At 43.7% G+C, this 61,181-nt stretch overlaps 2 protein-coding genes across 2 annotated transcripts; one reads left to right on the forward strand and one right to left on the reverse strand.

Moving 5' to 3' along the window:
• Positions 1-1,141: 1,141 nt before the first annotated feature.
• On the reverse strand, positions 1,142-18,117 carry UBE2J2 (ubiquitin conjugating enzyme E2 J2). Its single transcript, XM_077250118.1, has 7 exons — positions 17,925-18,117; positions 14,369-14,499; positions 10,657-10,697; positions 8,597-8,699; positions 8,341-8,479; positions 7,343-7,423; positions 1,142-2,076 (listed from the first exon to the last, which is right to left on the reverse strand). Exons 2-7 carry the CDS (start codon positions 14,497-14,499, stop codon positions 1,792-1,794), a joined length of 780 nt encoding a protein of 259 aa, XP_077106233.1. The 5' UTR covers positions 17,925-18,117; the 3' UTR covers positions 1,142-1,791.
• Positions 18,118-37,773: 19,656 nt separating this feature from the next.
• On the forward strand, positions 37,774-57,031 carry SCNN1D (sodium channel epithelial 1 subunit delta). Its single transcript, XM_077250119.1, has 13 exons — positions 37,774-37,838; positions 38,517-38,838; positions 41,056-41,314; positions 43,105-43,289; positions 46,209-46,318; positions 46,974-47,137; positions 47,922-48,020; positions 49,180-49,297; positions 49,799-49,877; positions 51,320-51,377; positions 51,595-51,650; positions 53,134-53,209; positions 53,522-57,031. The coding sequence occupies exons 2-13, from the start codon at positions 38,528-38,530 to the stop codon at positions 53,771-53,773; spliced, it is 1,767 nt and encodes a 588-aa protein (XP_077106234.1). The 5' UTR covers positions 37,774-37,838; positions 38,517-38,527; the 3' UTR covers positions 53,774-57,031.
• The last annotated feature ends 4,150 nt before the right edge of the window (positions 57,032-61,181 follow it).

Raw genomic sequence — 61,181 nt, forward strand, 5'->3', positions numbered from 1 at the left:
ATGTATCCCCACAACGGAGTGTGAAAAAAAAAGGGTTTTATTTTCATAGAATCCTGCTATTTTGTGCAATAATGCACGGTTGATAAGGCCAATATTGGCAAACAGTGCTCTTTACGGCTGACATCCCACCAGTCTTAAAGGCTCGCCAAAGAAAGAAGCGCGAAATGTATCACATCTTGGCTTGTCTGTGCGCCGGCATAAATATTAGAATAATCAATGCTCCTTTGCACGACCCGAATGCGAGACACACTGTACCACAAGGAGAGATTGGAGTGAATTAAGTTTATAAAACTCAGTACATTTGCCAGCACAGCGAATATACAAAAATGTAAAGACGTCATAACCAAATCGTGGCGATCGCTTGAACATTTTAAGTATATACTGTAATCCATTAAGATCTGATTAGAAATCAATTACTTTAAGGTTCCTGACTGCCTCATCCGTCTGTAGTGCCGTTTTATAAAATAAGTTGTGTCGCCTATACATCTTGTGCCATTTACGTCACTTGTGCCTCCCCTCTGCTATAAAAAAAAAGCAAGTATTTTAGTAAATACCCGTTTATCGCCCTTGAAAACAATTCTGGAGGAACTTTTCTTAGAACTGTGCGCAATGATGTTCCTTCGTTACGCCTCCTGGAAACGTATGAAGAAAAGGATGGCAAACAGTGTCCGCTACTTATCTTAGAACTGCGTGGTGTCCCTCTGCTTCTCTTGGAAATGTAAGAAGAATGGGACAGCAATTTTGGTGTAAATACGGAAGGTAGCTAAACAGTGACAATGTCAGAGATTAGAGGTAATAGTAATGCATTTCCCAGAGGAATATCTGAGGAATGCCACAATGCCAAGTTCTAAGATAAGTCACCTAGGATTTTGTCAGAACTTGCTTGTCAATGGCAAAAATGGTTTCCACTTTCTATGGGAGGCAATCATGACAAAAACTATCGTCAACCAACTTACCATCTTAAAACCGGACTGTGCCTCCTCCTATCCACGCTTACTATTCTAGGGGGAGAATATTGAGACGTTTCAGGTTTCCAAGGATCATTATATATCAGGTTCTACATACTAAGCCTATTGGAGCACTCGGGAAAGGCCAGAGTTGACGGAAGTAGCAGCCATAGTTCTGGACATGGTCACCGTGATCTAATAAAAAAAGGTTGTTACCCATTTTTATTAGGATATAAATTAACTGATATAATCATTTCAGTGTTCATCATAAAATACACCTCACTTTCATTCCTAAAATATACAGCAACATAAAAAGAGGAAAAATAAAAGAAAAGTGTGACGATAAAGACGTGAACATTAGACGCTAGAACATAACCACTGCTGTCCAGAAAAAGAGGACAATCCTTCAGAATCTGTATAATGGAAGAGGTGCAAGCAAGTGGACCCCATCATCAAGAGGATAAGGTCTCCCTTCCTGGCCCATAAAAAAAAAGAAAAAAAAAAACATACTAAAAAAAAAAAAAAAAAAAAGAAGTTACCTTCTAGGTCACCAATTTTCTATGCACTAAATTGGATGGTAGAAAATGAAAATGCCTGGTAGGAGCCTGCAGTGGACAGGTTCTCTACTGCCATGGAAAACACGCAACCACTCATCTCATGTTCTAAAAAATTATAATCTTAAACCCATGAGCCAACAATATATCACTTTGCACAACTGTAGCACGAAAAGTAGTAACCCGAGCGTAGTGCCGAGCAAGTCCAACTCCTCCCAGCAGTCCAGTTCGCTCTCTCCGACTAGCGCTAGTTTGGTCTCCGATTCTTATTGGCGCACTCGGCAAGCTCGTCATTCCTGAGCTATGCTTCTCAGTACATACTTGACTGTGTAGGCAAAGGCAGCAAAACCCACTATGACAAAGACATTGGCCAGCGCGCCCCCCAAAAGTCCATGATTGCGGTTTGGCTGTTGTAGACCCGGGTGATTTGCTGCTGCCAGGGGGACATGACCATTCAAAAGTGCGGCACCGTTCTGACCAATGTGAGCTTCTGTATCCGGCACTACGTCGGGGAGAGGAAGTGTTTGTGGCCGGTTGTTTAACTCTTCTTGCTCTCGTTGCTTCTCCTTTATTTCCTTTTAAAAAAAATAAATAAATACAAAATAAGATTAAGAGAAAAAAATGTTGATGAAGGACTTTTTTTTTTTTAATCGAACAAGGTGTAAAATTTGTGTCTTTTTTCGTGATACATGGGGCTAAATTGTTATATATCGCCGTTTTTTATTTTGACAAATATTTTTGCCTTTTTGGTTTAGGAAGAGGAGACCGCGCACGCCAGGACGAGGAGACCGCGCACGCCAGGACGAGGACACCGCGCACGCCAGGACGAGGACACCGCGCACGCCAGGACGAGGACACCGCGCACGCCAGGACGAGGACACCGCGCACGCCAGGACGAGGAGACCGCGCACGCCAGGACGAGGAGACCGCGCACGCCAGGACGAGGAGACCGCGCACGCCAGGACGAGGACACCGCGCACGCCAGGACGAGGACACCGCGCACGCCAGGACGAGGACACCGCGCACGCCAGGACGAGGACACCGCGCACGCCAGGACGAGGACACCGCGCACGCCAGGACGAGGACACCGCGCACGCCAGGACGAGGACACCGCGCACGCCAGGACGAGGACACCGCGCACGCCAGGACGAGGACACCGCGCACGCCAGGACGAGGACACCGCGCACGCCAGGACGGGGAGACCGCGCACGCCAGGACGGGGAGACCGCGCACGCCAGGACGGGGAGACCGCGCACGCCAGGACGGGGAGACCGCGCACGCCAGGACGGGGAGACCGCGCACGCCAGGACGGGGAGACCGCGCACGCCAGGACGGGGAGACCGCGCACGCCAGGACGGGGAGACCGCGCACGCCAGGACGGGGAGACCGCGCACGCCAGGACGGGGAGACCGCGCACGCCAGGACGGGGAGACCGCGCACGCCAGGACGGGGAGACCGCGCACGCCAGGACGGGGAGACCGCGCACGCCAGGACGGGGAGACCGCGCACGCCAGGACGGGGAGACCGCGCACGCCAGGACGGGGAGACCGCGCACGCCAGGACGGGGAGACCGCGCACGCCAGGACGGGGAGACCGCGCACGCCAGGACGGGGAGACCGCGCACGCCAGGACGGGGAGACCGCGCACGCCAGGACGGGGAGACCGCGCACGCCAGGACGGGGAGACCGCGCACGCCAGGACGGGGAGACCGCGCACGCCAGGACGGGGAGACCGCGCACGCCAGGACGGGGAGACCGCGCACGCCAGGACGGGGAGACCGCGCACGCCAGGACGGGGAGACCGCGCACGCCAGGACGGGGAGACCGCGCACGCCAGGACGGGGAGACCGCGCACGCCAGGACGGGGAGACCGCGCACGCCAGGACGGGGAGACCGCGCACGCCAGGACGGGGAGACCGCGCACACCAGGACGGGGAGACCGCGCACACCAGGACGGGGAGACCGCGCACACCAGGACGGGGAGACCGCGCACACCAGGACGGGGAGACCGCGCACACCAGGACGGGGAGACCGCGCACACCAGGACGGGGAGACCGCGCACACCAGGACGGGGAGACCGCGCACACCAGGACGGGGAGACCGCGCACACCAGGACGGGGAGACCGCGCACACCAGGACGGGGAGACCGCGCACACCAGGACGGGGAGACCGCGCACACCAGGACGGGGAGACCGCGCACACCAGGACGGGGAGACCGCGCACACCAGGACGGGGAGACCGCGCACACCAGGACGGGGAGACCGCGCACACCAGGACGGGGAGACCGCGCACACCAGGACGGGGAGACCGCGCACACCAGGACGGGGAGACCGCGCACACCAGGACGGGGAGACCGCGCACACCAGGACGGGGAGACCGCGCACACCAGGACGGGGAGACCGCGCACACCAGGACGGGGAGACCGCGCACACCAGGACGGGGAGACCGCGCACACCAGGACGGGGAGACCGCGCACACCAGGACGGGGAGACCGCGCACACCAGGACGGGGAGACCGCGCACACCAGGACGGGGAGACCGCGCACACCAGGACGGGGAGACCGCGCACACCAGGACGGGGAGACCGCGCACACCAGGACGGGGAGACCGCGCACACCAGGACGGGGAGACCGCGCACACCAGGACGGGGAGACCGCGCACACCAGGACGGGGAGACCGCGCACACCAGGACGGGGAGACCGCGCACACCAGGACGGGGAGACCGCGCACACCAGGACGGGGAGACCGCGCACACCAGGACGGGGAGACCGCGCACACCAGGACGGGGAGACCGCGCACACCAGGACGGGGAGACCGCGCACACCAGGACGGGGAGACCGCGCACACCAGGACGGGGAGACCGCGCACACCAGGACGGGGAGACCGCGCACACCAGGACGGGGAGACCGCGCACACCAGGACGGGGAGACCGCGCACACCAGGACGGGGAGACCGCGCACACCAGGACGGGGAGACCGCGCACACCAGGACGGGGAGACCGCGCACACCAGGACGGGGAGACCGCGCACACCAGGACGGGGAGACCGCGCACACCAGGACGGGGAGACCGCGCACACCAGGACGGGGAGACCGCGCACACCAGGACGGGGAGACCGCGCACACCAGGACGGGGAGACCGCGCACACCAGGACGGGGAGACCGCGCACACCAGGACGGGGAGACCGCGCACACCAGGACGGGGAGACCGCGCACACCAGGACGGGGAGACCGCGCACACCAGGACGGGGAGACCGCGCACACCAGGACGGGGAGACCGCGCACACCAGGACGGGGAGACCGCGCACACCAGGACGGGGAGACCGCGCACACCAGGACGGGGAGACCGCGCACACCAGGACGGGGAGACCGCGCACACCAGGACGGGGAGACCGCGCACACCAGGACGGGGAGACCGCGCACACCAGGACGGGGAGACCGCGCACACCAGGACGGGGAGACCGCGCACACCAGGACGGGGAGACCGCGCACACCAGGACGGGGAGACCGCGCACACCAGGACGGGGAGACCGCGCACACCAGGACGGGGAGACCGCGCACACCAGGACGGGGAGACCGCGCACACCAGGACGGGGAGACCGCGCACACCAGGACGGGGAGACCGCGCACACCAGGACGGGGAGACCGCGCACACCAGGACGGGGAGACCGCGCACACCAGGACGGGGAGACCGCGCACACCAGGACGGGGAGACCGCGCACACCAGGACGGGGAGACCGCGCACACCAGGACGGGGAGACCGCGCACACCAGGACGGGGAGACCGCGCACACCAGGACGGGGAGACCGCGCACACCAGGACGGGGAGACCGCGCACACCAGGACGGGGAGACCGCGCACACCAGGACGGGGAGACCGCGCACACCAGGACGGGGAGACCGCGCACACCAGGACGGGGAGACCGCGCACACCAGGACGGGGAGACCGCGCACACCAGGACGGGGAGACCGCGCACACCAGGACGGGGAGACCGCGCACACCAGGACGGGGAGACCGCGCACACCAGGACGGGGAGACCGCGCACACCAGGACGGGGAGACCGCGCACACCAGGACGGGGAGACCGCGCACACCAGGACGGGGAGACCGCGCACACCAGGACGGGGAGACCGCGCACACCAGGACGGGGAGACCGCGCACACCAGGACGGGGAGACCGCGCACACCAGGACGGGGAGACCGCGCACACCAGGACGGGGAGACCGCGCACACCAGGACGGGGAGACCGCGCACACCAGGACGGGGAGACCGCGCACACCAGGACGGGGAGACCGCGCACACCAGGACGGGGAGACCGCGCACACCAGGACGGGGAGACCGCGCACACCAGGACGGGGAGACCGCGCACACCAGGACGGGGAGACCGCGCACACCAGGACGGGGAGACCGCGCACACCAGGACGGGGAGACCGCGCACACCAGGACGGGGAGACCGCGCACACCAGGACGGGGAGACCGCGCACACCAGGACGGGGAGACCGCGCACACCAGGACGGGGAGACCGCGCACACCAGGACGGGGAGACCGCGCACACCAGGACGGGGAGACCGCGCACACCAGGACGGGGAGACCGCGCACACCAGGACGGGGAGACCGCGCACACCAGGACGGGGAGACCGCGCACACCAGGACGGGGAGACCGCGCACACCAGGACGGGGAGACCGCGCACACCAGGACGGGGAGACCGCGCACACCAGGACGGGGAGACCGCGCACACCAGGACGGGGAGACCGCGCACACCAGGACGGGGAGACCGCGCACACCAGGACGGGGAGACCGCGCACACCAGGACGGGGAGACCGCGCACACCAGGACGGGGAGACCGCGCACACCAGGACGGGGAGACCGCGCACACCAGGACGGGGAGACCGCGCACACCAGGACGGGGAGACCGCGCACACCAGGACGGGGAGACCGCGCACACCAGGACGGGGAGACCGCGCACACCAGGATGAGGAGACCGCGTACACCAGGACAGAGGACGAGGAGACCGCGCACACCAGGACAGGGGACGAGGAGACCGCGCACACCAGGACAGGGGACGAGGAGACCGCGCACACCAGGACAGGGGACGAGGAGACCGCGCACACCAGGACAGGGGACGAGGAGACCGCGCACACCAGGACAGGGGACGAGGAGACCGCGCACACCAGGACAGGGGACGAGGAGACCGCGCACACCAGGACAGGGGACGAGGAGACCGCGCACACCAGGACAGGGGACGAGGAGACAATGCATACCCAACTTATACGAGTCAATAAGTTTTCCCAGTTTTTCATAGCAAAATGAGGTGCCTCAGCTTATACCCGAGTATATACGGTATTTTGGATATGTGCACATGACGTCTTATAAACCTGCATAATTTTTGAGGAGGAAGAAGCTTCAGGAAACCATTAGCCATTTTTTCCTGAATCATCTTCTTTGCCATTTATGTTGCATCTTTGCCACGAGCTCATTTTTAAAGAAAATAAATAATTTTAACCCTGAAGTGGTTAACCAAAGTTTAAAATAAATAAATAAATAAATAAATAGAACACGTGCACTGCAAATTGTTTTTGCACTGCTGTAAATTAAGTTAATTTTTATTTTTTTTAAGTTTACAGAGCGCATTTTAAGGAGGAATCCACCTGAAAAAGACGCAGTGTGCACATCCCCTTTGGGTTATTCTCCAACTTGCAGATTTCCTTGCAGTAATTTCCGGGCTAGGACAACTGCAGAACTTTCTACAATAAAATCTGCATCGTGTGAATTCACCCTGAACATAAAAAAAAAACGTTTATTCTGATACAAGTAAATGGTCCCTTCTTGCCTGGGGGAGACCACTTACCTCTACTACTTCAGGGAAAAGCTCACAGAAAACTTTATCCTTTAAGTTAAATGCTAAACTTTGTGCTGCGAGTTGACGCTTCTGCAAAAGAAAAAAAAAAAAAAAGTTAAAAAAGGAAACCGTCAGCAGGTTTTTGACATTTTTCACTTTCATGACTGGGCCATTTTCTGGGGGAAGTTTATCCCATTTTCAAGTTAACTCTCCCCTTCTTCCAAGAGCCATAACTTTCATTTTTTCGTTCCCATAGTCGTATGAGGGCTTGTTTTTATTTTTTTATTATTTTGTAGGATGAGTTGTACTTTTGAATAACACCATTCATTTTATCATATGATGCACTGGAAAGAAGGAAAAAAAAAAGTGCCAAAAAAGTGCAATTCCACAATGGTTTCTTGGGTTTTTATTTACCATGGTCACCATATGATAAAAATGACCTGGTAATAGGATCCTCCAGGTCAGTACAATTACGCAGATACCAAACCTGTATAGATTTTGGTTTTTTTTTGTTTTTTTATTTCTTTTATTTAAGTAGTGAAAAAAAAAAATTGGAAATTTGTAAGAACAAGTTGCATTTGTCATCATTACCTAAAACTTGTAACGTTTTCAATTCTCGTGATTTGGCACAGTATGAGTTTTTTTGGGTTTTTTTGCGTCTTGACGTTTTTTATGTATACCATTTTGGGGTAGATATAATATTTTCATCGCTTCTTATTGCAATGTTGCTTTAACACTATTGCTCTTCCACGCCACTGATTAGCAGCTTTTATCTAAACTGCAGCAATCAGCCTGGTAAGTGACATCACTGGAATCAGGCTCTCAGCCCCTCAGCCCCTACATCATGATGCACTCAGATTACATAGGACAAACCTCTCGGATTGCATAGCATGAACCTGCTGACCGATTACCTTTATTGCATGTTATCTCAGCATATCACCCACATTGCCCAATGGGATATGCCTGTGGTAGGCAGATCCATATAACGCAATAATGGTGCCACGTACTGTGAAGTCTGAGGTCTCGATGCTGCCCAGTGTGGGTCCTTTCTCCACCATGAAGCTGAGGAGTCCTGTGAGGATTGTGGATACCGACCATGCAGGATTCCAAGTGTCGGGGTGGAAGTCTGTGATTGAAAGGCAGAGTCTACCGGGGGATTTATAAGAATAGTGATTACTTATTCGGAACATTATTATTTTTATTAAATAAAGAAAAAAAGAAAAAAATCCAAATCACAGACATAGTCTGGCAAACTAAACTTACCGTGTGTTACATTTAAACCGGCCATTTGGAGTAATCATATAAATACTGGGAGGCTTGAATGGGAATTCTCGGGGGAATATTAGCTTTCCATGGTAGTAGCCACCTGCAAGAGATCAGACAAGTTTACAGCTACAATTAATAAGATATCACCCAAAGTGAAATACTCGCTGGTCTGTCCTAATATAGCAATCCATGGATGGGTTATAGGTAAAAATTTCAATGCAGACTGTCCATAAATTAAAGATAAATTTTGGGGGAAAAAAAAAAAAAAATCTAAAAAGTATCAGAGGCTGAAAACTTTCATATGACGGTGACACCGCTATTAAAACGGTTATTCCCAAGTGCACAAGACGTCTTAATCTTAAAGGGAACCTGTCACCCCCAAAATGGAAGATGGGATAACCCGCCGGCATCGGGGGCTTATCTACAGCATTCTGGAATGCTGTGGATAAGACTACTTTCACACTAGCGTTTTTAGGAATCCGTCGCAATCCGTCGTTTTGGGCAAAAAACAGATCCTGTAAATGTGCCCGCAGGATGCATTTTTTGCCCATAGACTTGTATTGCTGACGGATCGCGATGTATGGCCACACGTCTCGTCCGTCGTGCACTTGGATGCGTCGTGTTTTGGCGGACCGTCGGCACGAAAAAACGTTCAAGGGAACGTTTTTTCGTCCGCGCGTTTGCCATTTCCTACCGCGCATTCGCGGCCGGAACTCCGCCCCCCCCCCTCCCCGGACTTTAGAATGTGCAGCGGATGCGTTGAAAAACTGCATCCCCTGCCCACGTTGTGCATAATTTTCACAACGTGTCGGTACGTCGGCCCGACGCTTAGCGACGGACCCGTACCGACGCTAGTGTGAAAGTAGCCTTAGCCCAGGATGTATCCTGAAAGATGAGATAAAGAGGTTAGATTATACTCACACCCAGGAGCGGTCCCGCTGCGGTCCGGTCCGATGGGTGTCTCAGGTCCGGGCCTCCCATCTTCTTACGATGACGTCTTCTTGTCTTCACGCTGCGGCTCCGGCGTACTTTGTCTGACCTGTTGAGGGAAGAGCAAAGTACTGCAGTGCGCAGGCACCAGGAAAGGTCAGAGAGGCCCGGCACCTGTGCACTGCAGTACTTGGCTCTGCCCTCAACAGGGCAGACAGTATGCCTGCACCGGAGCCGCAGCGTGAAGACAAGAAGAGGACGTCATCCTAAGAAGATGGGAGGGCCCGGACCAGACCGCGACACCCATCAGATCGGATCGGAAGGTGAGTATAATTTAACCTTTTTCTCATCTTTCAAGATACATCGGGGGGTTATCTACAGCATTACAGAATGCTGTAGATAAGCCCCTGATGGCGGTGGGCTTAGCTCATCTTCCATTTTGGGAGTGACAGGTTCCCTTTAATTCCTCCAGCGGTCTTTTCAATGAAATGGCTTAGTGACTTTCTTTTTTTCTCTATACTTTCAACTGCAAAAGATCACGGGGCTACCAAATGAAGCCACCCAAAAAATGAACATGCTACTTCTTTTACCCGCTTCATTATTTCTGGACCCTGAAGCGGGTAAAAGAAGTGACAGAAGACTGAACGTGTGCACAGCAGTGTTCTTTTTACAATGCTGTGCATTACATTCAATTTTTAATGTGCGTTATCAGGCAGATTACAGGCAATAATCCACATGAAAAAGGCATTATTTGCAAACACCCGTACATTTACCGGCTTCCACTGCAGGCTATTAGAAGTGGCCGGTCTCCTAGGCAAGAAGAGAAGAGTGCTTACAAGCTCTTTGCTGCAGAACTTGTAAGCGCTGCTCTGAAGTTGGCCAGATTGCTGGATCCGGCCAGCTTCAGGGTCTCTGTGCACCTCCAATGCTGCAGAGGCAAAGCTACTGCAACATCGGAGAGGACATGGTTGGGGTCAGCGGCACAACCACGCTGCTGGCACAAAGTGTCAATCATCAGGAGCGCATTGCCCCCATTGCTTTCCTTTTTAGTGATAACCATTTTGTAATAGTAACGATAGTGGGGGGGGGGGGAATAGATACCTCAAATGCCATTAATAGTGACTTACCTTCATAAGGTGTCATCTCAGGTCCATGGACCACATAATGCCTGCAAGGAGAAAAGGAAAAGAGGCATCAACTATTACCCAGCCAAAACAAACCCAATACGTTTTAGATTTTTTGCTTTTATTTTACATTTTGCCTAGTGGTGGTTTTCCAGCGCCACGTAAAACTATTTGGGTTTATGCGACCTAAGTTTTTAAAGGAGTATGGAGCAAGTTTGCATCATTTTGACATTTCTGTGCATTGCGTTAATTTCATGCGACGCTTTTTCAGGCGGAAATGGCCTGAAGAAGATGCCGTGTGCAAACCGCCATAGGAGCTTTTTCCAAAGAAGTTTCCACTAGAAATGTCATTGTTTTCGACCGCTTGAATGAAAATTCATATGCACATATCCTAAAAGTTTTATTTCCAAGTCCTGTTTCATTCACTTTTACAATTGATAAACTATTAAAACTTTTTTTTCCCCTTTATAAAGCACTTACATTTTACTACTCTGCAGCATTCTATTCATATCTGCCTAAAATGTTGCTCTGTACAGAGTGATAAATATGTATAAAAATATCATTTATACACAGTACCATGCAAAGTTTCAGGCAGGTGTGAAAATAGAAAGCTTTTATTTTTCCTTTTTCTTTAGCAGTCAGGTCAATGAAATGTCCAGTCATTGTGCATTTATGGTCAGCTCTTCATCGAGAGTTCCTTTAAAAACAATAGACACCAATAGCACCCTACAGACCCCAATGGTTTTTTTTTTTTTTTTTTTTTTTTTTTTTTTAAAAGGGGTCCAAAAGAGATCCATTGTGTCATCTGATGTGATCGTGTAATAACACTGTATGCTGAACTGTTCTTCCCATCCAATATGAGGGAATCTCAACGATGCAGATGTGTCATGGGCCTGGGTTTGAACCCTTGAGCCTGTTCTTTGTGGTCGGAGTCACAGCAGATACACCTTTTCTCCGGGTGTTTAGTTTCTGTTATCCTTGCTTCAGTCTTTATAAGGTAACTGGTGTTTTCATTTAATCATTTGTCTGCCCTATCACCTTTCGGGTTATATACTCTCCTCCTGCTGGTATTTCTTGCTGATGATAGTCTCACTGGGATGTCCAGCCATACTGCAGTAGTTTAAACCCATCAGTGAAAGACTAGCTAGGGTTTATTCCTTCTGCTGTTTTTAACCTTTACCTTGCACCCATTTTCTGTTCTTTTTAGGAAGTAGGCGGCTTATTTTCCAACACTATGTACCATATTTTTCGGACTATAAGACCATAAGGACCATAGACTATAAGACCATAAGGACAATAGACCATAAGATACACCCCAAATTTTCAAAAGGAAAATAGGGGGGGGGGGGGGGGGAGTGTCAAATGGGGGTCCATCATACAGTCCGAATTCAGCTTACCAGGGAGGGGTTTCGGCACAGGTGGAGGAGTGGTCACAGGGGTTGTTCAGTGTTCCAGGATGGTGCGGAGGCCTCTGGGAAATCCCATCCCAGGCTGGTGCTGCTCTGATGTGTGGTGGGGCTCTGCCGGCATTTTGTGACAGGTGCTCTGTGGGGCGGCGGTGGCCTGTGTTGCTGAGATCTGAATCTGAGCATGCACAGCCCCGCAGCAGCCATTTTCCTGGAGGCCACCGCATCGCAGGAATGGATCTGTGTGGGCCTCTGGGCATTCACGAAATGCCAGCAGAGCCCCACAGAGCACCGCCACAGCCACAACAGAGAGCCGCACCAGCCTGGGAAGGGAGGCTGCAGCGTCAGACCGGGACCACCGCCACGGTATTTGTAAGTATATTCTTACTATAAGACACAACCCCATTTTCCTCCAAAATTTTTGGGGAAAAAAGTGCGTCTTTTAGTCCGAAAAATACGGTAATTATTCCTTTATTTTGTGGTTTGCTTTACTCACTCTGGGACCCCTTTCTATTTCAGCACACTTTCCCTTCTGTAGGTAGTTTGCACTCTGCTCTGCCCTCCAGATCTTTAGGAGGAACGTGAAGCGCTCGACGGCCTTTCATGCACCACAGGTCTGAGTTTCCGTCGTCCAGTGTGTGGTTAGGGCCATCTCTGCTCAAGCAGGAACCACTAGGGACTGCGGGGTCAGGATCTCTAGTCTTTACAGGAACCGGCAGGGTAAGTTGCAGTTTTTAGTGTAACCATTTCCCCCCCCCCGAGTGAGTTTCTATGCCATCATAGCACACAGACTGTATGTATGTACAAACACACACACACACACCATAGATGTGCGTATTACTCACACATTTTTTATGAAGAACAAAAAAAAAATAAAATGTTGCCATCCAGAGAAGTCAGGTCACTATAACCCCAGCAGACAGAGGACAATACTGAACAGCTGCTGGTATCGCTCAGACCCAATAAACAAGCTCTGTGCACACACGGCCTTTTGGTTTGTTTGCTCCACGTGTGAACTTCTATACACGTGACCTTAGAAAGCTGAACACTATAAAACAAATACCAGCCTCTCACCCAGAAGAACAAGCGACACGTCGCTGCACTGTGGAGGTGTACTTATCTACGTGGTGCACATAAAAAAATATATATATTTACGAGACCTCAGAGTGGCCCTCTTCTGTCTAGTTGTTAAGGTACCGTCACACTAAGCGACGCTGCAGCGATATAGACAACGATCCGATCGCTGCAGCGTCGCTGTTTAGGTCGCTGTAGAGATGTCAAACACAGCAGCTCCAGAACGATGCAGGAGCGATCCTGTGACGTAACGGTGACTCACTTATCGTTCTCACAGGTCGTTAGCTCCATGTTTAACATTGCTGGCATCGTTGCTTTTACTGTCAAACACGACGATACACGCCGACCTGACGACCAAATAAAGTTCTGGACTTCTAGCTCCGACCAGCGATATCACAGCAGGATCCTGATCGCTGCTGCGTGTCAAACTAAACGATATCGCTAGCGAGGACGCTGCAACGTCACGGATCGCTAGCGATATCGTTATAAAGTCGTTTAGTGTGACGGTACCTTTATTCAGGATTAATATAACGTGGCGGCTAGCTTTGAAAAATAGCGACACACCTGTACTCAGGCCGTGTGCGGTACTGCAGCAGACACGTCCACTTCAATGGGGTTTAGCTAGGTGTCCTGTAGCTCTTGCAAAGCTTACATTAGTAGATCAGACTTGTCATCTAAATGCCAGACCTCCATGAGGATGAAGCCACCGATCTCCCAAAGCACAGGGCTCCATAGTGACTACTATTTGCACCCCAGTCATTGAGGATTTCAGTATTCCCTATGGAAAATTTGCTGTGGAACTGAAACCTAAGGGACAGGTGTAAGCAGTCACCCAGTTACCTGTGCAGGGGGATATAGTATTTGTAAAGGGTACAGAGCAGCTAAACTCTGGCGTATCACACCGGCCCCCGTACACAGGCATTGGCGTTTGTTGTTTCACTTCTCGTTCCCGTCATACCAATGACTATTATGTCCTTGAAGGAGCGATGTCTTGAGACTTCATGGACCTACAGAAAGTCCTTTGGCAGAATAATCAACTGATGATAGCCAGGGACTAAAATAACTACACGACCAAACCTGACACATACATGTCTAATTGGACAGGAGGCTCAGAATACACGGGGCAAGTCCGCGGACATGTGCGGCGACAGCTAGCGTGCTGGAGGCTCCCATGTATTGGAAATCCCACTATAGATTATCACGGCCGTGGACACCCCCGTGGGACAGGTACTCACCATTCCAAAATATTTGACGGAAGAGGTTCAGCGCAAATGTAAGGCACTGGGTCTTTTTTGATCCTCAGATAGTCCTGCTTTAACCGTTGTGTTGCAGTGGTTGGTGCTCTCTTATTACTGTTGCTGCTCATCTACACGAAAAGAAGAAGACAGGAGACGTGTAGAGGTCACAGATGTGATGTCCTTATAGCAGCCTACGTAATGTACACATCTACAATGACACTGACGGGAGACACGCAGGCTTCATCAAACAGCAGGACCCCACAAATCTAATGTTCATGACCAATCCTAAGGAGATTTGCTTCAAAAGGGTTCTCAGCATGGATCTTCAGGAGCATGCCGCTCCCCTGCCTCCCAGTATCCTGCATGCTGGGGAGCGGTGTGCTCCCGATGATTGACATGGCTGCGGTTCTGAACTGAGCGCCGTCCAATGCTGTGTATATTTAAGCAGCAGCTGTGTACATCTACAAATGGCAGCTTTGCCTCTTCCACATCAGGGGCACGTACACAGGTTGGATCCAGTGATCCGTCCAGCGCTTACAAGCTCTTATTGGAAAGAGGTGTAAGTACTGCGCTCCTCATGTAAGAGACCAGACATCTCTGATAATACTAAGGAGGTGGCCGGTAACCAAGGCAATGAGCAACAAATTAAGAATCCATCAGTTCCTGAGAACAAAAAGGATGTTTGGTAACAAGAAAATTGCAAAGTTGTTTGTTTTTACAAACACTTTCCAATTTTACCCATTTACGAAGTTGAAAAAAAAAAAAAAAAAACCTTTAAAAGGGATTGTCTGATAAAATAAAAAATTGGGGGGGAGGAAATGCAGAGTACTGCTGTAAAACAATAAAGTAAGCATTTCTTACCTGTTACAGCCACTGCTGCCCCTGACTAGGCTTTCTTTACCAGGCAGCAGCAGTGACATCCTGTGTACAACACGTGACCGCTGCAGCCAGTGACTGGCCTCAGTGGTGATGCCACGTAGACAGAAGGAGAGAAGCGATTGGTTACGATGTGTTGTAGAAAGGACGTCACCGCTGCCGCCCCTTAAACAAAGACTGGTGGGCATCAGCAGAGGGCAAGTAAGTGATGCTTATTAATGACATTTTATCACATTACCTGCCTTTGTCATAACTTTCTCCAATCTTGGAGAACCCCTTTAAGTGAAAGACGTGACTTGTGCCACTTCACACCTTCCATAAAGAGGGGCTAATCAGGTGGATGATTCTTATGTTTTACAGTGATCTGAGTTTGGGGACTTCCAGGAACAAGTATCGCAGTCGTAATACAGATGCTGAAGAGCAGACATATCATGGCAGCCAAAATCATGTCCAGCCGGGGACCTAATGACCCAAATAAACAGCGCCATAGCTCTGGGCGGTGCTACGTGCGCAGCTCATAAAGACAAGCACTTTGAAGTCACCCAGTACAGCGCCATAACCGAATATCTGGAGGAACGCAGGGATTAGAAGTCTATCAACATAGTGATACACAAGGGTCCATCTACTGTGGGATGATAATGGGATGGCAGAGAACCTATACCAACTGCGATCAACAGCAAAGCCTAAAACAGAGTAAGGGTATGTGCACACGTTGCGGATTTGGCTGCGGATCCGCAGCAGTTTTCCATGCGTTGTACAGTACCATGTAAACCTATGGAAAACCAAATCCGCAGTGCACATGCTGTGGAAAATTGCACGCAGAAAGGCAGCGGTTTATTTTCCGCAGCATGTCAATTCTTTGTGCGGATTACGCAGCGTTTTACACCTGTTCCGTAATTAGAATCCGCAACGTGTGCACATATCCTTATAAGACCAAGTAAAAAAAAAAAAGGCTCTGTTCACACTTGTGGCAGATATTATCCATCGGTCGGAGCAGCCACACAAAGTGTATTCACTCCTGTAGAAAGAAAAAGAAAAAAAGAAACCGGAGGGGTCTAGGGGGCGAAACAGGGGCTTAAGCAGAAGAGACAGAAGAAGCCCGGACTCCAGTGTGAGCAAAAAGCGCTCAGTACACACTGCGAAAAAGCAGACACTACTCATCAGGCTCAATAAAGCTGAAGGGCCGGAATGATGGTTTCGGTGGAGCTGTGTATATGGATGTCATCTCTCAGACCTCCACTGGGTGACGCTGTAGTCTAAAGGGTCCCAGACACCTTAAAGCTCAGCCAAATTAACCAATTTCAGCCGCCCATCTATTGTGTATGGGGTCTTCTCGGATGTCCCCCAACAGATTACGTCAGAGGACAAAAGGACTAAGATGATTAAATTCAGAGGCCCAATATTCTTGTTCAGTGCAGAGAGTAGAGTCTGCGGAGGAGGAAAGGAGGGGTGGCGGGAAGGGCAATGGGGTCTGCAGAGGAGGAAAGGACAGGTGGCTGGGAGGGCAGTGGAGTCTGCAGAGAAGAAGGAAAGGACGGGTGGCTGGGAGGGCAGTGGAGTCCGCGGAGGAGGAAGAAAGGACGGGTGGCTTGGAGGGCAGTGGAGTCCACGGAGGAGGAAAGGACGGGGGGCTGGGAGGGCAGTGGAGTCCACGGAGGAGGAAAGGACAGGTGGCTGGGAAGGCAGTGGAGTCTGCAGAGAAGAAGGAAAGGACGGGTGGCTCGGAGGGCAGTGGAGTCGGCGGCAGGGAAGGAGGAAAGGACGGGGGGCTGGGAGGGTAGTGGAGTCGGCGGAGGAAAGGACGGGGGGCTGGGAGGGCAGTGGAGTCCGCAGAGGAGGAAAAGACAGGGGCTGGGAGGGCAGTGGAGTCCGCAGAGGAGGAAAGGACGGGGGGCTGGGAGGGCAGTGGAGTCGGCGGAGGAAAGGACGGGGGGGCTGGGAGGGCAGTGGAGTCGGCGGAGGAGGAGGAAAGGACGGGGGGGCTGGGAGGGCATTGGAGTCGGCGGAGGAGGAGGAAAGGACGGGGGGCTGGGAGGGCATTGGAGTCGGCGGAGGAAAGGACGGGGGGCTGGGAGGGCAGTGGAGTCTGCGGAGGAAAGGACGGGGGTTGGGAGGGCAGTGGAGTCTGCGGAGGAAAGGACGGGGGTTGGGAGGGCAGTGGAGTCTGCGGAGGAAAGGACGGGGGTTGGGAGGGAAGAGGAGATCCCAGAGTAAATTCAGGAATAACAGAGGAACAGCGTGATGCAAAACTAGAGGAATAGATGCATCAAAATAGCTATTTCATGAGGAATTCTGGAAGCACAGAGTCGCGTAAAGCCTGCTCCTCTATGGACAGTACATGGCAGATCGTCATATGCGGCTCCGTGCAGGTTACAACAGCTGTGCTGACTGTGCCAGCAGTGATCAGGAAGTGTCTGGTCTCCATAGGAACAGACGAGCGCTGATCAGTGGGGTCCATGGCAGACATTGGGGGTCTGTCACCCCCGAGCACCAGGTCCCCGGCACACTTGATGCCAATATCCCCCAGAATCCTCCCCAGGTGACAACAGCACTGGGTGCCGCCTCCTCCGCCAGGGCCTGGCCACAACCATCCCCAGCAGCCCGCCCGCCGCTTCCTGCTCCCTTCCTTCTCCCGCTCCCGGTGCTCCGCAGTGACATAACCCCGCCGCCTGCTCACCTCTCAGCCCGGGCTCAGCGCGCTTCTCTTTTCTTTTTTTCCTCCTCCTCGATCGCCTCCTGTCTATTTCCTCCCCCGCTTCCAATATGGCCGCTCCGGGCACTACGACTTCCGCTTCCGGTACCCTGAGCTCAGAGCAGTCAGCTTGGAAGCGCTGGTTGTTATGGTAACGGTGTACGTGCAGCAGCAGAGCGGCGTGGTGACGTCCCGTCTGTGGTTGTTAGTCTTCTAAGTGACGTCACAGCCTGTAGTATATGTCAGTACACAGCCCATAATGCAGAGTACAGCTCTGAGCCGTCACCTTTATGGTGATGAAACCGATTTGCTCACATTTTATTTCTCTTTATCAGATATTTGCTTTTTTTTGCTCCTCGTTATTATGCACAGCATCAAAACAGAGCACTATATAGCGGCACATGAAACAGCTTCATATAGCGGCACACAAAACAGCGCCACATAGCGGCACATGAAACAGCGCCACATAGCGACACACGGAACAGAGCACCATATAGAGGCACACGAAACAGATTCATATAGCGACACACGAAACAGCGTCATATAGCATCACGAAACAGCGCCATATAACGGCACATAAAACAGCGCCATAGAGCGGCACACGAAACAGATTGTCATATAGCGGCACACGAAACAGCGCAATATAGCATCACGAAACAGCGCCATATAGCGACACACGAAACGGAGCGTCATATAGCATCACGAAACAGCGCCATATAGCGGCACACGAAACAACGTCATATAGCATCACGAAACAGCGTCATATAGCGACAGACGAAACGGCATCATATAGCATCACGAAACAGCACCATATAGCGGCACACAAAACAGAGTGTCATATAGCATCACGAAACAGCATCATATAGCAGCGCACAAAACAGCATCATATAGTGGCACACGAAACAGCGTCATATAGCATCACACGATACAGAGTGCCATATAGCAACACACGAAACAGCATCATATAGCGAAACATGAAACAGAGCGCCATATAGCGACACACGAAACAGAGATAGTCATATAGCGGCACATGAAACAACCCCATATAGCGGCACACAAAACAGCGCCATATAGCATCACGAAACAGAGCAGCATATAGCAACACACAAAACAGCGCCATATAGCAACACACAAAACAGCGCCATATAGCGACACACGAAACAGCACCATATAGCAACACACAACCTCAAAGCCATACCAAATGTGGATAGTTTTTAAATGATAAAAATTAAAAAAACTTAGCTCTAGTCGCCATCTTCTGCCATTTTTAACGTTTTCATCTCTACATACATGGAGCTCTGCGGGGACTTGTTTTCTCATTTTCTGTGCCCTGAGCTGATATTTCTATTGATACTGTATTGTTGAATGTATGACTATACCGTGTCCCAAATTATTCGGCAAAATGGATTTAAGTGTCATAAAAATTTAATTGTTTTGTTTTTCAAATAAACTCATGGATGGTATTGTGTCTCAGGGCTCAATGGATCACTGAAATCAATCTTAAACTCATGTGATAATTAGTTTTCCAGGTGATTCTAATTAAAGGAAAACTACTCACATTATCTACTACTCCACATTATTAAGCAGACCACAGGTTTCAAGTAACATGGGAAAGAAAAATGATCTCTCTGCTGCTGAAAAGTATCAAATAGTGGAATGCCTTGGTCAAGGGATGAAAACATTAGATATTTCCTGAAAACTTAAGCTTGATCATCGTACTGTTAAGAGATTTGTGGCTGAATCTGAGCACAGACGTGTTCGTGCTGATAAAGGCATAATGAGGAAGGTTTCTGCCAGGCAAGTTCATCGGATTAAGAGAGCAGCTGCTAAAAAGCCATTACAAACCAGCAAACAGATATTTGAAGCTGCTGGTGCCCCTGGAGTCCCTCGAACCTTCAAAGGCTTGCTGTGGGGCATAAACTGTTATGATCCGGTGACCTTGGAGCCGCATGAAACTTTCTCTGGAGTCGGTGGAACCTGTACTGACCGCAAATCCTGAACTAACACCGCAACTAGAAGTAGCCGTGGGGTGTGCCTAACAAACCCTAGACACCTCGACACAGCCGGAGGACTAAATACCCATATAGATGGAAATAGGAATGCTACCTTGCCTCAGAGCAGACCCCCAAAGGATAGGCAGCCCCCCACGAATAATGACTGTGAGTAGGAGAAGAATAGACACACGCAGGTAGAAAACAAGATTTAGCAAAAAAGGCCACTCTAGCTAAATAGGAAAGGATAGGACAGATTACTAGGCGGTCAGTATTAAAACCCTTACAAAAATATCCACAGTAGATAATACAAAAAGTTCCACAATCTAACTAAAGACATGGAATGTAAATCTGCCACTCCAGAGAATCCAACAAGACTGAGAAAATACTGACACAATCTAAGCTGGACAAGAAAACGCAAGAATAGCACTGAATTGTGAAGCACACAGCATGTGTGCCACAGAAAAAGAAACCAGACACTTTGCTGCTTTGGCAGAAAGGCAGGAGGAACCAGGAGAGGTCCAACACCTCCCAACAACAATTGACAACTGACAAGGACTAATGAATCCTGCACACCTAAATACCCCAGTCAGAACTGCAATCAGCAGACACACCTGACCAGGACTGCAACCCAGGGACAACTGCATTACCACCTACTACCACCGGAGGGAACCCAAAAGCAGAATTCACAACAATAAACCTACTATTCGGCCACCCCTAAACAGTGTTCACAAGCAGAATCGGTTGCAGTGGGCCCAGACATACATGAAGACTAATTTCCAAACAGTCTTGTTTACTGATGAGTGTCGAGCAACCCTGGATGGTCCAGATGGATGGAGTAGTGGATGGTTGGTGGATGGCCACTATGTCCCTACAAGGCTGCGACGTCAGCTAGGAGGTGGAGGAGTCATGTTTTGGGCCGGAATCATGGGGAAACAGCTGGTAGGGCCCTTTAAGGTTCCTGAAGGTGTGAAAATGACCTCTGCAAAGTAAATAGAGTTTCTGACTGACAACTTTCTTCCATGGTATAAAAAGCAGAAATGTGCCTTCAGGAGCAAAATCATCTTCATGCTGACAATGCACCATCTCATGCTGCAAAGAATACCTCTGAGTCATTGGCTGCTATGGGCATAAAAGGAGATAAACTCATGGTGTGGCCACCATCTTCCCCTGACCTCAACCCTATAGAGAACCTCTGGAGTATCATCAAGCAAAAGATCTATGAGGGTGGGAGGCAGTTCACATCAAAACAGCTGCTCTGGGAGGCTATTCTGACTTCATGCAAAGAAATACAAGCAGAAACTCACAAGTTCAATGGATGCAAGAATTGTGAAGGTGATATCAAAGAAGGGCTCCTATGTTAACATGTAACTTGGCCTTTTTATTAGACTGACTGTCATTTGCACCGACCATTTAGAATAATCCGAGAAAAATATCATTTGCATAATAATTTGGAACATGGTGTATTTGATCGCCTTTTGTTGCATTTTTTTTTACTGAATTGCGGTGATGGAAAAACTGCAGATGTGGCGTTTCGGTTTTTTTTCATGTCATATACCGAACAAGTAAATTAATGTTACATTTTCATAGATCAGCCTTTTATTGATACAGTGATACCAAATATATAAAGGATAATAAACACAGCGATGTCACAGTACAGGGATAATATACACAGTGATGTCACAGTACAGGGATAATACACACAGTGATGTCACAGTACAAGGATAATACACTGTGATGTCACAGTACAGGGATAATACACACAGTGACGTCACAGTACAGGCATAATAAACAGTGATGTCACAGTACAGGGATAATACACACAATGATGTCACAGTACAGGGTTAATACACACAGTGATGTCACAGTACAGGGATAATACACACAGTGACGTCACTGTACAGGCATAATAAACATAGTGATGTCACAGTACAGGGATAATACACACAGTGATGTCACAGTACAGGGATAATACACACAGTGATGGCACAGTACAGGGATAATAAACACAGTGATGTCACAGTATACGGATAATACACACAGTGATGTCACAGTACAGGGATAATACACACAGTGATGTCACAGTACAGGGATAATACACACAGTGATGGCACAGTACAGGGATAATAAACACAGTGATGTCACAGTATAGGGATAATACACACAGTGATGTCACAGTACAGGGATAATAAACAGTGATGTCACAGTACAGGGATAATACACACAGTGATGTCACAGTACAGGGTTAATACACACAGTGATGTCACAGTACAGGGATAATACACAGTGATGTCACTGTACAGGCAAGATACTTGATAAAGGCCAACATGGCCGAAACGTTGTATGTGACTATGGCAGAATAAAGAATCTTTATATTTTTTTCACCTGGAATGGATGCTGCTTCCTTTTTCTATATTAATAAACACAGTGATGTCACAGTATAGGGATAATACACACAGTGATGTCACAGTACAGGGATAATAAACACCATGATGTCACAGTGCAGGAATAAATACAGTGATGTCACAGTACAGCGATAGTAAGCACAGTGATGTCACAGTACAGGGATAATAAACACAGTGATGTCACAGTACAGGGATAATAAACAGTGATGTCACAGTATAGGGATAATACACACAGTGATGTCACAGTACAGGGATAATACAGACAGTGATGTCACAGTATAGAGATAATAAATGTAATGATGTCACAGTACAGGGATAATAAACACAATGATGGCACAGTACAGGGATAATAAATGCGGTGATGTCACAGTACAGGGATTATACATACAGTGATGTCACAGTACAGGGATAATAAACACAGTGATGTCACAGTACAGAGATAATAAACACAGTGATGTCACAGTACAGGGATAATACAGACAGTGATGTCACAGTACAGGGATAATACACACAGTGACGTCACAGTACAGGGATAATAAATGTAATGATGTCACAGTACAGGGATAATAAACACAATGATGGCACAGTACAGGGATAATAAATGCGGTGATGTCACAGTACAGGGATTATACATACAGTGATGTCACAGTACAGGGATAATAAACACAGTGATGTCACAGTACAAGGATAATACACACGGTGATGTCACAGTACAGGGATAATAAACACAGTGATGTCACAGTACAAGGGATAATATACACAGTGATGTCACAGTACAAGGGATAATACACACAGTGATGTCACAGTACAGGGATAATACACACAGTGATGTCACAGTACAGGGATAATACAGTGACGTCACAGTACAGGGGTAATACTCAGTGATGTCACAGTACAGGGATAATATTCACAGTGATGTCACAGTACAGGGATAATACACACAGTGATGTCACAGAATAGGCATAATACACACTGTAATGTCACAGTACAGAGATAATACACACAGTGATGTCACAGTACAGGGATAATAAACACTGTGATGTCACAGTACAGAGATAATACACACAGTGATGTCACAGTACAGGGATAATATACACAGTGATGTCACAGTATAGGGATAATACACACAGTGATGTCACAGTACAGGGATAATACACAGTGATGTCACAGTACAGGGATAATATACACAGTGATGTCACAGTATAGGGATAATACACACAGTGATGTCACAGTACAGAGATAATACACACTGTGATGTCACAGTACAGAGATAATACACACAGTGATGTCACAGTACAGGGATAATACACACAGTGATGTCACAGTACAGGGATAATACACACAGTGATGTCACAGTACAGGGATAATAACTGCGGTGATGGCACAGTACAGGCATAATACACACAGTGATGTCACAGTACAGAGATAATAAACACAGTGATGTCACATTACAGGGATAATACACACAGTGATGTCACAGTACAGGGATAATACATACAGTGATGTCACAGTACAGGGATAATACACACAGTGATGTCACAGTACAGGGATAATAAACACAGTGATGTCACAGTACAGGGATAATAAATGCAGTGATGTCACAGTACAAGGATAATACACACAGTGATGTCACAGTACAGAGATAATAAACACACTGATGTCACAATACAGGGATAATACACACAGTGATGTCACAGTACAGGGATAATTAACACACAAGTTGAGTGACGGATTGTTTTTTGAAGAATGAACTCTAGTTTTTATTGGTGCCATTTTGGAGTGTATACCTTTTCATTGCTTTTCATTCCAACTTTTATGGGGGAAGCGAAGGGACTGTAGACAGCAATTCTGGCATTTTGTTCTTTTTTAACGTCCTTCAATGTATCTTATAAATAATATAATATTTTTATTTTATTTTATTCAAGACACAAATGTAACAGACCCAGATACACCAAATATATATTTTTATATATAAGGGGGAAGTGATTGAATATGAAATTATGGAACTTTTTTTTAGGGGGCTGGTATATTTTAGGAAAAATGGCATTACTTTTTTTTTTTTTAACATTCTTTAGTTTAAACCTACAATCACTCGATCACTTCTGTATTTCTGCAGCATTTCAGAGTGACACACACACTCTTTGACCAGCAGATGGCACTTCTAACATTTCAGTTTGTGGTTTTCCCATGTCTGTATATGATTTATTCATGCAGTGACTATAGGATCCCAGTGTATTCTGGGGTAAGCCATACAGTTCACATCCTTATACATTTTAGGTAACCCTTGTATCGTGATAGATTTACCTTAAGGTGCAACTGGGAGAAGTAATTTGATTGCTACCCTGGGGGCGCTCAATACTGCGTCAAAGGTAAAATCCCACCCAAACACCACCCATGGTGTGCTCTCCCGCTTATACTACCATAGAATATCAGTTTTGCAGCCAATTCCTAAACCACACAGGTGTACATAAAAGTTCAGGAGATGTCCAAACTTCCGTGTTAGATATTAAATTTGAAGATCTTGGGATCTAAGATTGTCTGCAGCGCCTCACCTGACTGCTACAGTCAATCAAGCGCCTCAGTAGTCACATGACTACTGAAAGGGACATCATCATTTCTGGTCCAGACAGAGAGCATCCGAGCAGCTGACGCTGGAGCAATGGACTTTCAACTTGGTCAATATTGCCTCATTTACTATTTTTCACCAAAAATGGCTTTCATAGCAATTTTTTTATTTCAGTTGGACAACCCCTTTAATTCATTCATGACCTTGCGATTTTCCGTTTTTGCACTTTCCTTTTCATACCCCTTCTTCCAAGAGCCATAACTTTTTTATTCTAATTTTTATTTAAATTTTTCAAATTTTACAGGAAAGGAAAAAATAATTACGGTAGGCATTTTAGATTTTTTACTATCATTTATAGGTTAACAACCAATCTTATACTATAGTAATAGTTAAACATTTACAAGTAGACAAGGACTAAAATTTTACAAACAGACAAACACACAGACTCAGACAAAAGGAAAGGAGGGGAAATTATGTGGAATGTTACGACCTAGTTGTATCCATCTCATCGAGGTCATATATTTAACATGGCCCAATAGGAATCCCAAGGAGACCAAACAAGGTTAAATCTCTCTACAGTATTGTCATTAAGGTCTGCCTGGTAGTCAAAGTTCCTGATATCTTTGATGCAAGAACATAGATCTAGTTGGGAAGGTGGAGAGGTTTTCTTCTAATGGTAAGCAATCAAATAGCGTGCTGCTGTTAATACATGTAAAAGCAGGCTAACGGATCACATGGATATGGATTCAGGGAAATATTTAATAGAAAGAGCTGAGGATTCAATGGGAGATCTACTTCAAAAACTTGCTTAATGACGAGTTGGACTATCACCCAGAACTGTTTAATCAGAGGACAGTCCCAAAAAATGTGAAAAATAGAACCTTTAGACAGGACGCAATGCCAGCAAAGGGAAGGAATAGATGGGTCCATTTTATGTAAAAATTCAGCCGTATGGAGCCAGAGATGAAGGATTTTGTTGATTCTGGAGGGGGAATTTTGTTTTCAGCTCATCATAGGAATGTAGAATTTGCATTTTATAGTTGATTATATCAGATTGAGTCCATACCCCTGTAAACGAGTGGGTTAAACTTTCAGGGAACTTCGGATGAAAAAGTAAGGAAGCAAGGACAGAATTTGTGGATGCCAGATTTAATTTTTTAGAGCAGACCCTCCATATATTTCTGGTATGCATCATTGGACACAATAGGTCTATTGACGGGGGATTGTAGGCCCCATTCCAGATCACGGAGTTGGGGTGAGCTAGGGCTAACCATAATTTTTTAATCTCCATCCATTTCATACAGGCAGGTTTAGAAGACCATGATGGAATCGTGCGGAGGTGCGATGTTCAATAATAATGAATAAAGTTAGGTGCCGCTATACCTCTCATCTTTTTATCAGCCAACATTACCGACTTTGGCATTCTATGACGTCTTCCTGCCCATATGAAATTTAAAGTGACTGCTTGAAAAGCACGTAAATTTCTGAGTGGGACCGATATGGGTAAAGTCTCAAAAAGATATAACATTTGTGGGGGGATAGTCATTTTTATTGCTGAAATGAGTCCAAATAGTGAGAGGGGAGTGATTTCCACTTCATCAATAAGGATCGCATTTCTGTATATAATGGAGGGAAATTGTTCTCGCATAGAGTGGAGTACGAGGTTGTGAGATTGATTCTTAGGTATTTGAGAGAAGTGATGCGCCAGTGGTAAAGTTACTCTGGAGGTGATCTAAATGGGAATCATTTATGTTAAGTGGAAGGGGTCCAGTTTTACTTGTATTTGTTTTATAGCCTGATAATTGGCCAAATTTTATAAGCAATGAATGAAGGCTGGGGAGCGATATATGAGGTTTCATGAGTGTTAGGAGATCATCGGCAAAAAGGGATAATTTTAATTATTTGCCTTTAAACTGGACTTCTTTACTGTCTGGCGATGCTCTAATGGCAGCAGCCAAAGGCTCAATGCAAAGGACGAAAAATCGAGGGGAACACGGGCAACCCTGCCTGGTGCTTTGTTTAATCTTAATTGGTTTGGAGGAGCTACAAGGAAGATACATCATAGCTGAGGGACTAGAGTATAATCCCTCTACAGCTTTTTAAAAAAGGGCCTTCTATGCCATATGTTCCAAGGGCCTTAAGCATAAAAGGCCAACTGAGGCGATCAAACGCCTTGTCAGCATCCAAACTCAGGAGAAGAGTAGGTTCCCCAGATTTTTTTTTAACTATTTCTCTAAGATCAACTGCCCTTCTGGTGTTGTCTCCATCTTGTCTAAAAGGGACAATTCCCACTTGATCTTGGTGGATCATATAAGGCAACCACTGATTCAGACGTATTGCTAAACTTTTTGTGACTATCTTAACATCTGAATTGAGAAGGTCCATCGGGTCTATAGTTTTTACAGTCTAGTCTATCCTTGCCTGGTTTGGGAGTCAATGTTATAAAGGAGTGTAGCATGGAGTCATGGATCGGGGTTCCCTTTAGAAAATAATTGAAAAAGGGAATTGTTATAGGGAGAAGTTCATCTTGGAAGGTCTTGTAGTATAAGTAGGACAGACCATCAGATCCCGGCGTCTTCCTATTTAGAAGGTTATGGATTACATCTTTAATTTCCTCTTCAGTAAGTACTTCATTTAATGATGCTATTGCTTCTGACGACAGAGAAAGTAATTGATAATAGTCCAAGAAAGAACCAACAAGATTACTTCTGGTTAGTTGGTTAGATGGGAGAGTAGAAGGGAGCGAGTGAAGTTGTGAGAAGTAGTCATGAAAAATGTCAGCAATTTCTTTAGGGTTATGTGTAATTTGATTATTTTTATTACGTAAGGCATGCGGGGTAGTCTGTTCTGTATGATCTCTAACTTGTTTAGCTAATAACATGTGGGGTTTATTGGCTTTCTCATAATATCTTTGTTGAGTATAGAGAAGAAGCTTGTCCTCCCGTTTCAAAGCCAAGTATTATAACTGAGCCCGAACGTCTATAAGTCATTTAAGGGTTATTCTGGAGGGTTTAGAGAACATATTTGCTTCAAGAAGCTTTAATTCCGAAGTCAAAGCCTCTTGTATCAATTTATAGTCTTTCGTAAGTCTAGATCTCATAGCTATACATTGTTCCCTAAACACTGCTTTGTGAGCTTCCCATAATATTGCTTCTGATGAAACGCAACCTACATTAAGTTCAAAGTATTCTTTGAAAAGAGGGAGAAGCTCTTCACTGACATGATGCTTTTTCAATAACTTCTCATTAAATCTCCAGAGCCATGATCAGGTATACAGTGATATGGTTACACGAATAGGCCACGTGATTATAATAAGAAAAAGCTCTTATGCCCTTTTACCGATATAAATACCGTATTTTTTGGACTATAAGACGCACCAGACCATAAGATGCATCCCAAATTTTCAGAAGGAAAATAGGGGAAAAAAAATTAATGTGTCAAATAGGTGTGGCAGGTTCGGCAGTGCTCATGGTGCGGGGGCTCTGCCGACATTTTCTGAAAGTCCGGAGCCCCCGCACATCCATTGCTGTGATGTGGTGGCCTCTGGGAAATCCCATCCCAGGCTGATGCAGCAAGTTCATCGGTGCTCTGTGGTGCTGGGGGCTCCGCTGGCATTTTGTGAAAGCTCGGAGCCCCCACACATCCATTACTGCGATGCGGTGGCTTCCAGGAAAATGATCACCGGGGGCGGCGATAGCTCAGATTGAGATCTCAGCAACGGTTCGCCACAGAATTGCCCGACTCCTGCTGCCGCCACACTACTTGTAAGTTATTCCGACTATAAGACTCACACCCATTTTCCCCAAAAAATTTTTGGGAAAAAGGTGCGTCTTATAGTCCAAAAAATACAGTAATGTAATATATAACGTTGAGTGTATGTGTGTGTGTCGAGCCCCGCCCACACAACATAGCAGGCACAGGCCACATCTAGCTCCGTCGTGTCTAGAATGGAGTTGCTTCTGTGAGGCATGCAGTCAATGGAAAGGGAGGAACCTCATGGATAGAGATGTGAGGGGCAAAATGAGAGATGACAGGGGGAAAATGAGAGAAGTGCGGTGCTGCTGCAGTATGTGGCTGTCTATAGAGAAGAGTGAAGCGCTGCAGGTGGTGGCTGTGTATAAGGCCACATTCACACGTTCAGTATCTGGTCAGTATTTTACCTCAGTATTTATAAGCCAAAACCACCAGTAGGAGAAAATACAGAAGTGGTGATGCGTTTCTAATAAACTTTTCCTTTGATTGTTTTACTCCAAGTTTTAGCTTACAAATACTGAGGTAAAATACTGACCAAATAATGTGTGCACAAGGTCTAATACTGGAGGAGATGACACACAGGTATATACTATATACAAAAGAATACTGGAAGCATATGTCATGAGTACTAAAAGAACAACAAATTTTATTGAGTACATACAAAACAAATAATCATAAAATTAAAACATATTTTATACCGTCCTCAGAGAGACACACATGCAAAATATAACTGCAGGCACAAGGCCATACACAGCAACCACACTAAGTCTCCAAAAATAGTATCATAATGCACACAAATAAATATTCATAAGTATGATCAGAGTACTGTATACACTAGAAATCAGTGTATGGCACAACGTCCTAAGCAAGTAGGAAGCACTATCACCTTACTACAAAATGTATGAACCAGTAAATAGAAATAGCTGCCATTAAAGTAAAGTGCTAAAGTGCATTGTAAACATCCTCACATAGCTGCCATAACATAGTTAACAGTACTCTAAGACAAGCGTGCATAAGGGCATAAGGGGCTAATAGCCACACTATGTCCCATATAGTACGCATATAAATATGCGGGGGAATGTATCAAGACGCGAAACGCGCGTTGGGGCCTTCAGGACTGCACGCACAGGTTATGTACTGCTTCCAAACTCCTTTATTTATATGCGTACTATATGGGACATAGTGTGGCTATTAGCCCCTTATGCCCTTATGCACAGCTTGTCTTAGAGTACTGTTAACTATGTTATGGCAGCTATGTGAGGATGTTTACAATGCACTTTAGCACTTTACTTTAATGGCAGCTATTTCTATTTACTGGTTCATACATTTTGTAGTAAGGTGATAGTGCTTCCTACTTGCTTAGGACGTTGTGCCATGTGCCATACACTGATTTCTAGTGTATACAGTACTCTGATCATACTTATGAATATTTATTTGTGTGCATTATGATACTATTTTTGGAGACTTAGTGTGGTTGCTGTGCATGGCCTTATGCCTGCAGTTATATTTTGCATGTGTGTCTCTCTGAGGACGGTATAAAATATGTTTTAATTTTATGATTATTTGTTTTGTATGTACTCAATAAAATTTGTTGTTCTTTTAGTACTCATGACATATGCTTCCAGTATTCTTTTGTTGGTTCTTTATTATATGTGGGAAGAGTCATTTAATAGGCCAGCTTAATAGTATATGTTTCTATATACTATATACAGTAGGAGATGACATACAGGTATATACTATATACAGGAGGAGAGGACACACAGGTATATACTATATACAGGAGGAGATGACACAGGTATATACTATATACAGGGGAGAGGACACACAGGTATATACTATATGCAGGGGAGATGACATACAGGTATATACTATATACAGGGGAGATGACATACAGGTATATACTATACACAGGAGGAGATGACACAGGTATATAATACAAGGGAGATGACATACAGGTATATACTATATACAGGAGATGACATACAGGTATATACTATATACAGGAGGAGATGACATACAGATATATACTATATACAGGGGAGATGACATACAGGTACTGTATATACTATATACAGGAGATGATATACAGGTATATACTATATACAGGGGAGATGACATAAAGGTATATACTATATACAGGAGGAGATGAAACACAGGTACATACTATATACAGGAGCAGAAGACATACAGGTATATACAGGAGGAGATGACATACAGGTATATACTATATACAGGGGAGATGAAATACAGGTATATACTATATACAGGAGGAGATGAAACACAGATACATACTATATACAGGAGCAGAAGACATACTGGTATATACTATATGCAGGAGGAGATGATACACAGGTATATACTATATACAGGAAGAGAACACACAGGTATATACTATATACAGGAGGAGATGACATACAGGTATATACTATATACAGGGCAGATGACATACAGGTATATACTATATACAGGAGATGATATACAGGTATATACTATATACAGGGGAGATGACATACAGGTATATACTATATACAGGGGAGATGACATGCAGGTATATACTGAGGGGAAAATGACAGGTGTTAGGGGGAAAATGAGAGGCATCATGGGAAAGTAAGAGAAGTGAGGTGCTATAACTAACCACAGTTAGTTCCTATGCCCGGGCAACGCCGTGCTCTTCTGCGAGTATATTATAAGATGGTCATAAAGTTTGAATAAAAGAAAACCTCAACTAAAACTGCACCTCAGCATCTACAGTATTCTCCTTAGTGGTTAGGAGGGTTTTGGGATGCCACTCTTCAGGAAAACACTCCTAGATGACTATGGTTTTTTTTTTTTCCAGTAAAGGGTTAACTCCTTTAGAGTTTTATTATTTGAAGAGCATGATGCTGTTTAAATAGAAAATGCAGTCTGTTCAGGCAGGCTATAAGTGAAGCTGGAGGGGGGGCTATGTCGGGTGAGGGGTCTCCCTTTTAAGTAACTGAGGTATTAGGGGAGGGAGAGCTGCGAGGAGTGATATTTGCACAGGTAGCGCAGACCTCAGCCATAACAAGAACAATTTTCCATCCTCATAGTCGTACAAGGTCTTTTTTTCTTGTGGAATGAGTTGTACTTTTGAATCACACCATTAATTTTATCATTTGATGCACTGGAAAGCAGGAAAAAAATTCCAAGTGCGTTGAAATGAAAAAAAAAATAAGTGCAATTCCACAATAGTTTTTTTTTGTTTATTCGCCATGTTCACTAAATGCTAAAACTGACCTGGTAATATGATTCCCCAGGTCAGTACGAGTTTGTAGATACCAAACATGTATAGGTTTTTTTATTTAAGTGGTAAAAAAAAATCAGAAATGTGTAAGAAAAATAAGTTTCACCTTCTGATCTGTGTTCTATGTTCTGTTGAAAATGAAATATGACTATAAGAAAATTCCAAAACATTGCATTCTTCTTGTTCTTCTATATATTTAACATAGCGTCCCAACTTTTCTTAGAATTGGGATTAAAAAAAGCTTAAAAAATTGTATAAAAAAAAAAGAATGTTTGATGAACAGGAGACTGATGATGTATTTGTGATCAAAACTGACAATCATCATTGAAACTAACTTCTCATCACACTAGTAATATAAATTTGAAATTGTTATGCACAGACAATACAGATGGTAGAAATAATGATTTATGTAATTAAGCCGGACATTATTTACATTTTACAAATTATTCCTCCAATGAAAGTATTAATTATCTCCCTTATGTATTCCAGCTTACAGACTTTGCGTCACAAACATTTGCATCTAATTTATAAGAGTATAATGACTTGAACTCAAGTAAAGTGAAATAGTGCTCATATATACATGGATTCCTACTAAATTAATTATTTTGATTATATATTAATTATCCATTTCAGTAAATGCAAACCTCAGGCCTGGCCTCATCAATGTCATGGCTTGGTTTGGCGATTTGGTTCCGTGACCTCTTGCTTCGTGGTTGGTTTTCCACTCTGCTGAGATATTGATATTTTCTTCCCTGTCCTTATGCTGATGGTGGTTCATACTGCCTTTATTTTAACTTTTTGGGATAACTCCTCTTTAGGTGTTTCCCATTGTCCTGTTTTGGTTCCCCTATCACATTCTGTGTTGGGCTATATATATATTATCCCTTCACTACACTTCCTTGCTGGCTATACTTCTAAGTGGATTAGTGCTAAGCAATTCCAGGCCTTCAGCAAAAGGATTTTCCCTGCTTTAAGTTTCCTCACTCTGGGTCCTCATATCCCTCTGCACACTTCCCCTCTCCTGGTTAGCAGTGCCCAGCATCCTCCCCTCTGGTTCCTTGGGATGTACAAGGAACCCCTCAATGGCCTTTTAAGTAGCCAGGTCCGAGGTGGTGTTGTTAGTTGTGCAGCTAGGGTTTTCCCGTCTGTTCAGGGACCAGTAGGGTATAGGTGCGACTTCTCTGCTTTGTAGGCTTAATTATTCCCATTAGAAACCAAAAAACTAACAGAGACCTAAAAGGATATATTTTAATGTAATGATTAAAACAAAAAAGACCACATAAATACCATATAAACCAATAGTAGAGAGCCTGTAGGGTCTCTGGTACCTGGTGTGTGATACCGGTATAAGTATAGGAGAGGACTAGGGAAGATAGAGGTGCCTTTCCCTACAGAGATTCCCTTCCTGACAGCGGAGGTTGGCACCCTGGGATACGATATGGCGCCCCCGCTCGACGTCGACTGACCCTGAAGACCCTAGCAGGTCTCTCCTTAACTATTCCCATTACCCATGTATGAATGCATGATGTGCACAACATTTGGCTAAACATGGTGGGTGTGGAGAATTCAGATCTGGTCACTGTGTTCAATTAAGGGGCTGAGCTAGTGGCCGTCACATGTCAGGTAGTTGTCTCATTATAAAAAGGGTCATTATTTAATGCACCACTCCAGGAGGTTATTGCAGTACTGGATTGGTACTGCTAATCTACGGTAAGTTCCCTGACCCTAGGTTAATCCTTACCACCTGCCATCTTCAGCTCTTCCTGCAGTGCCATCTCGTGACCTTTGAATGATTAGAAGCCAGAGGTAATGTTCTCAACCTCCCAGTATAAGTCTATGAGAGCCTCATTCTGGCCTGTTGGAGGAGCTATAACTCCTTGTTGTTAATGGATAGCACCTACAATCACTATCTGTCCATCTGATAAGGTATATGTGTGCTACCTTCATGTGTTTGTGAGGCGTTATTGCTATATTTTGCGTCTTAGACACGGCTACTTCTTTATATATTGTCATTTCTAAACTTTTCTATTGGGGGGTCACCTTTTGTGTCACGTATAAGTGTGTGGTTGTTGTTTAATATTCACGGTGGTGCTACTTTTCAGGGTTCAACAGGGTCATCGACGGCGAGCCGACATTGAGCGAGGTGCCAGTGCGCCACATCACTCTTTAGGGTGTCAACCTCCGCGGGAAGTTAGGGAATCCATTACGTCATAATTATGGCCAGAATCCCTACCCACTCATGTTTGTGACTTATCCCTGCTTGACAAAAGCCCCTCCTTTTTAATATTAATCAATTAAAGTTGTTTTAAATAGTAGTGGGGTCTTTTTTTAGTGAGTTTATACCACTCCAGTGTTGCAATAAAAAGTTCTGCTTTAAGTAATTAGGATAGAGTGGTAATTGTTGTGTAAGCAGTCGCTAACTGAACATTGTTTTTTATAGAGGGTCACAATTGGACAGAACCATATAGGGTCTACGAAGCTGGGATAGAAATAATCCATAACCAAGAATGAGCAGATGGGAGAGATGTAGCAAGCTGTGGTCAGTTGGAGGTACTCGCCCTGAAAATCCTTGATTCTAGAGCGATTTTCTGCACCAAACATGTTATAGCCCTCCCAAATTTAAGTTTTCCTACTGTTGCATCTGTTGTGCCATATCGAAAACACAAGGTGCATGTAAAGTACTTGTCTAGTTAATCTTCCTCCTGTACCTACTTATCGACCACCAGAGTAACCTGCAGGACTATATTCTCCCTAGCCGGACAGATTCTTGCTAGCACGGATTGTACAAGGCAAGAGAAAAGGTATACACAAAAATTAAATGCACTGTCATAATACAAATCTTCAAAGATGACTTAAAACATAAGTAAAATAAGCAAAAAATAAGAAAAGAAGGGGTAGAGTAAATGCTCCTGCCTCCCCTCTATTAATTCTGGTAAAATCAAATGACAACTGGTAAAATGGCCAAAAGTTTTGAGAGTGATAAAACTTTTTCACAGTTTACTGCTTCAGTGTTGTTAGATCTTTTAGTTGGATGTTTCTATGGTTACTGATATACAATTATCAGCATTTCATATGTTTTTAAACTTTTATTGACAAATACATGCAATTTATGTAAAGACTCAATATTTACAGAGTTGACTCTTGCTCTTCCAGACTTCTGCCCTTTGCCCTGGCAGCTGGATATCACCTTCTGGGCGAAATCCTGACTGATGACCACCCATTCTTATTTAATTAGTGCTTCGGGTTTATCACAACTTCTATGTTTTCTTTGCCAACTCACTTTTTGAGGACTGACCACAGGTTCTTAAAGGGATTTTGAGACTCCATTTTCCAAGACCCGAAACCTTTTAATTTTTATACTGATGGGGCTGTTTTTTTGTTTTCTGAGTTTTGGTTCTAAATTATAACATTTTGGAGCACATATGATGTTTTGGATGCTTTTTATTGCAATTTTTGAGGAAAGTGCATGAATTTTTTTTTTATTAAATATTTAGCTTACAGGTCAAATAATTTTATATTTTGATACATCAAACTTTTATGGAATGCTTAATATGCTTATTTATAATTTTCTGCTTATATTTATTTATTTGCTTTATTTTTCACTGGGCAAATAGGTGGTAAATAAATTGAACTTTTTTTTTATCCTTTTTTTAATTCTAAAAAATACTTTCCAGTTTTGACCCTGTATTTTTTTTCTCCATAAGGGACGTTATTTGATTTCTTGTACCTCTGTCTGGAGCGGACTCCGCTGCTGAGCCCACTCCAAACACCCGGACCCACTCTATGACATTATTGTACATCATGGAGCGTTAAGAAATGAAATTAACATTAGAGACAGTCCCATATATAGAGGTCTACCTTCCAAGACCCCTGGAAAATGGTTGATTATGTCTGAGGGAGCCATGGGCAGGCAGCCATTAATAGGTATGATTGCATGGTGAACATTCAGATGGTGTATTTCATGTTTTCCTAGTTGTTCTCCACTATAACTTATAGCGATTTTGGCTGATAAAAGTCCATACCCTTTAAGTATAGAATGATATTTTGTAGTAAGGTCATCAGACAATAGTTTAGTTTTGCCTCCATTATAACTTACACACCTTTTCCAATTATGTCTTGTAAACCTATAATTTGTGTTCCATGGAACAGGAAACAGGTATTAGTGTAAATTTCTTGGGAAGATGATGATGTCAATGCAAAATCTCTATTACACAACAGAAAGTGGAGTGCTGCAAAATATTTGGTGCGGTCTCTAAGTTTAATCCCTTCAGGAATGGCAACAGGAACTGGCAGCCATTACATCTCCTACGGCACTGGTCCAGATGACATATATCTAGTACATACAGTATATAGTTTTCTCCTCTCATAATATAACCAATCCATACTTGGGTTGCTTTTTATTATTATCTCTTTTCCCAAGGATTTAAAATGTTTCTACCTATCACACTTACTAACTTTACTGCAGGCAAAATAAAAAAGCTGAAGTCCAACCACAGCTTCGCTCCAGGAATGCCTTCTTTTGGCTGGGCAAAACCAAATAAATGAGCCAGAACATATGTTGGTATAAGTGCAATGTGTAGGAGCCCGTTCACACTGTGGCCATTTAACAGACGGAACCTAAGATACAAAAAAAAAAAAAACGAGCAGATACCCTGCAGTAAGTAAATAGCAGCAGTACTTGTAAATAACATAGGGAACTTAGTTGACACTATTATGAACAAAAAGGCGTAAAAGCCATGTACCATTACTATTTATTTAGGTTTGTAATTATTTAACAGTTTGTGTTCTATCCATGTTACAGTTAAAGGGCATCTGCCAGTAGGATCAACCCTCCTAAGTTGTCGATATGGGCATATAGATCAAAGGAAGCTGAATAAAATGATACCTTGAGAAGTCCATGTTTTTCTTAATATGTAAATGAGCTGTTAAGACCTATAGGCCGGACATAAATCTCCCTGAGACTCCGCCTCCAGGATTTATTATAAATGAAAGAGGGTGTTTTCAGTGTGAGACATGTAGATCCGGAGAGCGGACTGTCAGTCATTACATGTCTCACACGGAAAATGCCTCCTTTCAAGCTCTAGAGACAGATTCTCAGGATGAGATAAGTCTTGTAAGTCACAATCATAGCGCTGACGCACAGGTCCCAGACTGGCACAATGGCATCACCGTGTCGGGACATTGACGTCCTGTGCATGCGTTGGCACCTCGGCTGTTCTGTAGACCGCATGCTCAAAGCGACCTGTGATCTACAGAGCAGAGAGCATTAGTGCAGGAAGATCATGTCTCCCTGCTCTGATACAGTCACAGGTACCATAGCCCCAACCCCCTGAGGAAGCCTGTTAGGCGAAACTTGTTGGGGAGGCTATGTGTCCATTTTAGACAGCACGACTGATGGCTGTGTATCCTAGGGATGGAGACTCCAACCCATGAACTGAAGTCATGGTGGATATATTATAGCTCTGAATAGGTTTTAGGATGATCAATTAATTGGATAGACCAAAGAGATCATTATAGTGAAATTGCACAGGCACGCTGTTGTGTGTTTTTTAATTTATTTACCATTATTTTTTTAACAAAGATTAATAAAAATCATTTAATTAGGAATTATATATATATATATATATATATATATATATATATATATATACTGTATATAATACCTAGATTAGGATTCTATGTAATACAGATAACGCTTTACATTACTGTTGCATAATCTGCCTTCTTGCTGCGATGACAATGATTTATTAGTATATTTCCGTGGCAGCACATCATCTGTGTATTATTAACAGTCACTTATTCACACTTTCCTGCCACTTCCTTTGTGTAGGGAACATCCTCCAGCCGTGTGTATAAAGGTGATCACAGCAGCATTGTGCGGCAGTCTCCTTACATAGAAGCTCTGCTGGTGCACAGACCTAGGTAAGAGGAGAGGCAGGATTGCTTTCTAATTACTGATACATTTTAGTTGGTGTCATAACTTTCCATGGCTTTTTGCACCTCTCTTTTTTCATATGTTCAATACTTTTTCCCGGAGTCATTTCTCATTATTACACATAATTTATAAACATCTATGGTTTGATTTCTTCCCCTGTGTGGATTGGATGGTTTGTTACAGGCAACTGGAGAGAATTTCATGCCTATAGCACCTTTAGAAATATATTTACTTAGAAAATTGATGACATGTTCAATACTTATTTCGCCCGCTGTGTATATATATTATTACACACATATATGTGTCTATCTGAAGTAAACACATACTACATACAGATAGATACATAGATGGGTATAGATAAATGGCTGAAACCAGATTATCTCTTTTGACATTTACCGTAAATGGAGGGTTCACATACTTTTTCCAACAAAGACATTTAATTTGATAGCTCACTGTTTAGATCTGTCAATGATCGGGTTTTTTTTGTTTTGTTTTTAGAAATGGTTCCATTTATTGATTCTCACATTATATATATGAATTAGATGAAAATCTTTCCGCATTTTAGATAGCATTTATGTAAAAGTCGTTGTTGTTTAATAATTTGGTAAACAGTAGAAACACAACGAGGATGGGGATAAATTGTGTCTGCATCTTTTTTATGCCAGTGTCTTTCAATATGGAGTCTACAGAGGCAGAAAAATCTGAAGAAGGCTGGTTTGACTTTTATGAATCCTTCACGGACTTATTTGAGTTCTTCTGTGATAACACCACCATCCATGGCACCATCCGACTGAACTGCTCCAGGAGGAATAAAATGAAGACCGGCTTTTGGCTCGTCCTGTTCTTTTGCTCCTTCGGGATGATGTACTGGCAGTTTGGAGACACTTTCCGTCAGTATTGGTCCTATCCGACTAGTTTAGCCATTCTACTACAAACAAGAAAAAACGTCTTTCCCTCCGTCACCGTTTGCAATCTTAACCCTTACAGGTATTTAAGTCTCTATTCCTACAAATTAGCAATATGATAGAGCGGAAGATTAGGGCATTAGATATTAGTCATATTAATACATATATTACATACTGCAGAGGGGGCCGCAGTGGGAAGCTAGGGGGGTCCGTTTCAATTCTGCAAAAACTGCAATTACCATGACTAGCCTCTGTCTATGTCATTGGAAGACTGTGGTTGCCCATAAACTCTAGGTCCGAAGTCTGCACTGTGACTGTTCTTAAAGAGAATGCTAATTCTTACGTATTTTGTTACAAGGGTCCCCTGAAAATAGGCTGTCCATAGATCGTCTTGTTGTTAGGACCACCAAGGATCCACATTAATGCATGGATGAATGTGGCAGGGATAATCAAGCAATGGATGATATTTAGTTAAATCAATGTCCTTTTTCACACTTTTGCTCCTCTGGATAAAAAATAAGCTTCTTATATAGGGGAGCCCCTATATCATTTAAAGGGAATCTGTCACCACATTTAACCTATCTAAACTATTAATATGGGCATACAGGTTATAGACTGCTGAAAAAAAAGTCCTCACTGCATGTCTCATATCAGACGCCTGGTTGCTGAGAAATCATCTTTTACCACTTTTTGTAAAAGACGTCTTCCAGGCTTTGGGGAGGACTGTGCCTGGAGATAAATCTGCCTCCAGAGCGTAGTTTACATGAAGGAGAGTTACCAATGTGAGACAAGTAACTAACACAGAACAGGTGAAATTAAATTTGTCTATTTGCAAACACATTTTTTGCTTCTCTCTCAGCTCTATCTGCTGTACTGCAACATTATTGCAACCCTGTCTGCTTGTGAGCTGGAAGCTGAAGCTGAGAAAAACCTGCAGCTTTGTCAGATATAATCACACACGGCTCTGCAGTGAGATCAGGAGAGTCATCTCACATCACACTGGTAACTCTCCTTCATGTAAAATAAGCTCTGGAGGCAGAGTAATCTTCTACACAGCGTCCACCCCCAGTTTAACCTAACATCTATTTTAATGTGAGACTTTCTGATGACCAACCATTTGAAAGTTAAAGGTGCTCACCACACATATAGATAAGTTCCATGAGGGGTCTAGTTTCCAAAATGGCATCACTTGTGGGGGGTTTCCACTGTTTAGGCACATCAGAGGCTCTCCAAACGGGACATGGTGTCTGCTAATTATTCCAGCAAATTTTACATTCAAAAAGTGAAATGGTGCTCCTTCCCTTCCAAGCCCTGCCATGCGCCCAAACAGTGAATTTCCCCACATATTGTGTATCGGCATGCTCAGCAGAAATTGCACAACACATTTTGGAGTCAATTTTTTTTCTGTTACCTTTGCAAAAAAAAAAACATTTGATCTAAACATTTTTGTGAAAAAAAAGTTTAAATGGTAATTTTTTCCTTCCACATTCCAAAAATTCCTGTGAGGCGCCTGAAGGGTTAATAAACATATTGAATGTGGTTTTAAGCACCTTGAGGGGTGCAGATTTTAGAATGTTGTCACTTTTGGGAGTTTTCTATCATATAGACCCCTCAAAGTCACTTCCAATGTGATATGGTCCCTAAAAAAAAATGAAAATTTTGTTGGAGAAATGAGAAATTGCTGGTCAACAGATAATCCTTCTAACTTCCTAACAAAAAAAAGTTTCAAAAAAGTTGCTTGTGTAAAGTAGACATGTGGGAAATGTTACTTATCAACTATTTTGTGGGACATAACTCTCTGATTTGAGGGCACAAAAATATAAAAGTTTGAAAATGTATAAATTTTTGCCAAATTTTAATTTGTTTCACAAACAAACACAAGTCGTATTGAAAACATTTTACCACTATCATAAAGTACAATATGTCACGAAAAAACTCTCAAAATCAGTGGGATCCGTTGAAGTGTTCAAGACTTACTACCACATAAAGTGACACTGGTCAGAATTGTAAAATTTAGACTGGTCATGAAGTTAAAGAGGTTTAAAATATTTTAAAAATAAAAATCTGTTAATGTGTCAAGCAGTATACAGGGGCTGCTACATAGGGTGTTTCGAAAGGAATTTACTAATGTTGGTGGTTTGGAGGACATGGGAGACCTGTCAGGTGTTGGTGGACAGCCTCAGCAGTGCCGTGTTCGGTACTTTCTGCTCTCAGGGGCCACCATATCCTTACGAGATTTTATAGACTGAAGCATTATGGCATGCTTGTCTCTGAGCAGATGTATGATGTCTTCTTCCAGGTTTGTCCAAGTTAATGAGTATCTGAACCAGCTAGATCATATGGCTGAGGAAACACTGAGCACGTTGTATGGTTACAATGCTTCCCTGCATTTACACAAGGACTCGGATATTGTTAATCTTCAAGACATCATGAATAATACGGATATTAAAGACAATGGCAGTTTTCATTTAGACACAAACATAACTCTGGAACAAATCAATATGGAAGGTGGGCTAGAAAATGCTACAGGAAGGTGGCAAAAAGTGGGATTTAAGCTGGTAAGAGACCATGTTATATCTGCTCCTTAGATTGTTATTACCAGTGACGACTCAGACATTGTAACTTGAATAAGTTGAGCTGTACGGAATGTTGAGTAAATTACCAAAGCCATCATTTTACTGTTTTTGTAGCACTTTTCTGGTTGTCTTTGGGAACACAGTGCAGTTTATCTTTAATATCAGATCGAAGACCTATATTAGGCTGAGTTCATAAATGCACAAAATGTTTTCGGTTATCCAGAACCAAACACCTAAGATGTATGATCTGTCATTTGAAGGACCTGAATGTCACCTTAAAGATTCCATTGACTATAATGTGGTCAGTCGGGGTCCCATAATTGTGTTCTTCATCTTGCTTACATCGTTTGATGGACCTCAACGGTACTTGTAATGGGGTCAGTAGGAGTTACATCATTGTGTCCATCATTTTCCTGAAAAAAAAAAAATAGAACTACATGCTCCGCTATTTATTTTTTTTTTAACAAATATGTTAAAATTTGAGGTGGAGCCTTTAAGTGGAGCCTCCACTGCAGATGTGATCCCAGCTTTGTCCTCTTTTTAAAGGCTGCACTGCTCCTCTTCCTTCCGACTTCCACTTGCTGGGGGGCGGTGAGCTCCTGAAGATTAACAGTTCGGTCAAGTGGCATGGTTGTGCCACTGGTCCAAACTGTGCACTCTCACATACAGCTAGCCAGGGTCAGGAAAAGTTATTGTGGTGCCCTCACCCCATCCCACACTAAACTGATAAACCCTCAGCCCCCAAGAAAAGGAATGGGTCAGAGACTAAGGTAACAGAACCCCTAACACACTCCCCATCTGATGGGTCAGAAAACAAGCTCTGATGACCACTGTTACCTTTTGCTCCAAAAAATACCAGCAAAAGTAAAAAAAATGGTGTACTTTAAGCGTGAGACTCAACAGGGAGTGCAATTTCAAAATTAGATGTAGAATAATTAATTGTTATGGACCATTTACACAACACCAAGGATAAATAGCGATATTCATCCCTGACATCCTATATTTTATATGTAAGACACAAGGACGGTCATGGAAGGTTTCAATTAAGGTGTCCAGTATTTGGCAGATACCCGTGTGGAAAATAAATGGACCCTATTATAGATAAAGGGATACACGATGGTTTTTCACGTCCCTCATGTGACAAATACAGTTTGCAACAAAACTAATGGTGGTTCTGGTGCCATATTCTTGAACAGATAGTGATTCTGATGGGGTATACATGTACTGATGGTGGTTCTGGTGTGAAATTCCTGTACTGATGATGGTTCTGGTGCTGTATTTATGTACTACTGATGGCTCTGGTGAAAGACGCAAATACAATTGATGGTGGGTAGGTAACACCGGATGGGGCGCAGGCAAAGAGAGGGGTGAGAGGTGTTGGTGACTGCTACCCTGTGTACCCGCACCATGGCCATCACTGTGCTGAATGCCTGCTGCCAGAGGAAGGTGCTGGGTGGCCACAGGCATTCAGTTGGTGCTCATAAAGTTCTTTGGAGAACTGTAACTGTTGTTTTAGGAGAACTTGCAGCAGAATGTCTGGTTCTGCCTTAGGCTCCTCCACCTGCATTCTCAATAGGAGCTGATAGTTCATGTTTTTAAAATTCTACGGAAAAGGGAGCGGATAGAGGCAGATACAGACATTCTGCTGCAAGTTCTCCTGAAATATCAGTTATAGTTCTCCATAGAACTTTATGAGCACCAACTGTCATTTCCTATCTCAGCACTGAGAAAACCTGCGCGTGCTATATAACCTGTCTGCTCTCCTTTTACAGTGTGACTCTGCTGGTAAAGATTGCTACAACCGCTCCTTCTGGTCGGCAGTGGATGCATTTCACGAGTGGTACAAGTTCCATTTTATGAACATCATGTCTAAAATCCCTTTGGTCCTTGAAATACCGGATAAGTTGTTGCGGAAGTTTATTTTGACCTGTGACTTTAATGGAGTCAAGTGCACTAGGTTTGTCTCCAAAATACTTATATATAAAGATTAGGGTGTTCTGATGTGAAAGATTAATTAGTAGATGTAATATAATTTTAAGTTTATTTTGGCGCAGTGGAAGACTAATGTGAGTAATTTTAACGATTTGCAACTTTCTTGAGCTAAAAACTCGAAAAAAAATCGTTTAAGAGTAAAATAAAGAACATTTTTGATTTTGCACTAAATTCTTAAACCGCATTTTGAAGAATTTAGTGCAAAAAAACATTAGTGAATACCAAAAGAGAAGAAATGTGACTTCAATAAATAGTAAATGATGAATCGGAGTCAGAGTTAAGATGTCACCACTAGAGGGAGCTTGGGAGATAACTGCATACTGTGTTATAAACAAGTTTAGGGTGCGGTATAAACAGTATGTAGTATGCTCCTAGCTCCCTCTACTGGTGGCTGAAAGAAGTGAAAAAGGGTTGTGTGTCTTTATGGGTACAATGGGTGATTATGGAGATCTGTATCAAACAAGGGAGCTCTGGTCATTATATAAAGGCATTATTCAGCCCAGACTTTATAACCTATTTAGATCAGGAAAAAATATGTTCACATGGGGCATTTACTTTAAGGAAAAATACAATGGCTAATTTTATATTAGTAGGTACTAAAAATAAAAATAAAGTAGCTCTAATAGCCAGGGTAAAACATTGATTATGGCACTCATCATCCGGCTATCCTGGCAGGAGAAATGAACACTAGCTGGTCGCTCTTCTTAGGGATGAGCTGATCATGGGGCACCGGCTTATTGTTGGGGAACATTGGAAAGAGTTTGTGCCAACTTTTGAAGGACAGGGAATAACTTCCCAATTCTTGGGGGTCTGACCCTAGAGCAACAACTGATTGGAGTGGAGGTCGACCATGCACATCTCGCCTCCATTCATTCTCTTTGGGACTGCTAGAAAAAGCTAATCATACAGTTCCTTAGAATAAAATGAGCAGAGGTGCACATGCTGAATTCGGATGCCCCATTTTTGGCATCTACGAAGATGCTAGCGGATGATAGGAGACCATTTCAAAAGTTGGCACAAATTCTCCCCTTTCAGGTAATCATCGTCCCCGGTCTCAGTTTCGTGTATAAAAAAAAAGCCGTGCTGTTATCACCATCCCCAGGTTCACCGGTGAGTCTTTGCCGCTGCTCTTGGTGTGTGGCATTGGCTACGGCGCTGACGTCATGTTGACAGCACGGCAGCCAATCAGTGAGCTCAACAGCTCTGGCAGTGTAGACGGAGAGCCCTGATCAGAGCCAGTGAAATCACTGGGGATGGTGGGTACAGTGCAGTTGTTTTTTTTTTTTTATATCAAACTGCTCCTTGGGATGAAGATTAACTGACAAGGACAAACCCGCCAATTTCATGTATAAGAGGCCTACTATCATGATCTACCCAGAAAGAAAAAGTTCAAGTTTAAGCATCTGATTCTTAATTTTTCCCAGTAAATAAGCTGGCGGGTATCTGATAACAACCCTTCTCTCTCCCCATTGAAAACACATGAGTACTCATCCATGTTAGTCATAGGAGCAATGCTATAAACTGATCCTAATATGCTACGCAGTGTGGACACAGTCTAAATGACGAGTATAACGATAAAACACATGGATCAGCGCTACCTATGTTCACAGTCCACATGCAGGATATATGCCAAGGGTTTATGAGGCATGAAGGCTCGTCTGTACGGGAACGTGAGCCGTGTGCGTGCCCCATAAGAAAAAAGGAGAACTTTTATTGTCCTGTCCGTGAGAAGCAAGTGAGGAAACTTTATAGCGACATGGATCTCTTTATAGATTAGAAGTCTCAGGGTCAGTTCTCTGAATAGCCTTTCCAAGGAATAACATAAAGGAAAATGTCCGTGTTTGTACATTTCATTCGTTCAATTGTTCCGGATGGATATTGACGCCCAAGATCGGTTTCAACTCACATTTCGGTGTGAAAAGAGGCATCATGGTGGCAGTGATTGTGATTACGTAAGGGTGGAGTAATGCTCGGTTTAATATATGTTGGTAGAGAAGGGGACAATCAACATTAAAGTGGGTTTTCTTTCCCACCATAGAAAGTTATGACATGTCACTAGGATATGTGATCGCATTATGATTGTTAGGGGTCTGCGCCAAATACCTGGAACCTAAACTATCCTCATAATGAGGATGGTAATGATGGCATCACTCCTGGCCATCCATTGCTTCGATTTCTTTATTTTCAGGAACGGTCCTAAAGGTCATATCATGCACATTTTACTAATAGAAGATAGTGGCCCTTTAAAGTGAATTTCTACCTGTGACCATTGTTTTAGTATTTAGGGAAAAAAAAATTTTTTTTAGGGAATCTGTCAGCAGCTTTTTGCTATATAATCTAATGTAGGGGCAGAAACCCTGATACCAGCGATGTATCACTCACTGGGCTGCTTGTTGTAATTTCAATAAAATCACAGTTTTATCAGCAGGAGATTATCACAACAGAACTAGTTGTCTCGTGCCATATAGTCTTCCTGCTCTGTATAACTCCGCCTTCACCACTGATTGGCAGCTTTCTGTATGGGCGGGGTTATAGAGCTGAGAATTCTGAGAACTGCTAGATCTGCAGTGATTCTATCAAAACGGCAGCAAGCAGCCCAGTAAGTGATACATCGCTGGAATCAGGGTCTCTGCTCCTACAACACAGTGCTCTTAGATTACATAGCAAAAAACTGTGACAGATTCCCTGCATAAAATTTATTTGCAGGGAGTAATGTTTGATATCTACAGCGACACTATTATAACTTGTGTGGCCATAATATAGGTTGTCGCTATATAGAAGAGTAAAATAAACATAAATTTGTTTAGTTACCACCCCTATAAAAAGTGTCTTGTGCCATACAATTGTTTTCTCAGCAATCTATTATATCTTTTTTCCCCCATAGTAATTACTCCCATTTTCACCACCCGACCTATGGCTCCTGCATTACTATTAATGGAGAAAACATGAATGACAGCCAAACTTTGTCAACGATCAAGCCTGGCAAGATATCTGGTATGTGTTTCTACAGAGTCTACAAGGACATAATTACAGGATTGGAGCACCCGGATACTAGCGGATCGTTCTCTTAGTATAGACTCAATAATGGGCCTTCAAAAGGTCCAGCAGAATGGCACCCTATCTGGAGGTGATTTTGGGGACAATCATTGCCATCGGGGTCTATTTCTTATGGGATGATTCACATATGACTTACTAGACCTTAATAATGATGTGTCCGGACTTAGATTACATGCACCGAAGAGAGATTTGCTCATATCCTCCCCAACATGTTTCGCCTAACTGGCTTCATCAGGGATATGAGGCGATAATGATTTATAGATTGAGGGTGGACACAAGAAAGACCAGTCTGATACTGATGGGATTTATGCAGGCAGGGAAGTCATATAATAATGCCATATTACATTTGTGGAAGTGAATTATCTATAGATGGCAAAAAAATGGTAACCTAACCACATTACCAGTTTGCTAACTCCTCATAGTTTCCAGGACTTTTAGACCTATAGTATAAGCAGATAATGGTCATAAATGGGCACACGTCTCATTAGTGTTGCTAGTAGAGATATTGACCAGTCATCTTTCCGATTCTGATACCATTACAGGCATGGCAAGCTTTATTATGCAAAACCTAATTAGTTGCTTTTTTCTTTAGGACTGACCTTGACGCTAAAAACGGACCAGAATGATAATATGCCCATTCTGTCAAGTGCGGCGGGTGCGAAGGTCATGATTCACAACCCTAACCAATCCCCACTGGCAGAGCATGAAGGATTTGATATATGGCCGGGGACCGAGACTTCCATCAGTATTAGACAGGTTCGTAACTGAAACAAGTTTATGTAGGATTTTTTTAAATTGGTGACCCACATTCAGGATAAGCCGGTGGGTGCTTCTGCGCACTCTGGTTACTGATGCCGGAGGAAATGCAGTACAGCGCAGGACACTGTGCAGGGAGCCAAAAGCAAAAAATCCCTATACTAAAGGATGTGAGTTAAAAGTTTACATTTATTCTGTACAAAAAAAGTATAAGGAATATCTTATTTCCTAAATTTAAAACCACAAACTGATTGCGGAAACCTTTTTTGGGGATACATACTCTCTGTATTGTTTAATTTTAACCCTCTGAATCCTTCCCAGTAAAGTAATATGGCTCTTTCTAATCCGTCACTAGATTATATAGCGCCGTAAGTCAGTCACAGAATCGTATTTGCTAATTAAAAGAGAGATTTGCTCATATCCTCCCCAACATGTTTCACCTAACTGGCTTCCTCAGGGGTATGAGGCAATAATGAGATGTAATGTGTAATTGCAATATGTAATTCTTGCCCATTGGCCCTTTTCTTTCAGTGTCCACTCCTGACTTATACATTAGATCTTTACCAAGTTTTTTTTTTTTTCCCATGGACATCAATGACAATGTACATTAAAATTACATGTTATAAATTAAGCATAGTTAATATTATACACAACTTTATTAAAATACCACGGCCTCCAAACTACACATCCTTATAGTGCATGTCTAAAAAATAATATATATGTTATTTTATTTTATACTATGAATATAACAGTAATTATAATTAACTTTTGTAATTTGTCCCAGGATCAGATCACCCACTTGGGATCTCCGTACAGTGAATGCACCTCAGATGGGAGCAACTTAGACTTCGAACTTCTGTACCATTCATCCTATACACAACAGGTAATTCTAGGCTATTTGTAGGTCAAAAAATTATCCAGGTTTCCAAATATTACAGATTTCAACTTTCAGCAGAGTCATAAGTACAGGGACATTATGGGAGAATTAATAGTTTTATTTGGAAAAAAAAGAGCAGCCATTATCTACATCATCAACATGGGGGATAAGAAGGAAGAACACACAAACAAACCAGAGATGTCAAACAGTACAGTATTAACAAGCTATAACTATTAACACAGTGCCATCTGATTTCTGTTAAACACAGTCCATCCACCGCATAAGCCTGCAGCTGTTGTTTATTCCAAAAGTTTCCACACTCCAGAATCTCACTGATAATCCTTTGGCTTCCAATAAAACTGATCCTAGTTTGAGAGTGTAACGGTGGGTGGGGACCCACTGAGCCACTGGCTGGGTTTACCCTGGAGGGACGTAACTAATTTACTACCTGGTCTCCATTAGAGCCTCTAATGGTGAGGATAGACTTAGGTCGTTTGGGTAGTCACCAGGTGCCACTTCAGGACAATCCCTGGGCCTGCAGCAGCTGACCAAAGGGTCAGAGGCACAAAACGAAGTGCCGAGGGCAAAGACAGAGACATGGTCAGACAGTCCGAGATCGAGGTGGGCAGCACAAGTTCAAAATACGAAGCCAGAGTCAGGAGCATAGTAGTAAGACAAAACAAGGAAATAAGCTGGGTCGGTAACAGGAAAATCAAAAGAAACATACACTTAGGCAGATTACTAGGGACAAACTGAAACTAGGAACTTAAGTTCAGGCAAGGTGTGGAGAAAGACACTGCCTAATATATCCCCTGATAGGCAAGGGAAGCAAAACTTTGTTGGACACAGCGGGTTAAATTCCTGCAGAGTCTCGCCTCCTATAGCTAGGTCCAGCCACATGAGGATGCAGCAGTGTTTGGAGTGCTGCAAGAGGCAGTTCATCATGATGGTCTGAAACTGAGAGGCGCAAAGCGGTGAGCGCAGTGGGTAAGACAGTGCTGAGAAGGCGTGCAAGTTATCAGCGAGATAGAGAACCCTACCGGTGAAGGGGACTGGCGAGACTGCATATATATTCTCTCTACAGAATGTTATCACTAACATACAGACCAGAGGGTCATGGTGGTTCAGTACAATATACATTATAATATTCTTTCTTACGTTATAGACTTGTCTACAGTCTTGCTTCCAGCACAAGATGATGGAGACTTGTGGATGTGGATATTATTTTTATCCGTTGCTTCCTGGGGTGGAATATTGTGATTACAACAAGCATCCTGGATGGGGTAAGGCGAGATGGAATTATGTGTAGTTTGTAGCCATTCAGTGCATAGTCTGGATAGTCCTTCTTATAATATTTAGGCCTTTATTACATATAGTTTTTGGCTATATTGGTTGCATGTGACCATAGACGACCATGTTAAACTTTATACTTCAGCACTGGAGAGAACAAGATGGACTCAACAAGTAAAAAACAAAATTGCAACTGTGGCATTTTTACAATGGTTTGAAGCAGCTCTGGAAAAATGGGTGAAGCTAGGGAGGAGCGGGGATGGAGAGTGTCTATGTCCACTGATCAAATTCATTAAAGGTCCCCCATTTTTTACACCTGGAGTAGCATTTCTGGCAAAATGCACGGAGGCGTATACCACAATGCATTTGCGCCAAACTATAATGAAATAGGAGGCAGAGTTCAGACTACAGAACTGGGGTTGCTGATTTTAGATGTCCCTTCAGTCTGGTCAGGCCTGGACCACATTCTGTTCTCATAAATCTCTTCTTTTCAGGTCACTGCTTCTATCGGCTGTACGATACGCTGTTAAATCACAGTCTCGTCTGTGTCAAGAATTGCCCAAAGCAGTGCAGGTAATAAGATTGTTGGATCTCGTTGTGACTCTATGCACCAGGCGTATGACCGAGGAGAACATATATTTCCAGGCTGAGAACATGATTTGTAGTATGTCACCATACACAATGCTGTGAGCGTGCAACACATTGATTGCCACTTTTTGTCTTAAACTTTCCATATATAGATAAGCAATAGATTTTTCAACAATTGACTTGAAGCTTTACATTTCCAGAAAAACAATCTCTAGCTTCTGAGAACTTCACCAGAGTAAATTCAGCAGAAGCCATGTGGGCTCCCTTCTAATAGCGGACAGAAGTCGTTGTTGGCATCTTGGCTCATGCACCCAATTGCTCACATCTTCTGGCACCATGCACATTAGTGAAGTCAGAAGAAGCTGTCAGTTTCAGCAATAACAATTAATCATCTGATGTGTATGGCGGCCTCCTGACTCTTACCTGGCAGATGATGACCAGGAAAAAGAAGGATTGGGCATGTTGCATTTTAGAATTTGATTATTTTGCTTTCCCCGGAAATGACTTGCTGCCAGGGGTGCATGGCAGCAGCTTACAACCGTCTCCCCATTAAAAAACAGAACTGGATACAGCAAGGAGTAAAAGTATAAAGACCCCATACACATTAGAATCATAGAATGTTAGAATTGGAAGGGATCTCCAGGGTCATCATATCCAACCCTCTGCTCAATGCAGGATTCACTAAACCATCTCAGAGAGATGTCTGTCCAGCCTCTGTTTAAAGACTTCCATTGAAGGAGAACTCACCACCTCTCACCATTAGATTAGAGTCAGCTGAACTACCAATATCGGTTGGATCGGAGTACAGTCTAATATGTATGGGGGCCTCCCGACTCTCCCCCGAGAGGAAGAGAGAATATTTGGATTTCCGCCAGCCAATTCTTTTGATCTCTGGGAGATAAGAGTCTGGTAATGACTTTCTGATAGAGACCCCAGGAGCATTCAGCTTAGCAGTCCTGTGTATGGGAGAAAGCTAAACACTCAGCCAACCTAGACAAAAATAAAAACAAGTTGAAAAATAGAGTCTAAGGAACATAAACACCATGAGCCATGCATAATCAAGTATAATCAGTGTATATATAAGGTGCAAGTGCACTGAGGAGTTGTAAGGAGTAAATAAATCAAGTACATGTGCCAGTCATTGAAAAAAAAAAATCCAGCAGTGAAACCCTGTGTATATCCTGATAAAGAAGTGATTGAACAACTTACCATACTGACCCGGGTTCATGGTGGTCCCTCACTTCAACATGTGTTTCGCACGAGCTTCCTCAGGGAGTGACTTTTTTAATACCGCCTAACCCTGCATGTGTGATTCTGCCTTAGTGAATAACTAATTCCCCCCATCATTTGCTGTCCAAGAGCCCATATTAATAATGATGTAATTGTTATATGAATACACGATAAATTATACATTTATACTTTTACAGTGAAACAATATATCAGCTCTCAGCAGGATCTGCTAAATGGCCGACTTCTGTGTCTAAGGTGAGTACACGGATTTAAAGGGGGAAATATGATTTGTGTTCTAAGTTTATGGAAGCAGAGGACCTGCTATAATGACATCAATATCGTCATATAGGAGGAGCTGAATGCAGAGATCTCCATGATATGCAATGACTTTGTATAATGTATGTAATAGAGCGCCTTCCATCCCGGCTCAATATCTGTAGTATGTGTCACATTAATCTGTCTCTTGTTACAGGATTGGGTCACAGGGTTATTATCCCTGAAGTCTGGCTATAACAGAACCAGTAGAAGGTAAAGTGCAATATAAAGTGCAATATTTACCATTACACTCATGGGAATATAATAAAGGTCGTATAATGTCACAGATTCGTCCCTGAAACATCCTGTCCAGTCAAGTTGTTAAAAATACTTTTTTTCTTTATTTTTTCTTTTTTTTATATGTATATATATATATATATATACATTCACTGGCCACTTTATTAGGTACACCTGTCCAACTTCTTGTTAACACTTAATTTCTAATCAGCCAATCACATGGCGGCAACTCAGTGCATTTAGGCATGTAGACATGGTCAAGACAATCTCCTGCAGTTCAAACCGAGCATCAGTATGGGGAAGAAAGGTGATTTGAGTGCCTTTGAACGTGGCATGGTTGTTGGTGCCAGAAGGGCTGGTCTGAGTATTTCAGAAACTGCTGATCTACTGGGATTTTCACGCACAACCATCTCTAGGGTTTACAGAGAATGGTCCGAAAAAGAAAAAAAATCCAGTGAGCGGCAGTTCTGTGGGCGGAAATGCCTTGTTGATGTCAGAGGTCAGAGGAGAATGGGCAGACTGGTTCGAGCTGATAGAAAGGCAACAGTGACTCAAATCGCCACCCGTTACAACCAAGGTAGGCCTAAGAGCATCTCTGAACGCACAGTGCGTCGAACTTTGAGGCAGATGGGCTACAGCAGCAGAAGACCACACCGGGTACCACTCCTTTCAGCTAAGAACAGGAAACTGAGGCTACAATTTGTACAAGCTCATCGAAATTGGACAGTAGAAGATTGGAAAAACGTTGCTTGGTCTGATGAGTCTCGATTTCTGCTGCGACATTCGGATTGTAGGGTCAGAATTTGGCGTAAACAACATGAAATCTTTGGGATGTGGTGGAACGGGAGATTCGCATCAGGGATGTGCAGCCGACAAATCTGCGGCAACTGTGTGATGCCATCATGTCAATATGGACCAAAATCTCTGAGGAATGCTTCCAGCACCTTGTTGAATCTATGCCACGAAGAATTGAGGCAGTTCTGAAGGCAAAAGGGGTCCAACCCGTTACTAGCATGGTGTACCTAATAAAGTGGCCAGTGAGTGTATATATATATATATATATATATATATATATATATATATATAACTAAAAACAACAGCAATTCCATCATTATTTTTGTCCAGGACTCATTTTCACTATATGTGGAAGAAACAGAGTGTTAGGCTTTGTTCACATGTCACATTTTGCTGTGAAGAATGCAGCATTTTTCTGTCCCTTCAAAGTGAAATCATGTCCAATTTGCCTTTTTTTTCTCAGTTTTTGATGGCATTCCAATACACACAAAGGAAATAAACATATGTATAACAAAATATGTATTTGCGATAATTTTCTGGAAGAAATACTTCATTTTCTGAATCATTTTCAAGAGTGCCAACACTTTCAGCCATGACTATAGATAGATAGATGCTTTGAATAATAATAAATAATAAATGATCCTGTTACTCTCATCTTTCCTAGAAAAGATATTGCCAGACTTAATGTATATTTCCAAGAACTGGGTCTCCGGTCATTTGATGAAACGCCTGCAATAAATGTAAGTGTTCGGAGAATATTGGAGATTCATTGTAGAAAGTCTTGCAACGGAAAATCAGTTTAAGATGTCTCTGCAGTAGTAATACTGTATCAGTCTGTTCTCTACAACCTGAAGAGGCCGTTATACTTACTATGAACATCCATGCGAAATTGGCAATATAATCCTTATTTTTTTCATATGTTCAACCAAACTAATTTTAAAGTCTCATTTTTTTTTAGATTCCTTAGGACAGTGGCTGCAAAATTGAGCATAGTTTTTTTTAAAAAAACATTGAAACCACTAACTAACCACTATGTAAATTTGTCTTTATAGATTTACAACCTGCTTTCTACTATGGGAAACCAGTGGAGCTTTTGGTTTGGATCCTCAGTGCTGTCAGTTGTAGAGATCGCAGAGTTGGTGTTTGACGTCGGTGCCATGTTGATCATCATTGGCTACAGGAAGTACGGCTTGAAAAAGGAGGAAGATAAAAATGTGAATCCATACGTCATCCCCGCAGATGGTTTGTCAGACCCTGATGGAAAAAATGTGCCTACTCTGCAAGTGCAAGAGAGACTTATTTGAATTTCCCTATCGTACATACAGCTGTTTTTTTTAAAGTTGCCTTCAGTAACGCTGTGCGGACTGGATTCCGAGTTCCCTTCAGTAACGCTGTGAGGAATGGATTCTGAGTTCCCTTCAGTAACACCGTACGGAATGGATTCCGAGTTCCCTTCAGTAACGCCATGTGGACTGGATTCCGAGTTGCCTTCAGTAATACCTTATAGAATGGATTCCGAGTTCCCTTCAGTAACGTCATGCGGACTGGATTCCGAGTTCCCTTCAGTAACGTCATGCGGACTGGATTCCGAGTTCCCTTCAGTAACATCGTGCAGACTGGATTCCGAGTTCCCTTCAGTAACGTCATGCGGACTGGATTCCGAGTTCCCTTCAGTAACGCTGTGAGGACTGGATTCTGTGTTCCCTTCAGTAACACCGTACGGAATGTATTCCGAGTTCCCTTCAGTAACGCCATGTGGACTGGATTCCGAGTTGCCTTCAGTAATACCTTATAGAATGGATTCCGAGTTCCCTTCAGTAACGCCATGTGGACTGGATTCCGAGTTGCCTTCAGTAATACCTTATAGAATGGATTCCGAGTTCCCTTCAGTAACGCCATGTGGACTGGATTCCGAGTTGCCTTCAGCAACGCCGTGTGGACTGGATTCCGAGTTGCCTTCAGTAACACTGCGTGGACTGGATTCCGAGTTGCCTTCAGTTACGCCGCGCTGACTGGATTCCGAGTTGCCTTCAGTAACGTCGTGCCGACTGGATTCTGAATTTTCAAACAAAATTTCTCACATTTTTTGTATGTTTGGAGACCCATAAGGAGTGAAAGTTGAGTTTATATAAAAGTTTAATAAATGGTATATTTAGGGTTTCATTTCCCAGCACCTTGGTGGAGATGAGAACGACACAATTTTTGGTCTTTTTCTTATGGTCCTAGTACTTATAATTTACCCAGACTATGACTGAACATCTGGTTGGTCAATTCTCTTCAACACCCTCATGAATCAGCTTTGGGAACCCATAGGTTGTCACTAAAAACCTGTTAGATCCACTAAGGGGAAGCAAAATAGAATAACAAATACACTTTAATTCTACAGACAGTCTCCTGACCTGTTCCGACTTGAGCACAACTTTGGGTTATGAACAAACCTATAGTCCGTATTCAGAACGTAACCTGAATTTGCAGTCAAGTTGGAACAGGACCAGGAAAAAACAGACAAACTAGTACTCACCTCATCGCTGACCTCACAGGTCTACTCACAGCTCATTTCACACCATGCAGTCCTCTTCTTTTCTTCGCTGCGTGCCGCATCCCAAGTCTCTTCACTATTCGCCAGAATTTCCGGCTAAGTCCATGCCCTGGAAGTCACTACACATCCTAATGTCGTGACATTGTCATTACAACGTTATGACACACAATGACATGGACACATTCGGAAATTCTGGTCTATAGAGAAAAGACTGGATATGTGGCTCACGATAGTCGAAAGAAAAGGACCAGAAGGCAGGTGATGAGCAGTGATCGGAGAGGTCAGTGCTCAGGTATAACGGGTGTTTGTTTTTTGAATATCCGACGTTCGTAACTATGAATTGTACATAAGTCAGATGTTTGTTAGTCGGGGACTGCCTGTATATGTAAAAGTGTATCCATATCACAAAAATGGAATCAAAGAGTATCAGAGCAAATAACAGAATGGGTGAATAAAGCAGAAAATATTATATTTTTTTACGCTGCTGTGTATGCAATAAGTTCACTTTCACTCATATGTCTGATGTAAGCACATTCACGTAGTACATTTGACCTTCTCCACATTATCAGAATATCTTTTCCAGAAGGTACTCTTTGTTTCTTTTGTCCTTGGCATGGTTCCTGTACTATAAAATTATCATAACTATGACCACACCTCAGCAATCTCTTCTTTTTCCACCGGGAACCAGAACTGACAAGTTATTAGAAATCTCAAGTCCGACGACATTTTTGGGTGTATTTTTTCCTGCGTTAAATGTTAACCAGCTCTTTAGATCTTACTCTTTTTCCCAGGACATTAATGATGTTCCGAGAAGTAGTTAACGAGCCTTAATATTACTCGGTTGATGCTATCTCTTTGACCGATGTCATAAAAATATTATTTGCGCTATTTTTTTGGTTGCATTCACTGGGTCACCCGTGGAAAGTCAAGCTTAGGAAGAATCCATCTACAAAGCAACCAATATCAGATTTAAAAAAGGATGTTGACTATATTGTTTTGGTCTATGGGACTTAAATGTGTATTCCCATCTTCAAGATCCTATTCCAGTATGTATCAGGTGTAATAATAATATTAGCAAATATATCCAATTAGAAATGGACTATAGTTTTTCTGATTAGCTATGATGTTTACCCCATGTGCAGGGCATTACAGTAGCTTAGATATCTATGCATGTGACCACTAACAACCAACCAACCAACCGAGTGTCCTACACATGGGTTAAGTGACATAGCTAATCAGAAAAACTATACTGCATTTCTAATTGGAGGTATTTGCTAATATTGTTATTATTACACCTGCTACCTATTGTGATAAGATCTTGGAGATGGGAAAACCCTTTAATGCCATAGTAAAGGAATTATAAAATATTCTTGGTCATTGGAAAGGCACCACAAAATTAAAAAAAAAAAAGCATTTATGAAAATCCCTAGCGATCCACCGAAAACTTCAATATTTCTATTCCATTTTATAATGGAAAAGGCTGAGATTGATATGGGGGGACAGAAGTTTTGTGGCCCTATAAAATGTTGATCTCAGTGCCACATATTTCGCCACTGGTTCAATGTGTTCAGATTCCCTTTGAAAAACCTCAACTCAAAATAAAATATTAATACTTCACATGCTTTTATCATATTTTTTTTTAACCAGAAGAGTCATTTAAAGTAGCTGCGTCCAATCATTCCCCTGCTTCTGGATTTCTGACATCCTATAAAATGTTAGTCCTAATATACTGGATTAGCAAAAGTGAGATTGGAGGAATTTTTCTATTTTTCTTTCTTTTGTTAAGCTGATCTACCTCATCATAAATCTTCCTTTATTTAGATAAAATGTGTGGCCGGTGCATATGTAAATTGTCCGGAATGTCATTTCACATAGAAATATATATATATGTGTATCATAAAATCATATTGATTGTCTAATATGTTCTCTCTTTCATTCTTCTCATACTGTAATGTATGTAATATTTACAGACATTTTGATAAAATTTATATCTCGGGGTGTAAAAATAAATGGATTAATGTGATTATTTCTCTGGGTCTTTCTGTTACATGAAAACGTGTGTGTAATTTAATTTGACGCAGGATCCATCTTTGGGTTGCCTATTTACAGGAGTGGACACTGACAGTCAAGGGAAGCTTTGCAGAACGTGTGTCTTTCCCCTTCCATATACACAAACGCATATATATGGTGCATTACACACACATCTAAAAATTACATACGTGACAAAGTCACTGGGAAAGCGCTGGAGAGGAGATATATTTCACTGAGGCTATTAGGCTTCAGTGATTTGAAACCCAGAAGTTTGCTCCAGCCCACTATGTGTTGAAAGGGGTTAATTGGCCATTTTAAGGGCTGGTTTTTATTGGACAACCATAGAATGGGTGGGAGGCTGTCCACCTTATCTCCACCCCAGGGTGTGGTCTGGGTTTTAAATAGCCTCCTGAGGCATTCAGTGTTCAGTGTGCCTGGAGAGGCTTACTCTAGAGAAGTCTTCGTGCCTGTGCTAACCTGAACCATATGATTTTCTAACCCTGAGTGGGCAGATCTCCGCTACCACAAGGTCTATGCTTTACGTTACCATTTTGTTTTGTTTTCCTGTTTTTGCCCAAAGGGCCGTGGTTATTTTTACTTTACCATGGTTTATGCCACATATATAATAAACCAGAGAAGATCCTAAACAGACAGTGTTCCCGTGTCTACCTCCGAGCACAGCTGACTGAGCTGATCAATCACAATACATATATTTTTTGTTAATAAAGAACAATAAAAAAGACTCCATATCTTAAAAAGGAGAAATGTACCAAAAAAATCCCATTTTCATTGCCATAACATTTTTTTCCGATTATCATCTGTATGTGAGATCTAGTGGGATTTTTTTCTATATGTACTGTATTTTTAGTGACCATTTTGCCATGTCTATTTGTAATCATTACATTTTATTGACTTTAATTATTAGTTAAATAAAAAAAAACTTCTTAATTTACATCATCTACCAATCACCATAAATATGATGCTCATTGTATCGTATGGAATTTTTTTCATTATGGGAATAGCAAATATGTTTATGTTATTTTCTGGTTGGTGGCCATTTTTTACAAAAGTTTATTTTAAAAAATTGATTATTGTAATTGTTTTTCTGTTATTATTTTTTAGTAATTTTATGGAAATAAACTCTTATTTTTCAGCATCTTTTCTACCTAAAATTGTACTGGCAAATATATTTACCGTATATATAGTAATAGTACATATTATATATATATAATATAGTACAATATGTCTCTAAAGAAGAATACTATAGAGCTAATTAGGTAGAGTGAATTCTTCCCATAGACAAGAGCGCAGCCTGTAGCTCACTGTTAGTGTTTCTGCCTCCCATACCATCGGTCCTAAACGACAGATACCAGAAGAAGTTCAGAATCAATTAAATGTATAAAAGCATTCGCTGAGTGCAGTCAGATGTCGCTCCACCAATATCATATGTTATTGAAAGAGAATGCACTTAGAAAGTGAGAAACAGCAGAATACTGCATAATAAACTACACAGGACACCAGCAAATACTTCCTAACTGGGCTCCTGCGCCTACTTACCACCTTTGGATGATCAATAGAAATTATCTGGAAAGCACCATTCTAGATCTAAGGCTGAAGTTGAAAAATTTCTCATGATAAATGGAAAAATTGGCTGATCTGAGTGTTATTGTTTGTACCGAGCATTTTATTTTAATGAACATGCAAAGAGGATAAATATTAATCATCAATTATTTGATACTAACGTACATTCCTTGAAGCATGAAAAACCTTAGTAATACGCAGTAACAGTTCATAAACAAAAAAAAGTAAAACTTTACAGGGTACAGTGTATATCAGCTAAGGGTAAGGAGCAATGACTATTTTTTATGCGCCTATCTTTTCAGTGCAGAGTGACAGTGCGCTCTGTCGCCGGCTATGATCAAAAGTAACGAAATGGCAACAGAGCGCACTGTCAATGCACAATGTAAGACGAAAAGGAAAGAGCAGAGACCAGTGCTGGCCCCGCAAGTGTCTAAAAACTAGCTGACAGGTTTCCTTTAAAGGGATGTTATTATTATCCAGGACATTATGTTTGCTAGCTATCTGATTGTTCTGCTGTAACATGGCGCAGATGCTCTGATTTAGTGCGATTTACATGAGCTTGCCCATGAGCATTGCAGAGAACTCTGGCATATGTGAGGAAGAGTCCACATTGTAGGCCTCATACACATTGAATGACATGAAGGTCCTTGTGAAACTTACGGGTTCAGAGAACTTTAATGTATTTTGTATGGGATTTATCTTCTTAAAAGTTTCATGAACTGTTAGTCCTGTGTTATCATTAATAGCAACATTTACTTTATTAGGCGAGAATAACTTGGTAGAGCAAACATGATACAGAAAGTTAACCGAGAAATAAAGCAAACACTTTTATCTGTTCTTATTAACTAGGGTAAAAGTAAAGGGTTATTTCTTAAAAAACAACAACATAATAATCATCTTTAAAGTAAAATTCTGCAGCTGTTTGCTATATTTTGAGAGTCATCTTTGAGTCATCACCGTTTGCAAGAAATTTCCATCACTAATGGAGCAGCCCCGTTGATCTCCATGTGTCCAAAAGTCCACTCCCCAGCAGTGGCCGTTGTGCGTGGGCAGATTTTTTTTGGCCAATTGCATTATGTCTCCAACCATGTGACATCCAGGGATCAGCTCTGATTGGTCCAGGATCACGCTATGGACCCCTGGCAGGATTATTGAACTGACTGCCTTTCCACCTTTTGGTTGGTGCGCTGCTAGTTTGACCGGAGTGCTGTGATAGGGGACAGTTGGGGACACAGGACTGAGCGGTGTAAGACTGGCACCCGTCTAGGTGGAAAGTATAGATTTTTTATTTAATTTAATGCAGCACCGTCAAGTCATTAAAACAGGTTGTCCAATCTATAGTGGACAACCCATTTATATTTACTGTCTAATCATATGTTGTTTATGGAATCAATTTTTGGGTAACTTATCTAGTAAAATGGAGGGCATAGCTCTTCACTCAATGATCCAGAACTCTCACCTTCAATTACTACATCCTCTACTTCCAACCTGCAAGACTGCACCCATTTTGAGAAAATAACTGCCTCACACCATTGACTCACCAATTTTTTGCTACCTGATCTGAGAGCAGCATGATGTAGTGGAAGAGACCATGATTCCAACAATGTATCACTTAGTGGCCTGCTTGCTGTCATTTTGATAAAATCACAGTTTACAGTTTTATCAGCAGGAGATTATCACTAGAGGACTTGTAAGCCTCCAACAAATGACCCTAAGCCATACAAGTGTTATATAGGACATCCAGTAGCAGAACAACTGCGGTCACCGTCGTGACCAGGTCCATGAGGGCGAGGGGCCCAGTGACACCTGCACCTACTTTAGCTGGATGTGCGTCCTTGGACACACATCCAGCTGAAGTTTATTACAGTGCACAAACTTACTGGGTCATTGCGCCGTAAAACATGCTGCCGGCCAATCAGAGGCCAGTAGCTGACATCGGCATGTACATGACTGGGGGAGCATGGCAGTGATATCATGCACTTCCATTGCTTGGACACTGAAGTCAGCTGCCAGCTTCAGAAGACAGTGCCGCGCAGTGGGAGAGCGGGCAAAGGTGAGAAGGAGCGTTTATTTTTGTTTTTTCTATTCGTTGAACAACAGCGGCACTGGCAGAATGGGGATGGGGGACATATATACCAGGATGGGGGACATATGATACCAGGATGAGCGACATCTACCAGGATGGGGGACATATATACCAGGATAGGGGACATATATACCAGAATGGGGGACATATGATACCAGGATGGGGGACATATATACCAGAATGGGGGACATATATATACCAAGATGGGGGACATATGATACCAGGATGAGCAACATCTACCAGGATAGGGGACATATATACCAGGACAGGGGACATATATGCCAGGATGGGGGACATATATACCAGGATGGGGGACATATATACCAGGATGGGGGACATATATACCAGAATGGGGGACATATATACCAAGATGGGGGACATATGATACCAGGATGAGCAACATCTACCAGGATAGGGGACATATATACCAGGATGGGGGACATATATACCAGGATGGGGGACATATATACCAGAA

This window comes from Ranitomeya variabilis, chromosome 4 (genome assembly GCF_051348905.1).
Source record: "Ranitomeya variabilis isolate aRanVar5 chromosome 4, aRanVar5.hap1, whole genome shotgun sequence".
Taxonomy (NCBI): domain Eukaryota; kingdom Metazoa; phylum Chordata; class Amphibia; order Anura; family Dendrobatidae; genus Ranitomeya; species Ranitomeya variabilis.

What these genes read in the sequence shown, in the direction of transcription:
- UBE2J2 (XM_077250118.1), bottom strand. Translation starts at nt 14,499, where the DNA reads ATGAGCAGCAACAGTAATAAGAGAGCACCAACCACTGCAACACAACGG. An exon ending in CGGTTTAAATGTAACACACG is followed by an intron (nt 8,480 to 8,596) that starts GTAAGTTTAGTT and finishes ATCCCCCGGTAG; the next exon opens with ACTCTGCCTTTCAATCACAG. An exon ending in TCGAGACCTCAGACTTCACA is followed by an intron (nt 7,424 to 8,340) that starts GTACGTGGCACC and finishes TTTCTTTTGCAG; the next exon opens with AAGCGTCAACTCGCAGCACA.
- SCNN1D (XM_077250119.1), top strand. Translation starts at nt 38,528, where the DNA reads ATGGAGTCTACAGAGGCAGAAAAATCTGAAGAAGGCTGGTTTGACTTT. An exon ending in TGCAATCTTAACCCTTACAG is followed by an intron (nt 38,839 to 41,055) that starts GTATTTAAGTCT and finishes GTCTTCTTCCAG; the next exon opens with GTTTGTCCAAGTTAATGAGT. An exon ending in ATGAAACGCCTGCAATAAAT is followed by an intron (nt 53,210 to 53,521) that starts GTAAGTGTTCGG and finishes TTGTCTTTATAG; the next exon opens with ATTTACAACCTGCTTTCTAC.